This window comes from Conger conger, chromosome 13 (genome assembly GCF_963514075.1).
Source record: "Conger conger chromosome 13, fConCon1.1, whole genome shotgun sequence".
NCBI classification, from domain to species: Eukaryota; Metazoa; Chordata; class Actinopteri; order Anguilliformes; family Congridae; genus Conger; species Conger conger.
Window position 1 is genome coordinate 14,394,371 of NC_083772.1, and position 71,501 is coordinate 14,465,871.

The following is a 71,501-nucleotide window of genomic DNA, read 5'->3' on the forward strand; positions in this document are numbered from 1 at the left end:
AATCATTAAATGATATACAGCAACGTATGTGGATGGCACCAACTCTGTCACAAAAAATAAAGAAAATTTTAGGTGATATTGTAATAAAAAGTCAATTAAATTGTTTCTCTCCTCTGTATGAGGGAAAGATAGGGTGGGATGAAGACTGCATTCACTCTCTCTTCAACTCAAAACCAGACTCACACCAGCACACTCTATGAGAGAGAGAGAGAGAGAGAGAGAGAGAGAGAGAGAGAGAGAGAGAGAGAGAGCAGGAGAAAGAGAGAGACCAAGAGAGAGAAATAGAGACAGAGAGAGAGAGAGAGAGGGGGGGGGGGAGAGAGAGAAAAAGAAAGAGATTTTTTTGCACCATTTCTCGGGTTTCTCTGTTGTTTTGAGTTAAAATGGAGGGATGGGGGGGCAGTCTGCTGTTAGTCTGAAATTGCAGGCCACCGAGGGAGAAAAAGAGAATAAAGGAGTGAAAATAAATCCCTGCATTGTGCCGTGGGAATGCGATCAGTTAAAAACAGTGGGGTTTTCATGTGGCACCATCGTTGTTGAAGAGATCCAGGGCTTGCCTTTCCGCTCCAACAGAAGTCCCACCCGTCTCTTTCCTGCACTTCGATTCTAAAATTAAAACAATTATTTTATTTTTTTGCATTTCTTATCAAAGAGCAGAGGCCCATTGGGCTTTGCAGAGTGACACACACCCTGTGCCTTCTGGTGCTGTCCAATCAGCTTTCTGTTTGGTCGCCATTTTCTCTGTGGATGTTCGAGGCAGACCCCCCTCTGACAAAGGGCCCTGAAAAAGTGGCCTTTTTGCCTTTGCCTCTCCCTTTACCTGAAATCCCGAAAAACCAGCACCCATTCTCCATTTAAGGGTTTTACAGACTGACCCTTAAATGTGCATTGTAAAAAAAAGAAAAAAAGAAATTGGACCATTGTTTGGTTTCCACAAAGTTTCTCCGACACTTCCAGCGAAGTGCACCAAAAGCCTTGCCCCTAGTCCCGTCTGCCGCAGGACCCAAATCAAACCAGGCCCCCCCTCCGGCCCCTCCCCGAGAGCGAATCAGCGCTCAAACGTAGGCGGATTCGCTGGACTGGGTCCTGCCCAGGTTGGGCGCGTGCGACAGGTGCGAGATGTCCTTCTTGCGCACCTCGCAGACGGATTTCCTCCGCGCCTGCACCCCCCGGATGGCGGTCTTGATCTTGCGCCAGCCCAGGTGGTTGAGCTCGGCCAGGTTGAGCACCACGCAGATGCCGCTGACCGCGAACATGAACACCAGGAACACGGTCTTCTCGGTGGGCCGCGACACGTAGCACTCCACCTCCTTCACGCAGGGGTAGCGGTCGCACTCGAAGATGCTGGGCACGTTGAAGCCGTACAGGAAGTACTGGCCCGCCAGGAAGCCGATCTCCAGCGCGTTGCGGAAGACCACCTGGATGATGTAGAAGCGGGAGATGCCCTCCTGCCGGCGCACCTTGGAGCTCTTGGAGTAGGTCAGCCCGCGCGGGGCGTTGGGGATCTCCTTCACCTCCAGGCACTCGGCCTCCTCCTTGCCGCCGCCGTCGGGGTTCTGCACCAGGATGCCGTTGATGTTGCGCAGCTTGCGCGGGAACTCGGCGCGCCCGTAGTCCTTCTCCAGCAGGGGGCAGAGGAAGGAGTAGCGGCGGTCGCGCTGCTTGGCCGACTGGTGCACGGAGTAGGTGATGAAGCACAGGCTGGGCGTGCACACCAGGATGATCTGGAAGACCCAGTAGCGGATGTGGGAGATGGGGAAGGCCTTGTCGTAGCAGGCCTGGTTGCAGCCCGGCTGCATGGTGTTACAGATGAACATGGTCTGCTCGTCCTCGTACACGGTCTCGCCCACGATGGCCACGATCAGGATGCGGAAGATCACCACCACCGTCAGCAGGATCCTGGAGGAGGGGAGGGGGGGTCGTAGGTCGGGGTGGGGGGGGGGGGGGGGGGGGCAGGGGGATCAGATGATATGGGGAAAGGAGGGAGGAGGAGAGAGAAGAAGGGGAAAAATATCAGATCTTGGTTCTTCATCTGAGAAATACTGGGTTGGGCCAAAGGGCATGTGTAAATACAGTGGTACATAACCACTGAATTACACCTCATGTGCACAACTGAGGTGTTTTTGACACAACAACTGAAAGACACCCAGCTTGCGTACACAACCACAGAGGTGTTTAAAATATATGAATGTGCCAAGCCAATTAGATATTCAAGTGTGTTTTTCAGGCCTCTTCAAGTGTGGAGTAGAATTATAACTAAAAATAGAGATGCCATAACCTCAGTGCATGTGAAAAGCAGCTAATTTATTTCTATTTTTGTCATCTTTTAATTACATCCACCCACTTGACTCAGAAAACCTTCATCCTCTGAATCGATGCTAAGGTTATTTTTCCTGTAATCAAGTTTCTTACATCCTCCCCTTTCTTTCCCATAGCAACAGATGAGAGTATGTGTGTGTGTGTATGCCCTTTCAGTATGTGTGCGTGCGTGCGTGTGTGTATATGCGTGCCTGTATACATTTGTGTGTTCATGTGTGTGTGTGTCTATATACACTCACTGCGCACTTTATTAGGAACATCTTTACTTAATTATCCCTACTTATTCATGCGAATCAGCCAATTGTGTGGCAGCAGTGCAATGCATACAATCAAAATTAGATTTGGGGTTTAAAATTCAATTAAGCTGCTTTATTTCAGCGGTTTAGTGAAGGCGGGTAATTTTTTACCCTTAGGACAAGGGGAGTATACAGAATGTTAAGAATACACAAGGGTTAATGAGAAACGTCAGAGGAGAATGGCCAGACTGGTCAAAGCTGACAGGAAGTTGACAGTAACGCAAATAAGCACACATTACAACAGTGGTATGCAGAAGAGCATCTCTGAACTCATAACTCTACATGGATAGGCTACAGCAGTAGAAGTCTAAAAAACTAAATACCTAATAAAGTGCTCACTGGCTGTATATTTGTGAGCATGTGTGAGTGTGTGTGAGTGCTACAGTAGAAGTATATGGCGTGTATACACTGTATGTAGTGTACAGAGCTACACTGATAGATTATCCAGAGCAGAGAGCTGGTGAGTAAACCCAGCTGTGCTGCCTGTGACCGGGCCCTGCCCTGTGAACCACGCCTCTGAGGGTTCTGAGGGATTCTGGGATGCCTGTCTGGGGAGAGGGGGAGGGGAACGCAGAACGCTCCTGTCCCGTCCTGAGTTCAACCCTCCCTGCCAACCGCCCCCCCTCCCGTTCAACTTTAAACAACAGACTGAGGCACAGGTTGTCTCAGAATGGCACGCAGCGCATGCACACACACGCACACACACACACACACATACACACACACACACACACCTCATATGGGTGGAGTTTGATCCCCCTGCCAGGGCAAACTGTCCGCTCTTCGTTTGGAAAAACAAAGTCCTCAATCTTATGCAAACCACACCTAAATGAATGTTATCTAAAGGCTCCATGCAAGGCACCGATTCAATCATTTTTTTAGATTACATGGTGGATTAACGCTCTGAATGAGTTTTATATTAAATCAGCTATTTGCCGCAGAGCGTCCTTGTGCAAATTAAAAAGAGAATTTATGGTTTCACCTTGGATGGCAATATATGGGCACGATAATACTTGGATCTCACCGTTCCTGTTTGCTACAACACGGCAATCTGCTGTTTTTTTTGGATGATGCATACCGCAAAACGAATTCCTCCGCAAAAGGTGCAACACTAAATTAAATTAGATTTCATCTGATTCCAGCTGAGATGGAATCCACCAATTGGAATGGCTTTATCCGTGTGCAGCTGTTGGGTCAAAGGTCACATTTAATCTGAGTGAAGGTCAGTGCCAATTCCCATAAAGCTCAAATCCCCCGTGCTTATTGGGCCAAAAAATGCCTTGTGCCTAACATACAGCCAAATTCCGTCCCACCAACACCAGCACTGGTGGAAGAAGCCCACAACCGAAGCACCATAGATTCAGCTCGGTTAGCTGACGTGTGGGGATAAGTATTGTGAGGAATTGCATTAAAGATGTTGTTGGAATAAAGTGTTGGTGTGAAAAGCTTTTAGCAGACACAGCGGTGACTAGAAACCTATGAGTGAAAGGAAACCCATGGTCATGGGTGAGCAGAAACCCTTGGGTGAACAGAAACCCTTGGGTGAACAGAAACCCTTGGGTGAACCTGGAAAATGTAATATTACTCTTGAAGAGGAATTTGTTCCAGGGATATAAAAAAAAACACAAAACATGCAGCAGAGAGATTTCCCTTAAATTAAAAAATGCCAATGTACAAAACTATGAGAAAAGAAAATCTCATCAAAAAGAATGAATTATATAATGGCTTCCACACACAACCCACAACCTTAATCTGCACTAGAGCAATGGAGCCATTCTTGCATTAGTGTTTTTTTTTTTTAATCTAAAGCTATTTGATGGCATTATCTGTGCCCATACTCCAAACCATTTCTTTCTCTCTCTCTCTCTTTCAGTCTTTTAACAATTCTCTTTCATCCCCCAGCTCAAACCCTCTCCCTTCCTGACCCCTCTCTCTATCTCTCTTCCTCTCTCTCTCCCTCTATCTCCCTCTCTCTTCTCTCTCTCTCCCCTCTCCCCTCTCCCTCTCTCTTTCTCTCTCTCTCCCCCCTCTCCCTCTATCTCCCTCTCTCTTTCTCTCTCTCCCCCCCTCCCTCTCTCTTTCTCTCTCTCTCTCCCCCCTCTCCCTCTATCTCCCTCTCTCTCCCCCCTCTCTTTCTCTCTCTCTCCCCCCTCTCCCCTCTCCCTCTCTCTTTCTCTCTCTCTCTTTCTCTCTGCCTCTCTCCCGTCTCCCTCTCCCTTTCTCTCCCCTCTCCCTCTCTCTTTCTCTCTGCCTCTCTCCCGTCTCTCTCTCTCTTTCTCTCTCTCTTCCTCTCTCCCCCTCTCCCTCTATCTCCCCTCTCTCTTTCTCTCTCTCTCTCCCTCTCTCTCTCTCCATCTCTCTCCCCTCTCCCTCTTTCCTCCTCTTGCTCTCACTCCCTCTCCCCCCCTCTCTCTCTCTCTCTACCCTGTCTGGCAGTGCAACAGAATGAAGTCCAAATAAAGAGACTATTTTATTTTGTGCGGGTGTTGGCACAACCTGCACAGGAAGAACATGTTCAACATGAAATAAATCGTCTTTGAGAATGTAATGAAATGCCTTGGACACTAGCTCACGGAGAATCTACGGCTAACTGGTTGCTTGCAAACGCAAACAGGCTGCTTTTGCTTCTTGCAAATTGACAAAACTATGTGTGGAAAAGGTCCAACCCCCAGAAGACACAAATATTTATGATTCTCTGGTTTATTGACGAAGCTATTGTTGGCTTGAGAATGAATGGGCCAAATGTATTTTCTGTTTTATTCTCATTCTCAGATAACAGTCAGTGGGAGTGTGCAACAATCTTCTGAAATGCATGGCCTGTTTAAATTGCAGGGAGACATCCCCTCATTTCAGTGATGTGAATGTAACACAACAGTAATTTACTGCCTACAGTTAAATATCTATTAAAACCACATAAATGCTAGTCACAATAAAGCAGCACTATGTTTCCACCAGTCGCACTGCGATTAATGTCACTGTTTATGCTCAACACATAATGGCAGTATCAATAATTCATGAGTGAAATTCTGTTACCTCCCCCCTTTAAGGCTATGTGATGTCAATCAAAAGAGACTTTGTGTGTCTTTAAACAATCTGTCCCTGGACCACAACCCGGCCCCAACCCCCCCCCCCCCCCCCCCCCCCCCCCCAACAATGCCTCCTGCCTTACTCTGTTTCCTCACACCCATCTCCCTCTGCCAGTTACCATGGCAACCGCATCCTTAAGCATCCCACACAGAGGTTCAGAGAGAGGGGAAGGAGGGAGAGAGGAAGAGAGAGAGTGAGTGAGAGAGAGAAAGAGAGGGAGGGAGAATGAGGGGGGTATTTACGCATGGTATTTATGAGGTCCTGTTGTGTGCTTTTTGACGTGTGACCGTGTGAACATGAGGAACCCTCCACACCACATACAGATATCTACACACATAGATATAGGACAGGAGACAGTGAGGTCCCAGCAGCCTCTGTGTTTTTTAGTCATAATCAGTACAGTCACCAAACCTGGGCTGTGATTGGACGAGCATCCTCAAAGGACAGCCAGATCACTGCTCGGAGGGGTACTGTTTAAACCCACAGGGTCCCAGAGCCTTGTGATGTAAACCGAGCCATCTATCACACAATACATTAAAGCAACTGTTCCCTGCGGTGTTTAAAATCCATTGGCACTCATTAAAAAGTGTATACATGCTACTGCGGGGCACTGTTCCACAAATCCAGGCTTAACCTAATCGTCTCCATAGTTGGGACGCCTGCGCAGGTTTGGTCTCTGTGGGTTAAAACTGTGAAGTGGCTCCTGCTTCATTAACATGGGCACACGCACACGCACACGCACACACGCACACGCACACGCGCACACGCACACGCACACGCACACGTACACGCACACACACACGTACACGCACACACACACACACACACACACACACACACACACGCGCACACACACACACCGTAGACTTGTGAGGTTACCCATTGACTTTTCATTGGCTTGTAAATACCCGCCATGTTGTACAAACTGGAGCCAGAGACCAATCTGAGGGAAAAGGATGTGGAAGTCTAGATCTGGATCATTCACTATGCGCGTTCAATAGAGAGACACGGCAGTGATGCAAACTGTCACTGATTAATCTACAAAATATTCAAATATTGTCTAAATGACAAAATTAGTTGCCACACGGGGTTACATCTGGCAAGAAAAAAATACCTATTGCGACTCCATGTTCTTGTGGGGAAAAATTCTTAACATTTATATAAGACTTATTGCTGACCATTTTCACCGTATAGGTACCATTGTCTTACATTGAAACGTGTGGCTGAAACACCCATACTGAAACCAACTGCACTGCTGCTAATGTGCAATGCCTCTCAACAAGACCAAGGACTGAGCTTCAAAAACACACACACACACACACACACACACATGCACACACACACACACACACACACACACACATGCACACACAAACAAACACATACGCACATACTCACACACACACGCGCTTGCACACGCACACACACACACACACAGGGCTGTGTTTTCCTGCCCTCCCTGTGAGTGTTTCTTGGCTCTTGTGTGAGTGTATGTGTATGTGTATGTGTATGTGTGTGTGTGTGTGTGTGTGTGTGTGTCAGGCCCTCTCTCCCAGTGCTGTCAGTCTGGCGATGCGAGTGTGTTTATCTGTGACATCGCTCTCCGTGTCTTAGGGGAGGGAGGGAGACCCGACCTCCCTTCAGGGGCTGTTTGGCTAATGCGTGTTCTCCCCCCTGGCCCTCCCGTCTCTGCTCCCCTGTGCTGGGCCCAGTCTCACTGGGAGGCGATGGTCTTGACCCAAAAGCTGTGGGAAGGGAAGATTAGGCGCAGTGACAGCAGTAGGGGGTGGAGGCCATTCTGAGGCCATGCTTTTGTGTGCTCTCCTGTGGCAGGATGTAGCTCCCCTCTGACTGAAAAGTGTGCCTTGTCCTGTGTGTGTGCCTGTGTATGAGTCTTTGTGTGTATGTATGTGTGTGAGAGTGTGTGTGTGGTATATGACAACGGTCAACAACACTGCCCTCTTTTCTCTGCCTTATGTAAGACCAAAACTGAAAGTGTCTTTATCCCATTTGTATTCTCAGCTTGTTGACCTGACATCCGTGCTTGTTCTTACTGCAAACCCTTAAACCTGTTAACTCTCCCAGCTGACCAGCAGTCTGCCACCACAACACTGTACACTAATGCAGTTCAGGTGCTGAAGTGGAGGGATACATACAGTACATAGTTTAAGGCTAAAGCCCTAAGATTATGTTTCATACACATAGAGATGTCTCTTCTGCCATAAACCCAGCTGAACCTGTGCGCAGACGTGCTGCACGTGGCTTGGTGGCTTTTGGTGAGGACAGCAGAGCCGGACTGGGAAATGAGCAGGAACAGGACAGGGACAGATAGGAATAATCCAGATTAATTCAGATTTTCCGGACAATCCCAGGGCCTGTGGAGCCTGCCAAAACTGCACTGAAAAAGCACACTGGGCCACATGGGGGAGGGAGCCGTGATATTCCTCTCACACACCACACAAGTACACACGTACATACACACACACACACAGATACATACAGATACATGCACAAGCACACACACACAGATACACAGACACACGCACACGGACACACACAGATACATGCGCAAGCACACACACAGACACACAGACACACACACACACACACACACATACATACACACATACAGAGCACATGCTGATTCATTCACAGCCGTTCAAATAATTGGTCCCTTTTTTCATAATCCATCATCATTTCTATCACCATGGATATAAAATGCAAAAGAACTTCATGAATGATCAACAAAGACTTTATATTTCACTATAATTTGAGGGCAATTTCCATAAATAACTTTGTTCACAATTTTGAGCACTTTTTTTCTGTCTGCACGAGTGTGTAATATTGGAAACCTGCAATGCCAGGATTTTGGCTTGTAGCATTAATCTCTTGGATCCGCTTGGATCTGCAGACCAGTCCACTGGCCCTGCTTGTGTAATGAACAGTTTTCAGGCAGTCCTATACTGTGCTCTGAGCAGGTTTCCACAGATCTCTGTGGAAATCGTAGCCATGAAACAGACCCATTCATCTCTCCAGATCATCAGCCACATACTTACATACAGTATGTGTGATTGTGTGTCCCATAAGGGGGCATTGATTACACAAAAACGTGTTTGGCAGCAGGTGTGTATGTAAATTGGTAAATCATGCTGTGTGTGTGTATGGTGGGGGGGGGGGGTGTGTGTTGCCTCAGCGTGTGTGCAGTTCTGTCATCACAGCATTCAATGAGTCATAACATTCTCAACATACACTGAGAATATGACTGTTTCAATACCGAGTGGAACACTGAAAATGTAATATACTGTATAGATAACATACAGTATTTGTCACAATATAGGCTCTCATTTTCACAGTGCATTCACATTGAGCTGCAGAATTATTTGTACCCTTGATAAATATGCACAAATAAATACTGTCAACTAAAAAAAGAGTATCATTATTGAAATAAGCTTTTTTTCCAACATGTGTAAAGTAGCGTGCTTCATGGCTGATTCAATGGTATCAACCAGAGCCTTTTTCAAATGAAAAAAGGTCCCCAAAAAATAGGTTCCACAATTATTAAGCAGCTCAATAAGATGTTGAATGAGGTGTGCTTTGTTGGGTTTGGAGTGGAAACCTACAGGATGGTAGATATCCAGGAACATGGTTTGGGACCACTGTGATAGCTAACCTCCCTCTGCATCATGCTAGCTGTGTAGGTCTCAATGGGATTTCAGGCAGACAGAGCTCAGTCATTGGTGTCCTAATACTACTGCTGATAGTACTTCTTTATGACATGTTATGGATCTAATTTTGCTTGTTATGGATGATCTATACGTATTAATGATATGCAATGTGTTGCTAGGCTCCCATAGTTGAAACACAAGTGCTTTAGTGATGCATATAGCACACACACACACACACACACACACACACACACACACACACACACCTGCTGATCTGGTATCTGATATCCAGGTCTGATACTGTTGCTCATATTACTCACATGATGTGGATTAGTATTGCGAGTCCCTCTGGAAAAGACCATCTGCTAAACGAACCTTAATGTAATCTGCCGTTACCACAGATACCGTGCGTTAACAGTGAATACACAGAGGCTCGTTTTAGGTCCCAAATCAGCCTCTGAGCCCAAATTGAGCTGCAGAATGACCGAAATGTAAGAATCCTGGGGTCTTCTGGAACAGTTGGGCCCAGTGTCTCTCAGCGGAGGCTGTGCATTGTCCTGCTGTGACTGTCTCTAGTTACAAGAAGCACAGCCGATACATGCTACTGACACGGCTGCTACACGTTTGGCTCCCCACCCTGCTCCTGGGGACCTACCTTCCTATAGGTTTTCATTTCAAACCAAATTTGGGACAGCCGATTCTCCTAATTAGCAGCTCAATGAAATCTCTAGCTGGTGGTGAGGTGTGCATTGTTAGGGTTGGAGTGAAAACCTACAGGATGGTGGATCTCCAGGAACCGCGTTGGGAACCACTGTAACATAACATCGTCATGGCTGCATGGGGCAACCTGTAGCCTAGCGGCTATGGTTCATTACTGGGGCCTGAAAGTTTGGTGTTTTAAGCCCTGGTGTAGCCAAAATAAGATCCATACAGCGGTTGGGCCCTTGAACAAGGCCCTTTAACCCTGCATTGCTCCGGGGGGGGGGGCTTGTCCCCTACTTGGTCTGATCAACTGTAAGTCACTTTTTTTAAATGCGTCAGCTCAGTAGCTGTAATGTATTTTGTGCATGTATGTATATAATATGAGTGCATTGTACATATGATCTTTGCGCATCTCGCTATGATGAGGCTTGTTAGCTGCTGTGGCCCTTTTGGATGAGACTGCCAGGAGGGGCCCCCAAGGCCCCCCGATCCTTGAGACAGGCACAGCGTGAGGCTCTGAGATACTCTCTCTCTGTCTCCATCCCTTGCTCTCTCTCTCTCTCTCTCTGTCTCCCTCTCTCTTTCTCCCTCTCTCCCTCTCTCTCTCTGTCTCCCTCTCTCCCTCTCTATGTCTCCTTCTCTCTTTCTCCTTCTCTTCCTCTCTCTCTCTCTTTCTCCCTCTCTTCCTCTCTGCCTGCAGAAGGTTACTCTAATGAGGCTCTTTTACACTGGTATCTATGGCTACCACTCATTAGCATGCGTTTGCAGATATGGCCGCACCGCTTTACAGTAATGGGGTGAGCACGAGTGTGTGTGTGTGTCAGTATGTGCCTGCGTGCTCATTGTGTGTGTGTGCATCATTATATCTGCCCATAGTTTATTTTATCACCACCCCAGTGTTACTGTACATCCGTGCTCCGTGCTTAATATATCTGTACTGTACATATTTTTAGATGTGCAGTTTTTTCTGGCTTGGCGTTTGCCGAGTTGGGGAAAGTAGAGCAGCCAGCCTGTAGCGTAGTGGTTAAGGTACATGACTGGGACCCGCAAGGTTGGTGGTTTGATCCCCGGTGTAGCCACAGTAAGATCCACACAGCCATTGGCTCCTTGAGCAAGGCCCTTAACCCTGCATTGCTCCAAGGGTGGATTGTCTCCTGCATAGACTAATCAACTGTATGTCGCTCTGGATAAGAGCGTCTGCCAAATGCCATTAATGTAATGTAATGTAATATTATTCATATTAAAACATATTTATCAATATATGAATCATATATCAAAATATGAAAATATCTCCAACCTGATGTAATCTTTCAGAAGTTTGCACAAATACTGAGCAAATTAAGCATTTTCAAATGCTTTAATGTGAAGTTTATGTCCGTTTTTTCTTTTTTCTTGTGTTTTACACTCTTTGTGTATGTTTATTCAATATTATATTTTTCCAAAAACAACAGATTATAATGTCAAAACCGATCTGCCCTTATCTTCTAAGAAAACCTGTCTCGTCCTCTCCCCCTCCCCCACATGTGAGAGACCATGTTGAGGTTGTGCTCTTCATGCCAAATGCAAGGTTCCCGCCAAAACCTACAGGTTTTTCAAAAATGTCGTTTTTACATTTACAATTGCTCTTTTTTTTTCTCTCCTCCAAGTTTTTTCTCTCTCTACCATTCTACCTACTTCTCACCCCTTTCCTGCTCCCTCTCCTCCCTCTCCATCTCTCCCTCCCTCTCCGCCCCTCTCTCTCTTTCTTTCACTCACTCCCTCCTTCTCTGCCCCTCACACACTCTCTCTCTCTCTCCCTCTCCCGTGCCCCCAGGCTTACAGACGGATTGCAGCTCAGGCTGCTAGGTTGCAGCATCTCGGCTGGGAGAGAAGGAGGCATCAGCACGTTTCTGCCCCATCCACCCGCAGGGCCCCTAGCCACACAACACACCCATCCATTCACTGCTCTGTGTGAGAGGCACGGAGAGCTGGGAGTGAGAGAGTGAGACTCATCCATTCACTGCTCACTGTGAGAGGCACGGAGAGCTGGGAGTGAGAGAGTGAGACTCATCCATTCACTGCTCAGTGTGACAGGCACGGAGAGCTGGGAGTGAGAGAGTGAGACTCATCCATTCACTGTGACAGGCATGGAGAGCTGGGAGTGAGAGAGTGAGACTCATCCATTCACTGCTCAGTGTGACAGGCACAGAGAGCTGGGAGTGAGAGAGTGAGACTCATCCATTCACTGTGACAGGCATGGGGAGCTGGGAGTGAGAGAGTGAGACTCATCCATTCACTGCTCAGTGTGACAGGCATGGAGAGCTGGGAGTGAGAGAGTGAGACTCATCCATTCACTGTTACAGGCACACAGAGAGCTGGGAGTGAGAGAGTGAGACTCATCCATTCACTGTGACAGGCATGGGGAGCTGGGAGTGAGAGAGTGAGACTCATCCATTCACTGCTCAGTGTGACAGGCATGGAGAGCTGGGAGTGAGAGAGTGAGACTCATCCATTCACTGTTACAGGCACACAGAGAGCTGGGAGTGAGAGAGTGAGACTCAGCCATTCACTGCTCACTGTGACAGGCACGGAGAGCTGGGAGTGAGAGAGTGAGACTCAGCCATTCACTGTGACGGGCACAGAGAGAGACCCAGCCATTCCAGCAGGTGTTCATGCAAGTGTCTGAGCGCGTATGCACGTGCGAGTGTGTGTCTGTTCGTGCGTGCACATACACGCATTTGTGTTCGCATTTGTGTTTGTGTGTGTGTGTGTGTGTGTTCATGTGTGCATGTGTGTATGAGAGAGAGAGAGAGAGGTGCCAAAAGGAGAGAGGGTGTGGTCACAGAGGAAGGAGAGGGGGAGCAGAGAACGATGATGGAGAACAGGAGGTAGATGTGAGGAAGGGAGATAAACAGACAGAGAGCGGGAGAGAACCAGGGTACTGAAGAGACGGAAGGAGGGTATGGCAACCTGCCAGGAAAGCATTTATGTAGGATACTTCAGGTGAAACCAGTGAGAGAGAGAGAGAAAGAGAGGGAGAGAGAGAAAGTGAGAGAGAGAGTGTGAAGAGACAGAGAGAGAGTGAGTGAAAGACGGGAGCAAAAAGAAGACAGAGAGATGAATAGAAGCGTAAGAGAGCTGACTGAGGCAGTGACGTCACCGAGTCACACTCGGAGAGTGATAATTGCACCTGATTCACGGCTGATCTCACCGCCGCTCTGAGGCAGCAGACTTCACGCACGTGTGTGTGTGTGTGTGTGTGTGGGTGTTTGCGTGTGTGTGTGTGTGTGTGTGTGTGTGTGTGCGTATGCCACCTCGATACACGCCAAAATAAAAATAACTGGCTCCCCCTCCCCACTGACGCGATTCCTCCTATTAAAATCTCCATCCTTCGATTTCTATCGAACGTGGGAGTGATAAGCCGTAGCATAACAGGTTCCATGATGCTGTAAGGTCACAAATCCATTACTAAGGTACTTTCCCTAGGGTTAGCCAGCCTAGCGCGGTGCTAATGAGGCCCCTCTTTAACCCATTTGAGCCAAGCCGCCCCCTGGGTGTTCACTTCCAGGTCACACATTGTGAAATCTTGTTGTTCTGTAGGGAGCCATCTCGCCCCTGCCTCAGGTAGGGGTTTGCATCACCTCAGGTCCCTCTGGCAAATTATGTAAATGTAGGCTTGGAGGCGCTTTTAGGAGCCAGCCAAGCGTGAGGCGGCATCACACTCTTCTGTTTGTGTTTATGTTTGTGTTTGTGTTTGTGTTTTCCCCTCTGATGTAGAGAGGAAGAACAGTGGCACGCGAACAGTTCAAAGTTAATATTCTTTCAGCAAGCTGGACTTGCTGAATAGTTAGTTCATAGTTGTATTCAAATAGCCTCCTCGTTTTAAGGGAAAAGTTAACAGATTACATTGCATTACAGATCCACCTCATTCGAACAGCACCCTGCCAGAACAGCTGGTACCTGGTTGATCAGTTCAGACCAGCTCCGTAGTCAATATGGTTTGACCAGCCCACGCTATTTTCTGAAACAGATGGTAGCTGGTAATTTCAAGCTGGTCATAGCTGGATTTTACACCAGGGCGAGCACCTAATTTTGTCTTCAAACAGACACTACGTCGTTCCCCTCGGCAACAGACGGGCGTGAACACTCTCAGCCCAACATCAAGGCCTCTCCATTGTTCCTTCTCCCTCCCAAGCACAAATCTGCGCCCCCGCCCCCCCCCCCCCCCCCCTCTAGGGCAGTGACCCTGGCATTCTCGCTCATCTTCATCACAAAGTGGATTTGCTCTTAAAGTTTATCTTCGCTCGCCCTTAAGGGACCGTGGGGAAAATGGCCAACAACAGCCGAGGTGGTTTTTTTATGGAGTTTTTTTTTTCATCCTCCCAAGAGGAAATGGCTGATTTGAGAACTACATTTTACCATAAGGGCATCTCTCAGTCTTAGATCATATCGCCCAGTTGCCTCTCAGGCTGTCACTCTTGGTGAGTGCTGCTAAGGTAGCGATGTTGCTCCTCCTCTCCGCTGTGAAACGAACCCCTGTGACATCTCATTTGGTAGAGAGTCTGTTATATCAAATAAAATTTGATCGATGGGCTGATTGACGACTGCGTGCCGAACTGGTCGGATTCGTGCAAAGGAGCGTGTTTGGGACCTAGTGCATCATAACCTCTGTAGAAGGAGAGATAAATTCCACAATACATCCCAAATTTGGCTCGCACCACCATGGCTGCCCTGTGCTGTGAGAGGGAGGTCTCCATAGCACAGCAGAGGATTTGATTTTCACCCTGTTATTGGAGGGTGCAAGGAGGGGAGTGGAAAGTGGTCCTAAGGAGAGATGAGTGAACAAGAGACAGATTACACACAAGCATACACACACACATCTACATGCACGCAAATAGTTGTAGGCAAACATACACTTACACATTTGTACACACACACACACATGCACACCCTAGAACACATGCACACATACTGTACACAAACATACACACAACTACATACTGTACACCGACAAAACACAGACAGAAATATACATGTATGTACACCTACATACAACCATAAGCACAGAAACACGCAACATACAGTCTCCAGGTAAAGCACAAAGCTATGGCAGGAAAATGGATGCACTGTACCACAGCAACACCATCTGGGTGTGCAACGCCTGTCGCCACGGTGACGATTTCTGAGCATTTCACAGCGACATTGTTTTTTTTGCCAATATAAATAATGGATTCCGTCAGCCATCCAGCCAGACGCTGCTCAGTATGACTTGGGCTGTGCTTTTTTTTTTTCCTCCTGTTTTTCCAGTATTAATTCTGTAAACACTCCTCCCCCCTCCCCATACACATTTGAGTAAACAGAAATAAATCTGTCAATCAGGAACACGGGGAGCCGTTTACCACGTACGTCCACACACAACAAGCTGACAGTGAAAACACACCGGACCCACACACGAGCGCACGCTCACGCGCATGTACAGTATTCTTCGCCCGTGACAAGGGGTGTCTAAGAAAAGGCACATCACGCCCGTACACATGCACGGTAAACGGACACATATGCTCTCGTCAGCGGAACAGACCCGCTTTCCTGAAGCACGTACACACGTGCTCGTACACACGGCACGTCCCCCGCCCCCCGAGAAACAATCACCGCAGCTCACACTCGTGTTCACTCACACGTTTCTTATCAACAGCTGTTCCTCTCCTGGAGCACTCTGGGAATGCACCGTCCCTCCCATTCACCTAAACTCAGGCTGAGGGGCGGTTCAGAAGACACTGACTGAGCATTAATAGGACTACACTGAGGTTTGTTACAGAAGTTATGGAGAATCTCCATTTAAAATGTAATTTAGTCTAGGACTACAAACTGTGTTCACAAAATTTGCCCTGAGTGTTATCGTTCATACTGGCAGTTGGAAGTACTCCCCACCTCTCCGCACACCCTTGTGCTTTCAGGTTTATACTGGGGAATGAGTTGGGTCCTGAGGGCTCCTGGTTCAGCTGACCAGGTGGAGCTGGTTTCTTATTCTCTAGACCCGTGGTCGGCAACCCTGGTCCTGGAGAGCCGCAGTGTGTGCTGGTTTTTGTTTTCGCCTTAATACCAGCAACCGATTCAGACCCAAGAAACTAGGTGAGGTCAGTTAACTGTGCAATCGACTGCTTTAATTGATGAATTAGGCACTGAGTAACAATGAAGGCCAGCACACTCTGCGGCTCTCCAGGACCAGGGTCGCCGACCCCTGCTCCAGAGCAAAGGTAAATGTGTTCTTGCACCCTCCATTGATCTTGCTCGTAAGTCCGTTTGAAGTGAATATAACAAATGTGATTGAGTTGACATTAGGACAGGAGAGAGATGTAATGGTCTGACACACAATTCACGAATGAATTCATTTCTATACTATGCTTTTAAATACATAATGATCTAAGTAACATAAAATAATCATGGTAAGCGCTAATTGTTAACCCTTCCAATTATTACTTACAACTGCAATGATTGAGACCATTTTTTATTTTCTTTTCTCTCAGAAAGACTGATTAGTGCCAGCATTCAGGTAACTTCAATCACTATCACAAACAAAAACAGCCACAGCCAGCAGGTAAAAGCTGAAGGCTTCTTGTCTATCGGCGTGTGAGTAATGCTCTTGTATGTGGATGATTAATTTGTGTGCCTGAACGGTCCACGAATGGCCAGGGCACGGTCATTCATAACCCAGTGTCCTGTCGCCCAGCCTGGGAGAGCAGCTGGTCCCACACAGAGCGTGGGGCTGAGGCCACATCCCCAGGAGGGTATAGGTTCATAACCTTATACGTGGAAAACCTCAGTCTGGTCATGCAACGCTTCCCTTCTTTTTTCTTCTTCTATGAATCTGTGAGAGCTGCCACAGACCACCTCCTCCTCCCCAGTCAGCTCAGGCTCAATTGTATTTATTTATTTTTTTTGCAAAGACTGCGGTATGTGCAATCAAATTCATCATTCAAAACAGTTACAAAGAATATTTTTATTAAATTGAGATTTTAAAAAAATCCTTACAGTATAAAATAGTTCTTATGCTATACTACTTCTCATACTGCGAGAGCATTTGCGATTGCTCATTTGGGGATAAATCTTTATCTGAATATAAACGCAAAAAAAAAAAAAAGAAATGTTTACATTTTACATTCCCCGTCCTCTTCTCTTCATAAGCCTTGCGTGTGCAGGTATGGGGAGACGAGCGCTGGTAAAATGAGAGGCGGTGAATATCTGTATGAATGAACTCAGCATCCTGTGTCTTCAGTGTATATATAGCATCGTCTGGACCCTCGCTGGCTGGTCTATTCATAGCGAGAGAGGAGAATAGGCAGCGCTGCCCCTGTGTTCGCTAGCCTGTGCTAATCTTAGCCTTGTGTGGTACGTAGCCTTAGGTATGAGCATCTGCCGAACATTCAGACCTCCATTATAATAATGTATTCGGCGGGAGGAAATGAAAGAGAAAGCGCACACACAAGAATAAGCACGCACACACAAATATACTCATACTCACACACACATACAGTACATAAACACACACATGTAGGCAAAGACATGTATGCACTGAACACACAAAGGAAAGCCCAAAAAATAAAAGACTGACACAGATTGTTGCAGAAATATAAATGTGCATTTACAACATACAACAGAAAACATTTGTTTTGGAGAAACATGTTGTTCTTTGAACAAACACACACGCCCACATGCACACACAAAGGTAATATACATACCACCTCAGTGTATAGACACTGTTGCCCACAAACACACAAATATGTAACGCAGTCACAAACGCAGAATGACAGAAAGCACTGCCGCTCCTTAAGAAAACATTTTCAACATTTGAGTACGGTAAAATGAATTATTCATAGCAAACAGCCTTTGTGATCTGTGCTCCTTTGCGAGAGCACTGCTTGCTCTAAAAATCCACAGAGAAGCCGTGCAGTAGACTGAAGCCAGAGTAAAATCGCCGTGTTGTGCAGCGCGCTGAAAGAAAACACCCCCATCTGCACCCAAAGCAGTTCCTCCGTGCAGCCGTGCAAAACCAGCCCAATCTTTTTAACCCCCGGGGGAGGGAAATGGCCGAAACATGATTACCCACATAGCATTTTTAATGACATTATTGGTCATGTGACAGCCAACCTGACCTTGCATTCCCTAACGGACCTTAATTAATGCAATCAATGCCCCCTTCGCAGGACTCAATTAGTCTTTCAGCAACAGGAACTCGACACAAAAAAACATGTTTTGACTGACAGAGCCTTCCCTGGATAATCCTCCAAATTCTCCACAAGCCAAAGGCAAGACAGCCGCAGACTGATAACAGGAGAGTGCCGACATTTGTACAATTTAGACCGCTTGCATTATTGGTTTTTATTATTTTTTTATTTTTATTTATTATTATATTGTGGTGGCTCTTGGGCAAAACTTGCTTGCCCTTTGACCAATGAATGACCAATTAACTGGAATAAAAAATATAAATATTATGGTATGCTTAATAGATATAAAGATGATTAGAGATTATTTTTAACTGTGAACATTATAAATAATAGGCAAACATATTTTATTAAAGTGTATCAGGGTCACCAGAAGGGGCAAATGGACCAGCTCAGTTTTGTTTTTAATGTCCACAGGTCTTGCAGCCTAGCACTGACAAATTAAATGTTATAAATAATTAGTTATCATCAAGTTTATCATCAAATATAGGTCAGAAGTCCATTGCGGTCCTGATAATTCACAAAAACCTACGTATTGGTTTTCAACATGTGACAGCTCTGTATTGTGCCATTACATTGTGGCATGTTTAAAAACATGTTTGGACCACCCGTTCCTGGTTGCCAACACTTTTTTTAATCCAGCCCCAGATTCAATCCAGACCTGATTTACTGAGTAGAATTAATGATGACAGTAATAGTGTTTCTATGCGCACTCCATACTTGTGATGTTTAGTTACTTGTAAAGCAGCTAGGTGCAGAGGCTTCTGTGTTCATCCACTGAACCCAGTTCTGTTTCCGACATCCTTTCCACCAATTAATGATTTCAATGGCTTTTCAACCAATGACTGATCGTTTCAATGGCTCTTCAACCAATGCCTGATCGTTTCAATGGTTCTTCAACCAATGACTGATCATCTCCCATAGCCTTACACAGCACTAGTACAGCACTGAGGCGCTCATGGTGGCTGACTGAATAGCTCCTCCGGTGAGACATGAAGCATCTGCTCAAAGCCCTTCCCAGGAATTTAATTACAAACCTGAATACCGCAGTCACACCAAGAGCGGTCATCAACCCAACAAAAACCAACAAACCTCCAACATGAACAGGGCCTGTAGGTGTCACCTGTAGATGATGCTTTTAAAATACCTCCTTAATCATTTGCCTTTGGTCTCTCCCAAGACTGACAGCATTTACATTAGCATGCAGTCATTTAGCAGATGCTTCAACCCCGAGAGATTTACACCAGAAGGGTGAGGCAAATGGCAGTAACGCTATAGTAGATGTGTCTCACGGCTGTGACAGAGAGAAAAACAGATACAGAGAGAAAGAGCGAGAGAAAAGGGGTGGAAGAGAGACAGGGAGTGATGGAAGGGGTGGCATCACACAAGGTCCTGCTGGCCCAACACAGAAGCAGACAGCTGGAACTCCTCCTGACCAATCACAACAACCCCCCCTCCCTCCCCCGCAATGGCAGCCTGGACAGCTCACACATGCCCGGCCGGAGATCTGGAAGGGAACCAGACCACGATCCTCAGCCCCCGGCCAAGAGACCTCAGCCCTCACCCTGATCCGGTCTCATCGTGCCCCGCTCCCAGCCTCCATCCCACAGGCCCAAACCGTTCAGTAAGTCAGTACAGCAGTGATAGTGAAATGGTAGCGTGGTCATAGAGAGGTGGTACAGTAAGTATAGGTAAATGGTAGAGTGGTAGAGAGGGGGTAGAGTGGTCATAGCATGTGGTGCAGCAGGTGGTACAGTGATTATGGGGGAGTGGTAGAGGTGGTAGGGTGGATATAGGCAGTTGGGTGGAGGGTGGAGGTGGTAGGATTGATATAGGCAGTTGGGTGGAGGGTGGAGGTGGTAGGGTGGATATAGGCAGTTGGGTGGAGGGTGGAGGTGGTAGAGTGGATATAGGCGGTTGGGTGGAGGGTGGAGGTGGTAGGGTGGATATAGGCGGTTGGGTGGAGGGTGGAGGTGGTAGGGTGGATATAGGCGGTTGGGTGGAGGGTGGAGGTGGTAGGGTGGATATAGGCGGTTGGGTGGAGGGTGGAGGTGGTAGGGTGGATATAGGCGGTTGGGTAGAGGGTAGAGTGGATTTAGGGACGGAGAGAGTGGCAGTAGAGAGGCAGTCGGGCCGGCCTTACCGTCCAATCATGGTGGAGTGCTGCTGCACTGCTGCCTCCAGCAGGCGCTCCAGGATGGTCCACTCCCCCATGGCTCGGAGCAGGAGGCATCCACGGGCTCAGGAAGCTCTGCGGCGCTGGACCGCAACCACGACCGTCCCCGGTCCACCAGGGGGAGAGAGGGAGGGAGGGAGAGAGAGCCGGGCTCCCCCCTGCACCAGCGGCACCGTCCGGATCTCCACGCTCCTCACCGACCGTCCATGGTCCTGTTCAGCCCAACCGCCCCGCCACCGCGTTTCAGCGTTCCCCTCAGACACCCAAGCTGCCCTTTCCCTCACCTCTGTTAATGCTCTACCTCTGTCACTGTGTGCTCACCCTCTCCCCTCCATGCACGGGCGCACACACACACACACGCACACACACACGCACACACACTCCCCCTCTCCCTGGTCCAGCCGTCCCCCTACCCTGCCACAAACGCGCTCGATCAGCCCCAAACGCCTCCGCGCCTGTCAGCGGGAGACACGTTCCCACCACTCACGGCTGCGTCCTGCGCTCCGTCCGTGCGTCTACAAGCCTACTGACCACTCTCCTGTCCCCTGCGCTCACACACACACACACACACACGCACACGCACACGCACACGCACACGCACACGCACGCCTCCTCTCCCCTGCGCTCACACTCTCACTGCCTGACCGGAGTGTCCACTACGGGTGTACAGCACTCACAACATAGCGTTCCACCTGCTCTCTTCCTGTTTTCCGTGTGTCAACTCCGGCTCCAGCCAGCCTCGTGCGCCCTCGCCGCTACACGCTACACGCACACGCACACGCACACGCAGACGTATGCGGCCGCGCGCGGCACACATGAGCAGTGATTCTCCACGCAAACGCGCACTTACGCACCGAGGCGCCCGCTTCCCGCGTTTCCCCACTCTGCTTAATTCCAGCACGCCGTCCCCGTGCACGGACTCACACGCACCGGCAGCCTCTCCACTCCTCCATCCTTTTCTCCCTGCCTCCCTCTCTCTCTCTGTCTCTCTCTCCCTCCGTCACCCTGTGCTCTGTTGCCCTGCCTTCTCCTCCCTCCCCACGGATGCCTCTGTTTTTCCCTCTCTCTGTCGTGCTCTTTGATTTCCTCCGACTCTCTGCTCTGCTCACGCGCTCTCTGTCACCCTCTGTGAGCACGCCACTCTCTCCCCCTCCCTCCTCTCTCCCTGTCCCTCTCTCTCTCTCTCTCTCTCTCTCTCTAAATGTGGTGGGATCGCTCCACTGTTTGGTTTTTCTCTAGTAAGAAGCCTTTTCACTCTGCTGCTCTAACACTTCACCCTCTCTCTCCCTCTCTTTCTGTGGTATTGGAAGAAGGGAATCTACTGCTCTCCCTCTATCTTTCTATTTGCAGTTCTCTCATTTGTTTCGGTGGTCTCCATTGACACCTTTCCATCCACCTGGTCTGTCGCCTTCCCTCTCTCAGGCACCAGGCGCTTGCGTGTGTCAAGAGGATTAAAGCTCTGCTCCTCCCTCTATCTCCCTCTCTCTCCTCTTTATCCCCTCCCTCTCATCCCCCCTCTCTCTCTCTCTCTCAATCTCTCCCTCTCACTCTCTCCATTTCTTTCTCTCACATTCAATCCCACTCTCTCTTTATCTCTCTCTCTCTGCTCTCCACTGGCCCAGTCCAGTTACCTTGCATCCACTACTCTCTGTTCTTCTCCTTCTTGCCTCTTTCCTTTCCCTCTCTCTCTCTGCTCTCCACTGGCCCAGTCCACTACTCACTGTTGTTCTCCTTCTTGCCTCTTTCCTTTCCCTCTCTCTCTCTCTCTCTCTCTTGACTTGGTTAGCCCCCAGTCAAACCCGCGCGTGCGTTCCGCGCGGTCACTCTCACTCTCGCTCGCCATTATTCTCTCAGTCCTCATCAATTACGGGCCGCGTGCGACCTGCCTCGCCCGGCGGGAGTCTCACCTCCGCGCGCGGGGAGGGGCGGAGAGCAGGAACCGGAGGGACTGCGGGGCCAAACATAGGGACCGGGAAAAAGAAAGAAGGGAGAGGGAGACATCGAGAGGAAGGTGACTCGGTCACTCAGTAAATCTCTGTACCCCTCCCCCCCTTCTCCTCTCTAATGCATGGGAGTGAAAAGACACAAAAACCGAAAGAGAAAAAGACCAAAGAGTTGGAGAGTCTGTTTATTTTGTGGGCGTCTGTGTATCCTCTTCTCCGACACCTTGCGTTTGCCAAGGGCTGGAAGCCAAGCCGTCTCACGAACAAATTCACAGTTAACCCCCTCCCACGCCTAATGAGACCTGGCAGCGTCTGAAGCACGACGGACGCGCCGCAGGAAGAGGTCAGAGGGCGTAGTGGCACATTAGTGATTGAGTGACCCCCCCCCCCCAACACCCGCCCACACCCAAATCCTATTTGGGATGCAGGAATCAGCCAAGTTGGAAGAGTGAGAAGACCGGAGAAAGGCCTTGATGTGCTCTATGGATACCATCATTGGAAAGAGGTGTTTTGGACAACACCCTTGGAGGTCCATGGTGGGGGGGGGCTTACTTTCAGGTCATGCCCAAATCGGGGGAACAGGAGTTGGTACCAGGGGCACTGGAGGGATTTCTGCAGCATGACCCAACAGAGAGAGGTCACATGGAGGCACAGCTGTACTGTGAGCATCCCCAAAACGTGTCTCAAACAATCCTCTGTCCTCATCTCTCATTCTGTAAAAGCATCCCTTTCGTTTTACCTTTAATTCAATAGTTTTGTTTTTTGTTTATGTGTGCATGTTTTTTGTGATTTTTTCTATTCTATTGGTTTTTGATGAGTTTTTATTTTTTAAATGCCCAAGTAATACAAATGTGCCTCCTTTAAGTGTTAAAAGAAGGAAAATCAAAGGCCTCTCTAACTCTCTCTCACACACACACACACACACACACACACACTCATGGGGCTGAGATGGTAGAGGAGGGGTTCTTAACAGTTTCATTTGATTACAGACTCATTTCCTTGTTACTGCAGCCATTACGTGCCGTTCACTAGCCTCCTCTTCATCCGGAGTCTGCAATGAGAAAATGGCGGCTAGCCAGGGTTTTAATTACTCAATGGAACAGCCTCCTTTGGGATTTATGTAAATTTCAAACGTAGGTATAATACTTCTTAATTACAATTGATACTTTTGGTAAACGAGTACTGCAAGGCATAAATTCCCCTGAAATTTGTCTGATCATTATATAGAACTGTAATCTTCATCCGTCGTGTGACATCTTCCACTGCGGTTTCATTTTGTCTGTGGTAAAGAAATTTGAGCTCACTCTGAGAAAACTAAAAGAAATATATTATTACTATTATTATTCACCAGTTGTTGAGTGCCAATGGATAGGGGCATTTCAAAATTAGTACTGCTTCTGGAAATGTGCAGTTAACATTTATAATCTAATGTGAAAACCTACTACCGGAACACACTCGCCTGCTACACTCACTGAAAAAAGGTACGAAGTTATGAAGGCGTGTCACTGGGGTGGGTATCCTGCAGGTATAGAAAATGTACCACTAACCAGCAATACATACTTAATTTGTATCTTTTTGGTTTGTAAAATGTACTTATTAGCCACCCATAGGTCTTTTTGCTTGGATGTTATCATTCAGACAAGGATTTTAACAGAACCATTTCCAGGGTTTCAACCAATAACCACCAGACTCAAAACCAGCATTCTTTACGATTACCTGGGGAAAATATTGGACATAAACCAGCTGGAGTAGCTGTTCTCAGGAGCTGGAGGCCGTGAACCCAGGAGAGGGGGTTGTGGTCCACACGAGCTTTGTCCAAGGTGCGGCCAAACGCGGTCCACACAGCCAGCGCTGCGTTTGGGGAGCCGGAGGCTCAAGGCCCTGGGATTAGCGAGAGCGGACGGATTTACCCAGCAGTGGGCCTGCAGGGGGTCAGAGGCGGTCAGCACACTGTTCCTTAGCAAAGATTACATTTCTCTCCCCCCATTACGTGATAATGAGATTAGTCCTGGGGAGCCATGTCACCTTCAAACAGACATACGTAATTAAAGACGCTAATTGGCCGGAATCAGACGGTTACTCCTCAGCCCCTCCCAACCACCGCCGCCCCACCAATTATCGACATCTTGCCCCTGCAGGTTCTTCCTCTGTGGTGCACTGCTGTGGAGGGGAACGGATCTATGGTTCTTCCGAAGTACTTCCGTAAGAGGTTACGCTACTCTAGCCAGGTGGAGGCAACAGCGCAGAAAGGCACTGCTCACATTGGGCCCCCCACCCTTACACCTGCCCCTGCTCCCACTGAGAGCAGATCGGCTGGCTGCCTCTGGGCAGGTGGTGGGCGTCAGAGACAGTGGTTTCCTACGAGTGAGAGGTGCACTTGAGACAATGGAATCGGTCTCTGAACAAGCCCTCACGAAGGCACAGTTTATCCACTGAATTTGGAGTGCTTCACAAACACCCGTGTAATGGTATGCGCTGGCCACTCTCACACACGAGGAGCGCATTTTCCATTACCTCACCAATGAGCAATTTAACAAGAACCCAATGGAAGCAAGCATGAAAAATAATTTCACTTCACATCATATTTATAATTCATACTTCTAATAGGAGTGGGAATACGTCCGTTTCGGTAATCAGAACAATGTTTTGCCAACGGTCGTGCCGACATGTAAATGTTTGGCTTTTGTGACAGCAAGTGGAATAATTCTACACAGGCTGCACATTATCTTCAATTACACGCTGCGGTTTAGAGCTTCGTCACACCCATTTGCATGCAAATGAAGGGAGTCATGTGACAATTCAATTACCACAGGTGAATAGGGAAAAACTAATTTCCTTCATTTTTTTTTTTTTTTTTTTTTCAATATGGACACAAACAACTTGCTTGATTATATTTCATTAATATATTCATTTTAGCTTTGAATAACAAAAAGCACAAATTAGTTCAGGGAGTGTTTTAAGTCAGAGTTCATTTTTCTGTTTCAACGTGATGAATGACTGGTAATGTAGAGGGGATTTAAAAAATGTTTTAGTGATGAACTATTGAAAAACCCCCAAAAAAAAACCTATGTTTACGTCAATTCAATTTGTTATTCCTCCACATAAAATACCCCATAAAATAGATGACGAAATATATTTTTAAAAAGCTTCTGTAAATTCCGGGCCAGGACTGCTTATGCAGTCTAAACAGTCCACTGCATCCGTCTTTCTAAGGATCACAGTTTAACCACCTGACTGACTGCTGCATGACCCAGCAATAAGAGCCTTTAGTCAATGACGGAGACGCGCATTTGGACTCATGTCACGGCACGGAGGCGCTTTCCTTCATCTCCCAACACGCTAGTCAAACTCTTTCAGTTTCACATGCTGGAAACACTAAACCGTTTTCAGCAGACAGGCAAGAGGATTGTGGTTCAGATAGACATTTATTTTCCAGAGAGCGGTAGCAGTGAGATTGGACAGCATGTGGTGGGGGGAGGGGGGTTGGTCTTGTCTTCAGGTGATGGCCTTGAAGGCTCTTTTCTCCACATACTTCAGCTTGTGTCTCCTCTTGAACCTGCAGGAGAGAGAGAGAGACCATCCGACCCCGTTAAACACGTACACACAGCTGCATACCCAACTAATAAATGGAAAATGGTTGCCATGGTTCATCCAAAGAGCTACACACACGCACACGCACACACGATAACCAGCTCATCAGGAGCATTTGGGGTTAGGTGTCTTGCTCAGGGACACTGACACACCCAGGGCGGAATCGAACCGGCAACCCTCCGCCTGCGCTTACCGCCAGGGCCAATGACGCAGGTACAGGTTTTACACAAACCGCTGCATTCACCGAAGAGGCAGAGTGTCGCAGGGTCTCTTGGTCAGAGCCCAATCTGTCCTCAATAGCCAGTGCGACAGCCCAGCGATCCGACACACAGCGAAGGGTTAATGTAACCATGACAGCCACCAGGGGAGCACCATTAACGAAGCGCAGCGACGGCGGGGAGGAACCGTCACGCCGATTCCAGCGCGTATCTGCAGCCCCACATTTACGCCGGATAAAACGCAATTACTGCCGCAGCCGTTCCCGTTCCCGCAATCCACGCGCCCCTTCCCACCACTCGCGATGCCGCGAGCCAATTAACGGAGCCGTTTATCACACGCCCGCGAAATCTGAGCGAAGCAGGAGGGCCGCTCGCCGACGTATCTAAAAATTAATCTTCCCGGTTTCAGCGCGCACACGCAGCCAATAATAGCGGCAGTGACATCCTGCTAATTATACGCACAGAACCGCAGTTCTGCCAAAAAGACAAAAGCGCTACATTTAGAAACTGCTGGTAGTTGTAGTTAATGGACTACTGCTAAGTGAGGGACGCAGATGCTGAACTGACTGACTGCTCACAAACAGTTAAAACCCAGATGGAGATGTTCGGTTACGGTTACTGTGAGGTGTCTATACCCACAAGCGCCCCCGCCAAGCGCTGCCTGAATCGGGCGCATGCACCCATATCAGTTGGGTTAGGAGCCGAGGTTCTGAGGGGAGTTTGGGTTAGGGAGGAGGGGCTTACTTGGCTCTCTCTCTGGGCTCAATCATGTTCCTCTTCTGCAGGCTCTTGAAGCGGTCCTTGAGGATGCTGCCCTCTGGCTGTAGGACACAGAATTGCAGGCAGTCAGAATCAAGAACATTCTGGTCCAATCACAATTTATTGTAATGATTATAGGTTTATTATTAGGGGCAATTTAGATTAATAACATTTCTATAAATGTGCCAGAGTGGCTAATTTCCATTTGTAGGTTCTATGCTATATGCTATGTGCTACATGTCTTTGGACTTGGAATAACCTATCGTGGAAGGTATCACAGGTTACCAGAAGTGAGAAGTGAATGCAGATTAATGGATACAATAGACACTTAGTCAACAATGTGATAAAGTGCACCTGGGGTATCGTAACAGAACACTAATTGGGGGCAGTAGAGTGCCCGGGAGAGGAGAAAGGTCTGCAGTGGTGTGTGAAACTGAAAGGTTGCACTGTGCAGTGCTGCACTGGCATGAGGTGTGTAATTTGTTATTGGCAGTAACGCAGAGATTTGGGCAGACACTGTGGGGGGGGAGGGTGAGTGAAGGCGGGGTGGGGAGAGACCGACCCGGAGGAGACGCAGGGAGCCTGGGATCTCATCACTTAGCTGCACCTCCAGATCAGGAGCCTGGAACCTGCACACACAGACACAGAGACACGAGAGAGAGCACAGGTGTCATACTTAATGCAGACATGAGCACAAGCATAGATAGGTATGTATCTGGACAAACACACATAGAAACATAGAAACAGACAAAAGACATAGAAATAGACTTCATGAGGCAGGCATGGACGTGTCAGTCACTACTCTCCTGAGAAGACTTCATAAACAGATCGACAGAGGCTACGCTGCAAGATGCAAGGCACTAATTGGCTGCAAAAATAGCAGTGCCAGGTTAAAGTTTGCTAAGGAGTACCTAAAAGTGCTTGCAGAGTTCTGGAAGAAAAGTGAGAGACCAAGATTGATTTGTGTTACAGTGATGCCAAGAGAAAAGCGTGGAGGTTAAAAGGAACTGTCAAAGAACAAAAGCACCCCCCACCCTTATCTGTGAAACATAGGGCTGGGGGTGTAATAGTTTGGGCATGTATAGCTGCCACGGGTGCCAATTCACTTGCCTTCATTATTGTAACTTCTGAAGTATACAGAAGCATCTCTTCTGCTCAAGTCCAATCAAATGCCTCATCCCACAATAGTAGGCAATCATCCCAAACATACACCAGTGCTAACGTTTTGTTAATCATGTTCCACTTTGTTTCAGTAATCCTCTTGTTAGGTGCCATCCCTCTTGCCAAATGCCATTAATGTAGGTCTAACGTTTTTTTTTTTTTTTTTCTTTCTTATTCTCAGCCTGATAATGGCTTCCTTGACTTCCAATGGCACAACTCCGGTGCTCATGTTGACAAATACCAGTAACAGACTCCAAAGGCAATCAAAATCCAAAAATCAAGAACGGACACAAAGCTTTTATAACTGCACCAAGGAAATGACTGAATAAGACTGTTTCCGATTAGTCCAATTACTTTTGGTCCCTGAAAATGTGGGGGGGGGGGGCTATGTATAAAAAAAGGATGCAATTCCTCCATGGATCACCGGATATGGATGGAAAAACCATCAAATTACTTAGTCTGCACTTTCACCACATATTCACTGATTAATTTCCAAATCCAATATCCTGGAGTACAGAGCCAAAAGAACAGAAGTTGCATCAATGTGTAAATACTCGGACTGCACAGTGGGTATAAACACTGAGAGGCGGGACTGACTTCAGCCTGCCGAGGCGGCGGGGGAGGCTCTTCTGGGCCTCTTTCCGGGCGTGGCGCTGGGTCTGCCGCTCCCTGGTGCGCTGCTCCCTCCTCTTCAGCTCCGCCCGGATGGAGCGCAGCTGAAAGAGCTGCTGCTTCCTGCCCGTCACCACCTGCTCTGCCCTCCTCTGCTGCTCCTGCAGGGAGACACGCCCAGAGCAGGGTTATACAGAGCGCAGACACGCCCACAGCAGGGTTATACAGAGCACACACACGCCCACAGAAGGGTTATACAGAGCACACACACGCCCACAGAAGGGTTATACAGAGCACACACACGCCCAGAGCAGGGTTATACAGAGCACACACACGCCCACAGAAGGGTTATACAGAGCACACACACGCCCAGAGCAGGGTTATACAGAGCACACACACGCCCACAGAAGGGTTATACAGAGCACACACACACGCCCAGAGCAGGGTTATACACACTCACGGTTACACACACACAAAGCAGGGTTATAGAACACACACACACACACCACACACACACACCACACACACAGATTTCTCTAAGACTGCAAGGGAAGCTCAGCTTCCCCTAAAATGTCAAAAAATAAATGGTCAAATATGTACAGTTATGTTAACATTTCATTGACTAGAAATGCGTTAGACCACGTTCATCTCGAAGACGAGTTCGTTCAGAATCAGATACTTAAGTCGACTGACTCGATTTTGTTAACCGGTCATAGATTCGCGTAGCGTCAATACATTTCCCCGTAGAAGCCGAGCGTCCATTCACTTCCATGGGACTGCATGAAACAGTTTTTTTCATTGCCTCGAAACTCGACGGTCATTGGATAAAAATGTCAAAATGATGAAAAAATTAGCCCCGCCCGGACGCTCAGCTTCCCTGGGGGTGAATGGAGCTGTGGGCTGGCCTCGGCTGGACTGGACGCTGAACTTCTGCATGATGATTTTAGGATCAGTCGAAAGGCTGAACCCCGTTTTAATTGACAGCTATTTTGAGATATAAAACCATCACTTCAGCTTGGAAGTTCTCAGTCCCGTCGCGGATTTTGCAAGTTAAATCGGAAGACAAACTGCTACTCATTTCTTGGTATTTTCATAGCGAAATTGCTTGGCCCTTTCCATTGCTCATTTCTTACACTGTAAATAAAACACTCATATTTCCTTGTTTCAGTTTAAAATAATTTCAACATTTCCTTGTTCGAGTTTAATATCGTTTCGTTAGTTCGTTTAATCAATCATACCGTTGGCTAGGTTGGAGTGAACTAGCTATCCAGCTAGCAAGGTGCACACGATGGCAGACGATGCTAATATTGTCGACCTGATTTTGGCAAAGCCATTTGATAGTCTTCCATACGAGGAGAAACTTAGAATTAAACAGCAGGGCAGATCAACACCTAAGATTGACTTGGTGCAAAAAGTAACCGGTCTTTTCAGCTCTCCTGGTATAACAAAGTTAGCTGGCTAACTGGAAGTGCTGTGACAAAGAAAGTGTACTGTTGGCCATGCCTCTTGATGAAACCATCTCAGGGATGTCTTGTTGTCTGGTCAAAAGTGGGTTTTGGGGATCTGTCTAACTTTGACCGGGCATACAAAAGGCATGAAAAGAGCAATGAACATGTGAGTGCATGTGCAAGGTTAAGTTGCCTGGGCAGAGTCAGGGTTGAACATGCAATTAATGAAGGTGCTCGCATTCAAGTGGCAAAACTTAATGAGACAGTCAAACAGAACAGGGCCTTCCTAAACAGCCTTATTGATGCGACATCCTTGCTTGGTTGGCAGGAACTATCATTTAGGGGGCATGATGAGAGTAGTGAATCATCCAACAAGGGGAATTACAGGGAGTTCACAGAAACATTATCCAAGTATGACTCTTAGATAATGTTTCTATAACTAAGACAACATAAGATAACTAAGATAACTCTTAGACAACGCTCATACTCGATGGAATTTCACATCACGGATAGTGCGCACTGTGGCAAACAACTATGATGGCCTCCTGCAGACTTTTGACAACATCATTGCAGATAAGACAATGGATGATGACACGTTGGATTGTGCCAAAGGTTTTGTAATGAAACTGGAGGATTTTGAGTTTGTGTTAATGTTGTACACATACGAACAAATCTTCTCTGAGACTGATGTGGTCTTTGATATCGTCCAGCAGAGGGCCATGGACGTTCTGTATTGCAAGAAAAGAATTGAGTCTTCTTGCTTTTGTCAAAGAGAAGAGGTCAGAGGGGGCTTTCCAGGCTGTTTATGCCAAAGCAGCAGGTCTCACATCCAACCCACGAGATGAGCCCATGAGAAAGCGCCATCTCTCCCAATTCTAGGATCCCCAGGAGCGCTACAGAAATCTGTACATGGCCATCCTTGATAATCTCATGGAGCAGATTCCTCTGCGTTTTTCAAATTTGGAAAGTTTGTGCTTCTTAGAGTTAGTCAATCCAGGGAAGTTTGATGAGATGAGAGAAGTGTTTCCAGAGGAGGCATTCCAGAGTGTCCTGGAAAGTTATGGCCAGTACTTTGATTCAGGGAGACGGAGGTCTGAACTTCAAGTCCTGTATTCAAATCAGGACTTGCAGGGTAACGGAGGAAAGCGGTGTGATTTCTTGGTTTTTCTAAAAGACATGGAGTTGGACAGTGCAATACCCCAGTTGTACAAACTGTTATCATTAGTGGCAACAATTGGAGCTACGTCTGCGGGTGTAGAAAGGAGCTTCTCCTGTTTAAAAAGGCTTAAGTCTTACACCCGCAACACAATGGGCCAAGGCCGTTTAAGCAGCCTAGCTCTGCTGGCCATTGAGAGGATACTGGTCAAGACACCTAGTTGGTACAACAGGGTCACAGACCATTTTCTTGAAAAGGAACGGAGGGCAGACTTTACGTATAAATAAATTTACTTTTATGATGTAGGCCAACAATGAGCTTCCCCTCTTTGAAAGACCAGCAGCTGCCACTGACACACACACACACACAGCAGGGTTATGCACACACACACACACACACACACACACACACACACACACACACACACACACACACAGCAGGGTTTTACACAGAACACACACACAGGCTTAGAGCAAGGTTATACACAAAGAACACACACACAGGACAAACAACCCCAAGAGATAACCCACTCAAAGTACCCCCATTTCCCCTTTGTACCTTCTCCTTCTCCGTCTTTGCCCTCTTCCTCTGTTTCTCAGTCTTCTTCTCTCGAGAGGCTCTCTTCTGACGGACTGGTTTGCCTTGCGCAGACTCCTCCCCTTCCTTCATAGGCTCCTCCTCTTCCTCTTCTTCCAGCAGGCCTTCCACCTGCTCCTGGAACACTGTTTCCTAGAATACAGACGGAGAGTGAGACCACTGAGGAGGGCCCCAGGTGAGAACTCAGAGAACTCAGAGAACTCAGAGAACTCAGAGAACTCAGAGAACTCAGAGAACTCAGAGAACTCAGAGAACTCAGAGAACTCAGAGAACCCAGAGAACCCAGAGAACCCAGAGAACCCAGAGAACCCAGAGACCCGCTGTTGGGTTTGGGCAGAGGAGAGAGGGCCGTGTCCTACCTCTGTAGCCTTGTCCTCCCGCCGGACGGCCAACTGCCGCTCCACCCTCTGCTCTTCCTTCTGCTTCTTCACCTCCACCTCATGGGCCTGAAGCAGCAGCGCCTGCACACACACACGCACACGCACACACCTCTGTTACGCATTATGCATCACATGCAGCAAGCTACTTCACATTAAATGTTATTACTAATATCATTTTTTTCCTTTGGTTTTTATTTCAAGACTAACTTTACATTTTATTTCCAACCGAGTAGATGTCCATTTGCTGTTTTACATTATCTTGACTAAGTTTTATTTTATTCCAGGGGGAGAATGCATGCTGCATTTTAAGTGCTGTAAGAATCAAGCACTTTTGCCTTGAAGCAAATTAAAAACTGAAATTCAATTTTAAAGTACATCTACAGTATTTTAATTTGCTGAAATTAATATCTTTTTTATTATTAGTTACACATCACAAAATAGCATGAGCAATGACCTCAATTTAAAATGGGTATAAAGTAAGATGTGTAGGCTGATGGGGCAGTAGTCATAAAGCAGAAGGCAGAGGAATAGGGGGGTAGGGGTTTTGGGGGAGTGATGCAATGCCCTCAGTGCCCAGGCTCCGCCCACTTGACGGCACCCAGGATTTCTTGGGTGTCTTCACATTCCCGTTGGGAATACTGTGAGCGCAAGGATGCAATCCTCATTGGGCATGTGAAGGGAGGACTAGAACACCGAAAGGGAAACATGCCGACACGGTGCGCCTGAAACAGGGAATTCCTCTCGGCCTAAACCAGGGGGCACCAGCCCTGGTCCTGGAGAGCCATTTTTCAAAAACTTGAAAGTCCAACGGTCAATGATAATGCACACAGTAGCATATCGCCATCTAGTGGATGTGACAACCAAGAAGCCTGACAAGCGACTCCTTTTGTACAGAGAAATAATTACTGATTGTAGAGCCAACGATTGTAGTTTTGGTTTTGTTTCAGTTGGTTGGATGGGTAAGTTTCGTATTTTTGTTTCAGTTTAACGAATGACCATGTTTTCCCACAGAGCCCTAGTTTTTGTTTCTGTTTTGGCTAACGGTAAGAACCTAGATTAACACCACCCAAAGACCACAACCCCCCCCTCCCCAAACTGCACATAAACATTACGTCTGTCTCAATATGCAGATTCGCTGGCTGTATCCAAATAAACTGTTTGCATGCACTAAGAACTTGACATAAATGTTGGTGGAGGACTGAGTGGTGAGTTTCACCTGGTGGGAGAAGAACTCGGGGTTGTAGGAGCCTCCTGGTGCGATAACTTCCACGGCCGGCAATTCGGACGGCTTCTGGTTCAGCTTGTCTGGTCTCTGAGGGTTAGGGTTTCACACATACACACACACAAAATTAGAACATACAAGTGTTCCCCAACTGAAATTAAACCACACGTTGTATTGTGAATAAAATCCCTGCACACATCTGCCTCCCACACACCTTCACCAGCTTCTTCTTCGTCTGTTCCAGGTAATAGGGGTCCGCAGTCACTTCACCTAGCAGGGAGAGGGGTTCAGTCACTGAGCACTTAATCATGACATCTTATCCCGCTAAAGGCTGCTTTATTCTTCTGCATAGTACAAATAAAAATGGCACAGCATAGGGGTTGTGCAGAATGTGTGGCATGTGATAAGGTTGCAGAACATGTTAATGTGTACCTCCTCAAAAAATTAAGTGCGTAGTTAGCAACCACTGCCCACATAAGCTACACAGGTGATGATTGGTTGACTGGTGATGCAACTTGGTATATCCATTCATATGATACCAGTTAACTTTCTGCTGTACAATTTAAACCTACACAGAGCAGTTTGATTAGACGCAATGGGGATGTGACGACACTGCCATACTTTATAAATAAAAAATACAATGCATTTTATACCAGATATGATACGCGGCATGTTGTCCCCAGTAGGGACACGATTTAACCTCAAAAACAAATATAGTTGCACTGTAGCATGTTTTTGACATCTAAGACATATGTATTATGTAAAAAATAAAATAATTCATTAATTTAAAAGACCCCAGCAGGGTCTATAAATCCACTCACTCTGTTCCCCCCACAGGTCGTAGAAGGGCCTTTCTGGATGGTTATTGGCTGGGGGCCGCTCTTTGGCCTTTGACCCTGCTGCCACTTTCCGTCTCAGAAGCAGCTTCTGTCTGCGTGGCAGCACGCCCTTGGCGGCCAGCTGCTCGGCCCTCTGGGCGATGCGTCGAAGTTTCTTCGCGTTTGGCAGCTGGTGAGCCAAAACACTGGAGAACACAAGCACAAGGGTACATTACCGTTCACGTTCCATCTTCTACCTAAACTGAGACCTGTTCACCATACAGATACATGCAACAGGCATTTACTCAAAGTCAATAAACTAAGTAGAATGGGAACATTTCACCTATAAAAATAAATCACAAAAGGCAAAAAGACTTTTGGATGAAAGACCCTCAGATGCAGTCGGAACTATTCTGCCATTTAATAGACAAAAAAAGTGTAACTTCTGCCTGCAGAAACATGCAGGATATGCATATAATTTCTTATAAAGATTTATTATAATGATATTTAATGATTATATCAACTACAGTTACATTCCAATTTTATTGGAATGATAACTGCTTATATTATGTTATTAGGTGATGCAACATTCAGACAGGGTAACTGTGGTAAAGCAGGGGGTAGAGGAATAGGGGAGGGGTAGTGGTTTTGGGGGAGTGATGCAATGCCCTCAGTGCCCAGGCTCCGCCCACTTGACGGCACCCAGGATTCCTTGTGTGTCTTCACATTCCCGTTGGGAATACTGTGAGCGCAAGGATGCAATCCTCATTGGGCATGTGAAGGGAGGACTAGAACACCGAAAGGGAAACATGCCGACACGGTGCGCCTGATAAACAGGGAATTCCTCTCGGCCTAAACCAGGGGTCACCAGCCCTGGTCCTGGAGAGCCATAGACTGGAGTCTTATACTGGCATTCAGCACTTCACTGACCGATTACAGCATCTGATTACAGTTACCTCACCTATTTTATAGGCCTAAAGTGGTCATTAGCCTCAAAGTGAAAACTAAAATCAGCAATCCCCAGTGACTCTCCAGGACCAGACTTGGGGACCCCTGGGTAAACCGTTGTGTTCTCCGCTGGGGACACTGATCTCAGATGAGTCTGTAAGGATGAACCACAGAATGGCCCTGATGTCCCCACACTGCGGAAGGGCAGTCGGGTGCTGGCGGGGGTCACAGATGCACTCACTCTTTGGGCGGGGGGACGAGGGAGTCGTGCTGCAGGATGAGGTCTATCCTCAGGGGCCTGGACCCTCTGCCCGTCTTCTCTGCTCCTTCTACTAAAAACAGCACAACCATGTCAAACAGAGATGAGGTTCCAGACTGTGATTGTAGGAGCCAAAGGTTAGGTTTAAGATACCTCAGCTTGTGCTTCCCCCTAGTGGCCAGCTACAACAAATTTAGACTATTTAAGGGCACCCCTGGATGACGCAAGCAGCATTTGGCAATTGAAAACAGGTCCTTATCTGAAGGACGCCGAGCTGAAATAGTTTAATGAGCTTTGCTTTAAAGTTTCAATTGTTTTCCTTTGTTTAGGAAAGGAAGTTTAAGTTTTCTAGAAGTGCTTTCTTTTGTTTTGGGTTGTCGTGACATATCCTTTTTTGTTTGGGCTATTTTTCCGTTTGCTATATAGTCTATCCTGCATAGCATACGCCTAGCTTTCCAGCTACAAATATAGCCTATACATGCACACTCATTCATTCATCCTTTAAACACCGTCAATCTGGAAGACTGGATACTTTGAACAAATCAAGAAGAAGCAATCAACTACTGTGAGTAACCCAATGCAATGATAAATGAAGTAAAATTTAATTAAAGTGAACTTAGTTATAACTCGTATCGGTGATAGAAAGCCTTTTAGAAATAGTAGACAAGGCTGTTACAGAGGTCTACTGTCCCCTTAACTAAAGCGGGGAAGGGAGGAACTGTGTAGTAGAGGTCATGGCGGTGGATATGGAACCATCACATTTTTTAAGCTCCCGAGTCATTCTGTTTTCATAGTAACTTCTGAGAAAGAAACACACTTCATCTTACATTCAAAGCCACTTATGCACAAAATGACATTTACATCAGAAGGAATTTAGCAGACAATTTCCTCTGCAGGGTCTTGTGCAGCTTACAGTCTTTAGATAAAATCCATTTATACGTCTAGATATTTTAGTTAAGATCCCTGAACAGGAGTACAACAGCAAGGTGTGGGAGAGGGATGAATAATAAAAATGGCAATGTACCTTTCTGGATATTTTTGGCATGTTCACCAGTGTCCACAAAAAACAAGTTGTCATCTGACTTTTCTGATATCAGTCCACTGCAACACAGACACACGGCATGAAGAAAGAGACATCGAATTGTACTGTTAATACACAGAACAGTTTCCAAGCAGTGCAAATCGGTTGGAAAAGGGCACAGCACAAATACAAAATCCAAAGGTACACTGGAGGGTAGGTAGAAAAGGTGAAAATAACTATAAAATTGTCAAATAATGAGCACCTCATTAGAATCGTCTCAAGGCTATACCCACCTGGCTTCCATTAAACCGCATGTTGTTCACATGCATTTTTTTCCTCCAAATTCTACACACAATACCCCATAATGACAACGTGAAAAGTTTTGAGATTTTTGCAAATTTATTAAAAATTAAAAAAAACTAAAATCATATGTACATAAGTATTCACAGCCTTTGCCATGAAGCTCAAAATTGAGCTCAGGTGCATCCCGTTTCCACTGATCAAATTGGAGTCCACCTGTGGTAAGTTCAGTTGATTGGACATGATTTGGAAAGGCACACACCTGTCTATATAAGGTCCCACAGTTGACAGTGCATGTCAGAGCACAAACCAAGCATGAAGTCAAAGGAATTGTCTGTAGACCTCTGAGACAGGATTGTCTCAAGGCACAAATCTGGGGAAGGGTACAGAAATTTCTGCTGCTTTGAAGGTCCCAATGAGCACAGTGACCACCAGGACTCTTCCTAGAGCTGGCCGCCCGTCTAAACTGAGCAATCGGGGGAGAAGGGCCTTAGTCAGGGAGGTGACCAAGAACCCGATGGTCACTCTGTCAGAGCTCCAGCGTTCCTCTGTGGAGAGAGGAGAACCTTCCAGAAGGACAACCATCTCTGCAGCAATCCACCAATCAGGCCTGTATGGTAGAGTGGCCAGACGGAAGCCACTCCTTAGTAAAAGGCACATGGCAGCCCACCTGGAGTTTGCCAAAAGGCACCTGAAGGACACAGACCATGAGAAACAAAATTCTCTGGTCTGATGAGACAAAGATTGAACTTTTTGGCGTGAATGCCAGGCGTCATGTTTGGAGGAAACCAGGCACCGCTCATCACCCGGCCAATATCATCCCTACAGTGAAGCATGGTGGTGGCAGCATCATGCTGTGGGGATGTTTTTCAGCGGCAGGAACTGGGAGACTAGTCAGGATTGAGGGAAAGATGAATGCAGCAATGTACAGAGACATCCTGGATGCAAACCTGCTCCAGAGTGCTCTTGACCTCAGACTGGGGCGATGGTTCATCTTTCAGCTGGACAATGACCCTAAGCACAGACAACTCTGTGAATGTCCTTGAGTGGCCCAGCCAGAGCCCAGACTTGAATCCAATTGAACATCTCTGGAGAGATCTGAAAATGGCTGTGCACCGACGCTCCCCATCCAACCTGATGGAGCTTGAGAGGTGCAGCAAAGAGGAACGGGCGAAACTGCCCAAAGATACGTGTGCCAAGCTTGTGGCATCATATTCAAAAAGACTTGAGGCTGTAATTGCTGCCAAAGGTGCATCAACAAAGTATTGAGCAAAGGCTGTGAATACTTATGTACATGTGATTTCTTCGTTCATTATTTTTAATAAATTTGCAAAAATTCGAAAAACTTTCATGTTGTCATTAGGGGGTGTTGTGTGTAGAATTGAGGGAAAAAATGAATTCATTCCATTTTAGAATAAGGCTGTAACATAACAAAATTTGGGAAAAGTGAAGCGCTGTGAATACTTTCCGGATGCGCTGTACAATCGGAGCCGTCGCCATACAAAAAATACTATCAAGCAGACCTTTGAGGCCAGGTAAGAATCACTCAAGGCATCTGCACAGAACATTTCAGCACGCCGAAAAGTATGAAAAGCGCTTGTTAAGAGGCATGTACCAAATTTACGGGTGGTGGTTAGCTAGCTACATGTCCAACTATAAAATGAGCAAAATTGCGACAGCGAATAATCTGCCTGACATTAAGCACAATGTAATGGGCGAGTGTTATATGCGTTATATCTGAATCTAGCAGTGATCTAACATGTGTGAACGACAACGCACTGATTCAAAATAAGATTACGGTCATTGACAACAACGAAGGAGAGGCAATCTAATGAGCCAATTTGTGATCAAGTGAGGACATACTCTCTGTTGATGGTTAACTTATCTACAAACATTCCTCGTGAGGAAAAAAAAACACGAGTATACTTGTAAAACAAGCTGCTAGCTACCCAAGTTAGCAAAGTTTACCCAAGCAACGTTACACTCACCCTGTGGATCTTTCTTGTAGTCTAACATCGTCTAGGAACTCTTCAACATCTTGTATGTCGCTGTGTTTGTTCCAGTTTTTTTTCTTATTTTTGTTGACACGCTTTCTCCGGATATTCGACTCACTGTGGTCCAGACTAGAATTAAGTTTTAAAAAGCCAGGCTGGGTGGCCGCCACGCGTTTGTTCCTCCTGGCCGCCGCCATGTTGACTATTGAAAGGAATGGTACAACAAAATGACGTCAGTACCGCCAGCTGAGCATTTGGTGCACTAGGTTTTAAGGTTTATCTTCTTCTTCTTCTTCTTCAGTGTTGTTTAACGGCGGTCTCACACTAAGATTTGTGCTTTAGCGCCACCTACTGAATATTTTACGTTATCACAATTTATATGTTTACTCACCAAGCACTTTTTTAGGTATTTATTAGACTTATTTTTTAGACTTCTACTGCTGTAGCTTATCCACTTGGAGTTGCGTTGTGCGTTCAGAGATGCTCTTCTGCATACCACTTGTGGTTATTTGTGTTATTGTCACCTTCCTGTCAGCTTTGACCAGTCTGGCCATTCTCCTCTGACGTCTCTCAATAACAAGGCGTTTCTGTGGGCATAACTGCTGCTCACTGGATTTTTATTTATTTATTTGCACCATTCTTTGCAAACTCTAGAGACTAGTGTGTGTGAAAATCCAGGAGATTAGCAGTTTGTGAGATACTCAAACCACCCTGGTCTGCCACCAACAATCATTCCACAGTCAAAGTCACTTAGATCACATTTTTTCTCCATTCTGATGGCTGAACATTAACTGAAGCTCCTGACCCGTATCTACATGATTGTATGCATTGCCCTGCTGCCACACAATTGGCTGATTAGATAATAGCATGAATAAGTAGGTAGGTGTAATAAAGGAAAAATGTTCCAGTGTGTGTGTGTGTGTGTGTGTGTGTGTGTGTGTATATATATATATATATATATATATATATATAATATAATATAATATATATATATATATATATATATATATATATTACCATAGCGATGAATGGCAAAAACATTCTCATATCCATGTTTACAATCTTTCTGTCATATTCCCTTTGTTGTTTTTCCAATGACCCAGGTCTGTCTTTCTCTTCCCTCCCAGTTCCCTTTTCTCCCCTCACTCTCCTTGTTGCCTCTGCATATGACATTTTAGTCTTTGCTCTATTCCTTTCAACTTGTTGAACTACTACTACTAATATAAAAACACCCTCTCCAGTCGCTCCCCGCCAAATTCAAGTAACACTGGGGCGACATGGCTCAGGCAGTAAGAGCAGTCGTCTGGCAGTCGGAGGGTTGCCAGTTCGAACCCCCTCCCGGGCTGTGTCGAACTGTCCCTGAGCAAGACACCTAACCCCTAAATGCTCCTGACGAAACTCAATCGCCGTTGGTGTGTGAGTGTGTGTATGAATGGGTGAATGAGAAGCATTAATTGTACAGCGCTTTGGATAAAGGCGCTATATAAATTTACCATTTAACACTGAGCCACTATCCTGCTCCTGTCCCTCTCTCAGTCGCCTCACCCAACAAACTCCCTTCACCTCCAGAAAAGATGCTGTCTCCACATAAAGATTACCCCTTTTACCGTTGTTCTCTCATTGCGAAACAGACTACATCTGCCCTACAAAATGCTCTACTTTTTAATGCCTTATCACATTGCCTCCACTAGATACCATTACTGCTTTTACTTCTCTGATTTCCTACTTTATAACTCTCCCCACTTCATGGCTGTTACTAAACACATGATTTGCTTCCCAACCATCTCCTTTCACTTTAATTCCTATAAGTAATATCCCTTCCTCATTTTCTTTTTCAACTCCCTTCCTTTTTAATGCCATCCATCAACTCATACTTCCTACTTCAAGTCAATTCATCATGTCATCAAAACTCTTTTGCAAAAAACCATACAATTAGATTTGAAAACCAAACAATCCGTCAAACAAATAAAAAAAATCTTGGCACCTTCCGTTTCAACTACTCTGCACTTTCTCTGCTCAAGAAAGATAATGGAGCCTACGATAAGATAAATATGTTGCTGAAGGTGTCTGCAAATTATTGATTGTAGTCCATTGGAGTACTTGTTGGACGTACAGTATAAGCCAAAAGTATTAGGCCATCTCTGTTTCAAGCAATTTCAGGTCGAGAAGAGTTATGTTAATGTATGCTCATTTATTGAATAACAATCTAAAGTACACTTTGACTTTTTTTTTTTTTGATTTCTACCTTCAATAACAGAAAATGATTCATTTTATTTAAAAAAATATATAAGAATCTTAGAAACAACTTTACTCAAAATAACCTCCTTTGGCTTTTATTACAATTAAACATATTTTTGGAAGTCTATCCAGTCATTTAGCAAACTGGGAAGTGGAGGCGAACTTGACTGAAATCTTATCTACCGTACGTTTTGTTTTGTTTTTTACCACAGCCTAATACCTTTAGCTTGTGTAGTGTGAGTAAAATAGGGACTAAAGTTGCAGGAAATATAGCAATGAAGGAATTAGCCTTAGATATGCAGAGCCAAGTAAACATATTGTGGCATGAGCCAAGAAGGTTATTGCCAATGAGAAAAATAATATTTAATTATTTAAAAATAATGTAAAAAAAGAGTAATCTGGTCATATGCAAAACTTTGAAGGCATGACATCACTGTAAAATGAGTTGCTTGAACCAAAGTGTGTTTTTTTGGTTCACCCCAAAATTCCCTGAATACCTCGATACCAGGTAAGTAAATGTAAATACCTAAAATATTGTAGCGATCCGCTAGTGGGGTTGCCTAACCGCCCCGCTAAAGGTATATTAATTTCTAGTTCAGTGATTAGCACCGCTGCTTTCCAGCCTGGAGACCTGAGTTTGAGCCTTGCCAGATCCTCGATGCTTGGTGTCTGCAGTGGGATTGTGAAGGCAATGGGAGGGCACTCTGGGGAACAGAGGGAGCAGTGATCTGATAGCGGGACTGCCTAACCCTCTTGCTAAAGGTGCATTTATCGTTAGGGCAGTGGTTAGCACGGCTGCCCCTCGACCTGCAGACCCAAATTCAAGCCTTGCCAGATACTTTGCATTATCTTTCATTGCACACACCCATGTGCTGAAGCGGCCTACTCTAATGTATGAGGCTGTCCGGTCCAAACTTAAAATTAACTTCCTGAAGAATAAAGAGCTGTTGGTTGTTTTAACTGTACACTGTCTACTTAGGGTCATTCTACACTCACTTTCCCATTGTCACATTGTTGGAAATATATTAATGGTTTTTTTAAATCAGTCAGATAAGTTCTCAGACAACAAATGCTTTAATTTCCATATGAGCTGTGGTAAATTATTTATTTATAGAGAGATTACTCCTAAGTGTATTTTATTTACTAATTCATACCCCTAGCTGAAGTCAGTAAAGTCATAAATGCGGGAAGAAAGTACACCATGGTCATTAAATCTACAGCATTTCAGGAAATGTCCATGACAAGGAAAAATGTAAAATCCATGTTCAGCACAAAATAATTGTAAAATAATTGTCAATAGCCTTAATCAATAGATTGGCTGGAAATAAAAACTGGCTTGTGAACCACTGGAATAAGCTGCACAAATACATGTAGTGTAGAACAACATGCATGAATAAAAAACAACAAGTTAACATTTTATTTAAAACATTTTGTCAGCATTTAATGGTTATTATAAATAATGTATCATGCCGTATGCATTTGATATAGCAGATTTCCAAGTGTATTTTGGGCTAGGCTATACATTTATCAACCGTTTATATCTAATAGCCTACAGAATATCGCTGAAAATTAGGCTGATCTAACAAAGTTTAAGAGCATGTTCATCTATTCTTGGCCACTTCACATGTTTTTCAAATAATAAACAACTCAAAACACAATATAGGCATCATAGACACAATGTCTATGACGACTATAAGCAAGCCTACTTGAATCTCTTGAGTGAGGCCATGCAATTGTATGCAAAAATGTATCTCCAGTGAGCCATTCTGATTGCCAACATCCACGGAATTGTTATTTAACCAAATTGGTATCAAGTTCTTGGTCGATGGCTTTTTTATTCCTGCAAGTGAAATTAACACCACTTTTAAACACTGGATATTATAAATCATTGTTCATGTCTAACAAATATAACGCCTATTAGTCTACAATAAGACAATATTTCAATTTTCTAATCTAGACTAAAATGGACAGATTTGGGTGGGGGTGAATGTGTTCTACCATGAAACCAGAAATATCAACCAAAGCGAATGTTGGTGAGACATAACGTTACTGCATCATTCTGCCACCAAACTTTTAAGAAATTGGCAAATGAACGTATCAACAACTCAAGTTTATAAAAACCATTCAAACGTGCTGAAAAATTGATCGACTGTACGGTTGTTTTCTCCCAGCTTGTCTAATAAAAGTATAGCCAGAATGTATGCGGCTTTATATATGTAGTCTATTCCTAAATGTATTTTTAAAAACAAACTTCTAAAATAAAATCCACCGGTCCGAATAATCCGAGTGAAAATGGAGGCTATTATGCACTCTGGTGCATTGTGGGAGAACAGTGACTGACACAGCCGCCATTTTCCCGCTGGACGCTCGGCTCCCATTGTGTGAACGACAGTAAAAATACTGACACGGCCAGAATAGCCAAACATTTATTTCACCATCTGTAACCGCCCTTTTAACAGGTAAGTGTCCACAAATAACATATTTTTTCGTCATATAAATTTTGTTGAATATATATAAAACTTTGAGGTGTCGTTAATGTTAAAGTATCGTTCGAAATTACACCGTTTTAATTGGTAGAAGAAAAAACAAACGCGACTACCGAAAACGGCAGAGAAAACAGTCTTGGGACTTCTGAGGAGACCTGAAAATCGGCTCCGTTCTGATGGGTTACTTTTGCGTCTCATAAACAGAGTTGTTGAGCGCGGATTCCCGTTCTGGATATTTTGTTTATGTTCCATAGGGTGTTAACTTTTGACTCCGCTGGTCGTTTCGGGTGTTAATATAGCATTTGTTTTACTATTTATGTAAAATTTAACTCTCACCCTCTATCACTTGCGTTACACAGGTCTCACCCTAGCTTCGTTTCATATAGCAGCCATCGTTTTCTCTCTAGTGTAGGCGGGATTTGTTGAGGCGGGGGCAGTGATGCCGTTGTATGCTGATTGGTTCTGATGGAGAAACGCTATCATTCCATTGGTTTGTGTAGCTGTTGCGATGGTACGTAGTGCTCATTTTTTCTTTTGATTGATGATCTGCCCGCGAGTCGGATTGTTCAGAAAGCATCTGGGCTCGCCTATGCTTTGTACTTTGAATGTGGATTGGCTGCTGGCTTTGTCGTTTAGATTGCTTTGGTCAGGGTTTTGTTCCTTTTCACTGATTGGCCCACACGTTTCCCATGATCAGCTGCATACCATTTGGAATGGCCAAGCTTGGATCTGTTATCATCACAGAACAGTTCTATGGTTGTCACACAGTTTATAACGTTAGTATTCTTGGGTTAGTTATGCTGAAATACCATAACCTAGATCAGTAGTCAGTCAATCAGTGTTTATACACAATTGGTGTATCAGGATTTACAAGGCTTTAATTTTTAATGACACATACCAGTTAGAAGTACTTTATTTTCTACACAAAACGACCATGAAATTCCAAGCAAGCACATATAATTGTGTTGTTGTTAATGGCTGATGTTGGTATTAAAAAAACATTAAAAACCTTGTCTCTTGTCTGCTCAGGTGATCTTAAGGTGCCATGGCTCGTACCAAGCAGACCGCTCGTAAGTCAACTGGAGGCAAGGCCCCACGTAAGCAACTGGCCACCAAGGCTGCCCGCAAGAGTGCACCCTCTACTGGTGGAGTCAAGAAGCCCCATCGTTACAGGTGAGGGTCATGTTTGTCAGCAGTAGTACTGTCCGATGTAGATTCAAAATGCAAATATTCCTTAAAATTAACAAAAAGTTTTACCTATTTAACTTTTTTTTTTTTTTTGGTAATGTAATGCATTGTTCAAATGTTCAAATTTCAAAGTGAATTATTTTGTTCAGCAATGCCTGACTGTATGTGGTGTGTGTCCTGCAGGCCCGGTACCGTGGCCCTGCGTGAGATCCGTCGGTACCAGAAGTCCACCGAGTTGCTGATCCGTAAGTTGCCCTTCCAGCGACTGGTGAGGGAGATCGCCCAGGACTTCAAGACCGACCTGCGTTTCCAGAGCGCTGCCATTGGGGCCCTGCAGGTCAGTACCCATAAGTCTTTGCTGTTTTGCTTCCCCTCTCAGATGAAGTGACTGTGACTCTCCCACCTATGCTGTTGTTCTTTGTCTGTTTGGCTGTGCAGGAGGCCAGTGAGGCATACCTGGTGGGGTTGTTCGAGGACACCAACCTGTGTGCCATCCATGCCAAGCGTGTCACCATCATGCCCAAAGACATCCAGCTGGCCCGTCGCATCCGTGGCGAGCGTGCTTAAACGCCACCCTCTTCTCCCTCTCCCTGTCCTCACTGAGCTAGTCTGTCTTCCCCTCCCTTTATTAAACTCCCTGTCCCCACACCCATTCTTTCGTTGGTAGTGTGTAGAGCAACAATAATTATGGCGAGAATAAAGTGTATAGTTGTGTCTTTCTTAGTGCTGTTGGCAGCAGACTTTTAGGGTACCTTTTTGTGCATGTACCTGCTTGGCGCTGATCAGATGCACAGATACACAGAAGCATAACAGCGACCAATCCTGTGCTTAGACTGCCTTTCTTGTCCATCTGTCTGTCTGTGTGCGTAGAGGGAGTTGGTGAGGTCAGCTCTTTCAGTTATGAGGTAGAGAGGTATTCAGAGAGAATGGGGCAAAGTGACAGACGGGGGTGGAATACAGACAGGTGGACAGAACAGGAGAGTGCTGGTCAGGGTGTGTCTGCTGAGGCGTGTCAGCTGCCTCAGCAGGGTGCTAGAAGAACTGCCCTGGCCTGTCCCAGAATACCTGAGAGAGATCAATCAGGGGTATCAGCATGTTGGAGGATGGTCTTAATTTCTGTGTGTGGGTGTATGTGCTGATCAGCACAGCAAATTGTATTCATCTGCAAGTATCTCTTGGTTGAGAAATGTTTATTATATTGATGATTATTATTGTTGTTATGGTGTTTTCTTTTTTTAATGCATACATATCTGTTTTCACAGCTGCAAAGAAGAATTTTACGATGCAAATTTTTTACAAGTAACAGTGACAATGCAGAAAAAAAAATGTTTTTAATGAAAATGAGGAAATATTAAAACTTAAAGTCCCTGCTCTACTCTGTCGACCAGTTGGGGACACTGTCAGCCCCTTATTTTATTGCCTATAACACATCGGCACCCTTTTCTTTCCTGTTTTATTATGAAATTGGCTTTAAATGGCATAATGTAAATTTCTTGCCAAAGCATTTCGAGACATAGGATAAGATTATGTAGCAAAAGTATATCTTGGCATCATTTTCACTCAAACATAATCTCTCCCTCTTTTTTTTTTACCTCTGTACTCTTCCATCCTTTTCTGTTCTTCAATTTCTGTAAGTTTAGGTTTTCTCCCTTTTCTCAGGTTGGTGTGATGCCCTTCTAACTTATCGTTAGTTCTTATTTTGATCGAAAAATGTTCAAATGTTTAAAGCAGATCTTTGTAATTTTCAGATTTCTCATATAAGATGGTAATAAATAGATGTTACACAAATATATTGGTTTTGACATTTTGTTCTCAGCATTTACTTGCCCGGTTTCATTTTTGAAACATATTATTGGCAATTCTATACCCAGTGGTATAAAAGTGCAGTATATCACTAACTTCTTCTGGGAGCTCCTGGCCACCAGAGGACAAGGCACAGAGGCAAAAATAATAATAATAATAATAAAAATATGCGTTGGTAGTGGTGCAATAACTGTCTTCGAAACTATTGTTTTCTGACACTTTGTGTAAATGTTTACTGCAAACACATGACTCCTTAGTAACTCAATTGCTTTTTTAATGAATAATGTTATGAACATTTATAGCATGACACATACTCAAGACACAAGAGTTATTAAAGCCTTCCTGCTTTTTGTGGTCATTTGTTTCATATTGGATTTTGTTTGTGTCTGACAATGGTTACTCTAGATTGCCAACAGAATTTGTCTGGGTTTTTCTAGTTTGTTTTTTTACATAAATGAACCTGTTGACTGAAAAAACAAACGAGACCCCAATAGGCAATTTACTGCAAATGCCCTGTCTTGTCTGGAGTAGTAACTGCAGCTATTAGTTTAGTGATTTGTATAGACAAATCTCCGCTGTGCGTCCGGCCGAACAACGCCCCTTAGCTGTGATAAAATGTTTACATACCACAGTCTGTCGTGAGTTATTGCTTAACTATTGAATGTGAACAATAATAATGATAATTCCCCACAGGTGAAATCCAATCCACAAACTGAAGAAAATATGAATAACGGATATATAAATTGTATTGTCTGGCTGAAAATACGGGATTGATTGGTTGGAGACATTGATTAAGTAACTGGAATGCATATCCGACCTTATTTCCCTTACTAGCTAAATCCTCCACACATCATGGCGATGCGTATACGCTTTTATCATATAGGCTAGCAAGATGTAACTTGATTTTCTTCATTGTCCTCTTGTTGCGATTATGACATGCACTTCAAACATCTTCCGCCACGGACTTGAGAAACGGAATAAAAGTATAAAAGTGCCAGTCAAATAACGCTACACAACACTAAAATACACGATTTAGCTAAGCGTCCATCTCACATACTTAGTAACATGTATTGTCACAGGTAATGTAATTATGTGTAAGTGTGTTTTTGTCTGCGCAGCGCCATCATAGTCCAGATGCCAAACGCTTTGCGCAGTTTTATTTCGCAGCTCGCCAACAACTGTGTGACTATTTGCGTGTTCACTTTTTATAATCTGGTGTTTATAATGTTTATTACCTTTCTGATGTCCTTAGATTGCCTAAATATAGAATTATGTCGAGCTACCTATATACAGCCAGTGTAAATCGTGGGCAGGAGTCAGACAATAGCCTAATAGATTTATAAAAATAAGTCATCCATATTCGCTAAATTATTTTGTTACTCTTGCTATCCTGCAACCAATAAACCATAAGCATTAACTTGCACAGGTCAAACTCAAGCGACCGCTGCATAATTAATGCTATGCATTCTTGCATAATTATAGCGCAGTCATATTTCTTTAACGTTTGACAGTCATATTACCTTGATATTGTATATTTTGCTATAAACGTAAAGCTTGAAAGCGATCGTAAAAAAATGGTGACTACGGTGAACTCCAGTGCATTGTGGGAGGAATGATTGACACGGCGGCCATTTTCCTGCTGGACGCTTTGCTTCCATTGTGTGAACGAGACTGTAAATACTGACACGGCCAGACAAGCTAAACATTTATTCCACTCTGATACGACACTTTTTCGCAGGTAAGCGTCCAGAAATAATGTGTTTTTCTAACCAAATCAATTGTTAACGTCTTTATTAAAGTTTGATATTTGTTTGTTTTCAATATATCTGCAAAATGTTATTTATTTTCATCGGCAAAGAAAAAGAAAAATCGACTGACGAAACGCAGCAGAAAACCAGTCTTTCTACTTCTTGCAGTGGCTGAGGAAAAAAATCGTTTCAATATGATTCGGTAGTTTCGCATCGGTTAAACATAGTTATTGAGCATCACTCTCCGTCTTGAAACAACTTTTTAGATTCCGTAGGGTGTCTACTTTGATTTCCGATGAGTGGTTTCGGGTGTAATAGTGTATTTTTTTAATGTTTATTAAAGTTTTGATAGGAGTCTGTTCGCATAATACAGGTCTTTAGCCCGGCTGTGTTTCAAACGGCAGCCATCGTCTCCAGGGTGGAGGTGGGGCTTGTAGCTAATGGGAGAAATGGAAGGCTTGGACCCGCCCCTCTGGAAGCTCGTTCTATGGCCTTATTGGGCAATGTGGGCAGTCACTACAATATGATTGGTGTAAAGTCGGTTGTAAAGTAATGTTTACATGCTTTCATTTTGATTGACGACCTCTCGACGAATCGGAGTCAGCCAGTAACGATTTTTTTCATATCGTCCCTCCGCTGCCTGAAATGTGGATTGGCTACCTGTGTTTTTTTTTAATGCCGCGAGCGAACAGGTTCGCACTGAAAAGGTTGCAGGAAAGTACAGAGCACAATTTAAAATCAGCAGCGTCGGTAATGACATTACCAGCGTTGCTGTCTCACCATGTTCACTTCCCAGATTACATCACCTAATCCACATAGCTATGGTTTGTTGGTTAATCTACACATATTCTCGGTCGCATTGATCCGTAGTACATATTTGTGCTCCGTGGTGTAGATGAGGGTTTATCGTTTAATTTTACCACTTGTTGTTTCGCTTGTTGCAACACTCAATCCATTATGGGTCAATTTTACAGACATAGATTAAGCCGAGACCTTATCTGAATAAAGATTCTCCATATAAACTCAATTTTCGTCCAGGACTAAATTTAATCTGTGTCTGCGAAACCAAGCCCCTGTATGTCCCAAATTGTTTGTTAAATGCTATAATAGTAACAAGGCAATATTATCACCTGTTATTACGAATATGTGTGCAACTATTAACGATACTTCTGCTACTATCAATAATGACATTTATGCCATTGACTGAAGTTTCTGATTAAAGATTCCATGGATGTTATAACATTGTGTATACATTTGTGTAAGCATTGTGTATACAATCAAATACACTTCTATTTTGATGCGGATGTTGGTTTAGGACAGTATTATTAAACAAGTTTGAAATTAAAATCTCTCCATTTTATTTATCTTGTCCACTCAGGTGATCTTAAGGTGCCATGGCTCGTACCAAGCAGACCGCTCGTAAGTCAACTGGAGGCAAGGCCCCACGTAAGCAACTGGCCACCAAGGCTGCCCGCAAGAGTGCGCCCTCTACTGGTGGAGTCAAGAAGCCCCATCGTTACAGGTGTGTGGTTGGGCAAAGCCCCTCATTCATTTTTCATATATACTCTGATGCAGTCATTTCAAATGGATTCCAGTGTAGATTAATGACATTATTATGAATCAAATGTTCAGTGTATATTGTGTCTATAATTTAGAAAAATATTAGTCATTTTTTGTATTAAATTATGATGCAGCCTATCCTGAATAATCACTTAAAAGTCCTGTATGTGCCGTCGTTGCAACTCAACACTGTTAATATTTGTGGGAAATTCAGGTGTATAATGGTGGCATGAGCTGTGGCATTTTCTTGACTGTATGTGGTGTGTGTCCTGCAGGCCCGGTACCGTGGCCCTGCGTGAGATCCGTCGGTATCAGAAGTCCACCGAGCTGCTGATCCGTAAGCTGCCCTTCCAGCGACTGGTGAGGGAGATCGCCCAGGACTTCAAGACCGACCTGCGTTTCCAGAGCGCTGCCATTGGGGCCCTGCAGGTCAGTACCCATAAGTCTTTGCTGTTTTGCTTCCCCTCTCAGATGAAGTGACTGTGACTCTCCCACCTATGCTGTTGTTCTTTGTCTGTTTGGCTGTGCAGGAGGCCAGTGAGGCATACCTGGTGGGGTTGTTCGAGGACACCAACCTGTGTGCCATCCATGCCAAGCGTGTCACCATCATGCCCAAAGACATCCAGCTGGCCCGTCGCATCCGTGGCGAGCGTGCTTAAACGCCACCCTCTTCTCCCTCTCCCTGTCCTCACTGAGCTAGTCTGTCTTCCCCTCCCTTTATTAAACTCCCTGTCCCCACACCCATTCTTTCGTTGGTAGTGTGTAGAGCAACAATAATTATGGCGAGAATAAAGTGTATAGTTGTGTCTTTCTTAGTGCTGTTGGCAGCAGACTTTTAGGGTACCTTTTTGTGCATGTACCTGCTTGGCGCTGATCAGATGCACAGACACACAGAAGCATAACAGCGACCAATCCTGTGCTTAGACTGCCTTTCTTGTCCATCTGTCTGTCTGTGTGCGTAGAGGGAGTTGGTGAGGTCAGCTCTTTCAGTTATGAGGTAGAGAGGTATTCAGAGAGAATGGGGCAGAGTGACAGACGGGGGTGGAATACAGACAGGTGGACAGAACAGGAGAGTGCCGGTCAGGGTGTGTCTGCTGAGGCGTGTCAGCTGCCTCAGCAGGGTGCTAGAAGAACTGCCCTGGCCTGTCCCAGAATACCTGAGAGAGATCAATCAGGGGTATCAGCATGTTGGAGGATGGTCTTAATTTCTGTGTGTGGGTGTATGTTCTGATCAGCACAGCAAATTGTATTCAACTGCAAAGCATCCCTTGGTTGAGCAATGATTACTCTTATCATTATGTGGTGTCTTTTTTTTTTTAACTGCAGAAACATGTTTTGTTCTTTTATAGCAAGAAAATAAATTTCATAAAAAAGGAAACAAAAAAATCACAACAATATGAAAAAAAATGTTACTGACAGCAGAAATTGGTGTGAAATTTTTTTAATGACAATTGAAGCGAGTTCTCATTTTCAAATGAAAGCTGATTAACACTGGCAACCGGAGAGGGGTGTAATATAACCCTTTCCTTATGTTATCGCCTGAAACCTATCGATGCTCTTCACACGCGTTTTACTTCCTCTCTCTCTTCCTGATTTGAAATTGGCTTGAAGGGCATAACAAAAATGTTGCCAAAGCATTTTCAAGTTTTAAAAGACAAGTGTGTAGCTGAATTATACCTTCCGATTCCGATCTCCTGGGTGCTTGTTACTGGGGATTTACGGACAGCCAGCGTTACGGATATCGTTGAAACGACTCGCGGTCCAAGAAAAACTAAAATTCTAATTAAACCAGCAGCTGTATTACAAGCTATAAAATCTCACAGTGATGCTGAGCGTTGAAAAGCTGCTGCAGCCATTTTGGGTAGTGGGAACCGTCCGTAATGCTTTGCATCACGTCGTAAGAAGGGCCGCTGTCGCTCTTTTCCTTCTCTTGTTTTTACACCTACCTCCATCTCACTTTTCCCCAAAAAAATGTTTTTTTTTCCACCCCCAGTTTCTCAGGTTGGTGTGATGTCCATTATAACGATCATTACTTCTTATTTGATTAAAAATAAAAAATGTTCAGGTGTTTAAATGATCTGATCTTTGTAATTTCCAAATTTCTCATATTAAGGTGGTAATAAATCTATGTTACACACATCTTTATCGCTTGTTTATTTTTCTTTCATTTCATTCTGCTCTCCTCTCTTTGTCTACACTAATTAAAGAAGACTAGATGTTGGAGGGGAAAAAGGAAATTAGATTTTATATATTTTTTAAACTCTGCCAAAACGGGCTCTAATGATAGATGATATTGTCATTAATGTATTAATGGATATAATGAATCAGGTACTCTTCCGAGTGGCGTAACTGTTCCAAGAGAAGTGCTTATTTTGATAAGGTACTCGCAGACTCCCAATAAAGGACTTTAATGGCAGAATTACCTTTAGTTTTCACATTTAATCAGTGATCCAGTGTTGGCCGAGCTACTTCGCAAGCTAAGCTTCCAGTTACAGGAAAAAGCAATCGGTACATCAAAGTTATCGGTCAGAAACATAGCTTACTAAATTGAATCCAATCATACAATTAGCTTGCGATCTATGATGTTACACTGCATTAAAGTTATTGAGCTGACGCTTTTTTTTATCGAAAGCGACTTAACATTGATTAGACCTAGCAAGGGTCAGTGATTTGAAGTTTTGAAGTTGTCAGGCATGCATGCATACATATATGGCTTGGCCAAAATAAAACACCTAATCCTAATCCTAGCACCTAATATTTTCCACTGACAAAAATCTGAAAATAATAATAATACAACAACATCAACAACGGCAACAACAATAATAATAATAATAATAATAATAATAATAATAATAATAATAATATAATCTTATGAGTAGGCCTAATACATTGTGGCCTACTGGAAGTAGAACAAACTGGTTTCACTTTGCTAACTAAGAAGCAGAAATGAATCGTGCAAGCCAACATTCTCGGTTAAAAATCGTCGATTTATATATTAATATCCCGAAAGAAAACGCAAACTTGATTGAACAAATCTGTTTCCTGGTTGTAAAGCGAACGCAAGGTGGAGTCATTGTACAACTTGTCTCGAGATGTCAAACCGAAATCTACCTGAAATCCCCGAGCGCGCACTGTTCATAGTGTTTTCGTTTTTTTTTTTAGTTCGTTCATTTTAGGAAGGTGTAAGGTAAGGTAAAGTACGAAAGGACATCGATTTCCCTTTTGATTTTCAGGGAGAATCTCATGTACAAAATATTGCTATCCTGAATTCACAGTTGATAATGAAGTCAAGTCATTGTAATCAACATACTTTTATCTCAAATGTCCAATATAACATAGACTAGGATATACATATTTTTTTATATATTATTTTTTGTATTTTGTTTTAACACATTTATTACTATAGCACTATTTATTGTGACCCTGATTGGTCATTATCTGTGTGCTGCGCTTGCTTTCCACTTTATAATAGATAGCCTACCACAACTGACAGTGTGCCCTAATGACGTAGTGAGTAGCTAAATAAACAAATACACACTCAAAACAAAGTATTGCAACAATGACAAAAACAATAAACACCCTAACATATTTATCCTTTGCGCTGTCTCCACTGAACAGTAATCCTTGCCTCTTCCTACCCATCCCCACCACTGTCAGCATCCCTCATCTTATTTATCCGCTCCAGTCAACATTAGAAACAACAATCAATGAAACCGTAGCCATGGTAATTGTTCCGTGTTCTTTACAGGGTCTATGTATGTAATAACCAAGCGAACAAATGAATTAATTTGTAATTATATATGGTCCGCAAGACAAAAATCTAATCTTGCCCTTAATCATTTGCATATTAATTTGAATTGTATTCTAATAATTCACAGACATTGTATTACTCTATTGGGATCTTCCAAATGCACTTATAGTTGTTAAAACATTTATTCTGGCCCCCAAATTTTTCCTGTCCACAATATTAGATGGAGCTGAACATAGTCCTCATCTTTGAATAAAAATAGTGAAATTAATGCGTTTAAAACTTGGACTGAATATCATACCATACCAACCACTTAAATAAGTTGAGCACCACTTTTCAATTTTTGGGTTCTCGTGCTAGATTGTCCGTAGCAGAGTGGAAAATGTGGTTCTGTTGTGAGTTGCTTACTCCCAACATGTCTACCTGCGGGCCTGGTGCTAGTGATTCGGTAGATGAGTACTATTCCTGTGAGTTAACTAATCTGGAGAATTGTCTCTGACTGATGTATCTGTGTTGACTGATATTAAATATGTTAATTTTGCAATACACATTGGACTTTGTCTCTGATGAGTTTAGATATAAATAGTCAATGAACTACTGAAGTGTAATTAATCGACACTGATCATTATAATTGGTTCTGGGTGTGCTGGGTGTGATATCTGTGTGTTATCTCAGGCTAGGGACAAGAGTATTTCTTGATAAGTGTGCATGGTGGGTTTGCATTTGTATTCGTTTGTCTGAACATTTTAGTATGGGTATCTCTCAGTGAGCAAGAATGTTCATGGTATGCCTGTTTGGGACTGTCCTGGTGAACATGCCTGTTCTGTATGTCTTAACTGGACAGGCGTGTGTGTGTGTGTGTGTGTGTATGTATTTCTCAAGGCAGTGTGTGTGGTTGTTGCATGTTTTGTGGAGCGGGAGGCTAGCGTTGTGTGTTTGTGTTCACCTTCCCCAAGGTCTGTGCAGTGCTGGTCCATCTGTGCCACTCGGGCGGATTACAGCCAATCCGTCTGTCTGTGGCTCAAAGTGCTGACTGACAGATCATGGATTAGCACTAGCGAGAGAGAGAGAGAGAGAGAGAGAGAGAGAGAGAGAGAGAGAGGAAGAGAGAGAGAGAGGAAGAGAGAGAGATTAACAGCAGTACACTCAGAGGAAGGGAGGGAGGGGGGAGATTAGCACCGCACACTGAGGGGCAGAGAGATTAGGACATAACGCTGGGGGGAGGGGCAAGGCAGCGCGGGGGGGGGGGGGGGATTAACCTTGTACAGCCACAAGCACAACCTGCCGCACAACAACCAAGCTGAACCGCACTCCCGCACATCGGCACCGCACAAATAATCCCCCGAGTGTGTGACCAATGATGGGTGTGCATTTCCATAAACACTTTGAGGAGTGGGTATGAAGTCACCCGCAAACGCGCTGCCCACAGTCCAAGTTTTAAATGACTGAACCCTGCTCGTACGGGCACACCTAGATCATAAGCGTCCATTGTGAGCCCAGATGTGAAAAGACTTTTTGAAATATATTTTAAAAAAAGCTTGTGCCAGACAGCAGCGTGCTGGACAGTGGGTGCAGACGGTGAGGACTGCAGTGTTCTGGCAGTACGTGTCTGATCACCCTGCCCCAGTGAGGAGGGTGGAGGTGAAGGGTCAAGAACAACAACGTGTTGGAGCTTTCAGAGGCTATCCACAGCAGACACTGCACCCACCCCCCCTCTATCTCTCTCTCTCTCTCTCTCTCTCTCGTGCTTTCGCTCACTCGCTCTCTGTACATCCTGCTCTAGGACTCCCTCTAATGATAGCGCTCTTAGCACTCAAATGGAAGCTCATTTATATTTTTGTTTGGCAGTTGAGTTTTTTTGGCTCAGGTGCTAAGAGCGGTCGTCTGGCAGTCAGAGGGTTGCCGGTTTGATTCCGCCCTGGGTGTGTCAAAGTGTCCCTGAGCAAGACACCTAACCCCTAAAATGCTCCTTATGAGCTGGGGGGTGCCTTGTTTGGCAGCCAATCGCCGTTGGTGTCTGAGTGTGTGTATGAATGGGTGAATGAGCAGCATCAATTGTACAGCGCTTTGGATAAAGGCGATATATAAATGCCAACCATTTACCATTTTGTCACAAAGTAAAGCAGCAGTTTAGTAAATGTTAGTGTATTTGCCTGCTCAGTGGGCGAGTGGCAGTACCTTTGTATTATTAGTATAAAATGAGGGGATCCATCAAAGAGGTCAACTCTCCTGCATACTTCCTGTTCATGCTCTTGTTTTCTGTTGGATTAACAAAAACAAACGAAGCTGTGGTCAGTTCTTAGAGGCTAAATTTACTTATCAGCCTTTTTTTAGAACCATATTTTTAACCTCTTCCATAAGTCAATTTCAAAATATACTGAATGTTAGTATGAACATCAAATATAGCATAATAACAAAGTAGTTGTTATGCATGTACTAATAATTGTATTAATGTTACATACAGTACATTAAAATACAGAAGATCCTCCTGTGAAATTATGGATAATGTACTAATAATCATATGTAAGCCTCAGTGGATTAGTCATTTTTTAATATTGCAGAACAGAGTATTAACAAAACATATTGGATGACAAAAACAGCCAAAGATGTGAGGATTGAAAGCTCCATAGGAGTCAAAGATGTACCGACATTCATTTTTTAAATATCTTTCAATGTTGGGAGAAACTTTGTCTGGGAACTCTTTCTTTAAATGCTGTACTCAGCTTCTGTTAACTTGATCAATGCGATGAGCACAGGAATGTTGTTTCATATTGCCTGGGCAGTGCATAGCCAAGCTGTTGCCAACCATTTTTCTGGTCTGTTCTGGGATATGGGCCTTCCTCTCTTACCTTATAGCCACACATTCCCATCCCAGGACAACCACAAAGTGATAGGAGGTTTACATTTTCTTCTGTTATAACTATGATAGGGAGCTTAAAATTGAATTTCTTATCTATGTTTTGTAATCTACTGGCCATGTGCTCTTGAAATTATTTGTAGAAGACCCCCACAGCCTACGGCACCCCTGAACACCCGCAGGTGTGAAAAACAAGTTGATATTCTGTGACAAAAACAAAAACAGCCATGAAAATGTCGTGATAAAAGGGGGAAATTTTCCAATCTTATATTTTGAAGCCAAATAGAAATACCCCCCCGCCCCCCTTCACCTCCCCCCTCCCCACACATCTTGCTCATACATGATTGGTTCTCTGCATTCCCGCAGCTGAGATTAAGTCCTGTTTCCCCACATTACCTCCCCATTCCCCTCACTGGGTCACATGACCCATTACATCACTGGATTGAGGTCAACGGTGGATTAGGATGCTACTAGTGCAGTGGAATTACTGAGGGGGGGCGGGGGGTGGGGGGGGGGGGCAGAAAGAGAGGAAGGAGGGGAGAATATAGGAGACCGGGGGAAGGAGGGCAAAGGGGAAAGAGAGGGAAGAGAGTGTAAAAGTAGATGGAGATTTCCCTGTCTGAGCAGCATGTGCTGGCATTATCACAGAGTAAGGCAAACTGGAGAGGTGCTGGGCTTTAGGGCTTTAAAGTGTCCATTAAAGTGTTATAGTTAATATAGCGTAGTGGGTGTATGGGTGGGGCGGGGGGTACTTTCCACTGACCAATTTGTGTGTAGCAACCGCCCCCTACTTACATGTGTCTGTTTGGTTGTATATGCTTATGTGGAGCTAGTGACGCAATCCTCTCACTCACCTCTCCGTTCGGCGATGTTGTTTGTCTTTTTTAATTCATCCTTTTGGTTTTTTGTTGTTGTTTTTCACCATCGTCATATGGTCATTTATATTTTCTTCGGTCCCCTAGTCTCTCCCCTCCGGAGTAGATTAGGTCCAGAGATTGTTTTCAACGTTGAGGGAAAACGGGTCCATCACAACAGGCCTGGCTCTCTGGCCACATACAGTTAGGCTACGATTGTTCTGGGTAAGGTCCCAGGGGTCCCCATGTCACACCTGCCATACCTGCAGGAGCCTGACGTGGTACCACGGGTTTGGCTTACTTGTGCCTGTCAGAACTGGTGGCCTTGTTTCTTTGTGGGCAGAACATTTATACTGTGTTTGCCTATTCCATGATTCATTGATTGACCAAATATTCTGTTTTGACTTGATACAGATTTACATTACAGGGATTCGATGCACGGCCTACACAGCATTGTGCGGCTGTAGGCTAGAAATATGGATTCGGTCTTTGTTTCATGGTAGGGTATTTTTTAACCTGTGCTAACCAGTTTCGTTGTCGTGGGACACCGGTAAACCAGTAAGCAGGCTGATTTGTGATTCAGTCAACCATGGCAGTAATCCTGGAAAATTTGTTTGGGAAGTAATTATTGTTGAGCAATCACAGTTTCACAAGGCAAACATATTGCCATTGTTGCTGTGTTGGTGTTACGACTTCATGGCCATTACAATGATGTAGAAAGATGAGGTCTTGGACACTCTACTGTAGACACATAATTGTGTTACATTACCCGGACTGTTGCATTGGAAAAGTGAATCTAGAACACTTGCTACTTAAACTTTTTGTACCTTGATAAAAAATGATTTAAAAAAAGGCTGCATATAATAAAAACACAAAGAATCACCTATATGTTATGTTTAAAGCTATAGGAAAACTATATACTTTTATTTTAATACACTTTTATTTTAATTACTTTCATGTTTCAGTGGGGGTTTTTTATTTAGTTTTCTCATTATTTCTGAAAATCATAGGTAAAGCCATTGGCACAATTATTGTGAATAAAATTAAAGAAAGTGAAATTGGTAAAATAATTGTACTTAATTTATTTAATCTCAGTCTCAGTTTTTATCTACAGTATGTGATCACTCTAGCACTTGGAACCATACTTCCCTCTATGGTTTTCAGCACAATTGTCCCTGGTTATGATTTGCACCTATCACTCTGGATCAAAGTGTCTGCCAAATGACTATTAATGTAATGTAATATAAACAAAACCAAGCATCTTGAGTTTGCCAAACCTCATTGGAATAGCACTGGAAGAGAGTGCTATCGTCAGATGAGGTTTGCCAAAATTTCTGACACCTGTGGCTTTCAGAAAAAAAATTACTACATTATTAATTCATTCAAGGAGGTCCTGGGTTCCAATCCCCATTGGCCGGGGCCTAAAAAAAATGGATTACTTAATAAAAAACATTGAAACGTGAGAATAAATTAAATAATAGTATTGAAATAGAAGTATATAGTTTTACTAAATACAGCCTTTTTTCTTCATTTTTATCAAGGGTGCCAATAATATCAATCCATGTAGTTTCCTCTTACAAAGGATAGGTTTCAGAAGAAAACACTTTCTACAGCCCTCTTTTTTAATTTAATTCTTGATGATGTGTATGTTTGATAAGTAGGTTTTTCATTTTCCAGGAGAGTGATTGCTCATTTGTCGTTTTGCTATTTTTTTGCTATCATACAAAGATGGTTGGCACCCCCCATACAGAGTTAGGTAGCCTCCTATATGTCCAGCCCTGAGCACAAACATGCTTAATGCACTGAGAGACAAACAGGAAGCTGCATTACCAACAGCTGAAGACTGATGAAGCTGTGAAATAAAATAAAGAAAATACATTCTGAATGTTTTCAAAGTTCTGTGAAACACGGAAGTAGTTTGTAATTTAAGTAATGTGAGAAATGGCAGCAGATTAACATGTTTGATAGATCCCCTGGCCAACCCTTCTTTATTCTGTCTATGTTGTTCCTGTTGATGACGACGATGATGTTTGTATCCTCATTCGCCTCATAGTGTAATTAAAGTTTTTTTTCCCCCCAGCATGCTTTGTGGGGGGCAGCTGTCATGGGTAACGTTGGAACCAATTTGTCATCTGGGGGGAGAAAAGGCTGTAATCCTCGATGCAGAACGAGGGAGCAGGAGCGAGGGAGGCAGTGGAGAGAAAGAGCGACAGCAGAGAGGATGGTAGAGAGGAAGAGCTGGAGAGAGACTGTAATCCTGACTAATTCACTTAGGGAAGTGCTGAGGGGGCACTGCCGTAAGAGGATTGGGACATTCTCTAAATTAGATCAGTAAAAATAACAAACTGTAAGGAGGGTGGGAAGGAGGCGCTAGATGGGGACAGGGGGACAGGTAACAGAGACAGAGGGACGGAGGGGCACAGGGTTATGGCAGAGACACCCTCCGAACACATTTCCGGACTCCCCCACTGTCTCAGTGAGCCTCAGATGTTAGGCCTCCTTAACCAACCATTCTTAACCTCCGCCCTGGGTCTGACTGTCACCCTAATTCTAGCCCCTACTGAGATTGTAACCCTAAACTTAATGCTGACTCTACCTCTAGTGCTGGCTTCTTCTGTAATGTCTAACCCTAACCCTCATCTTCGCTCAGGGCCACAGCATTAATCCTCAACTCTGACATTAACTTTTACTCTCAAACTTACTTTCTAATTTGAGCTGTTTGCATGAATTAATGCACTGTAGTAGGCCGCCAAATACCTTGAGTTAGTGGTGTCCAAGATGGATGGATGGATGGATGGATGGATGGATGGTGTGGCATTTTGCCATGCCTTGTTTATTTTTTCCCCAAAAAACACCTTTATTTTTTATGTTTGCCCAGTGCCCAGTACAATTTTTTGTTACATGGAACCTTCTTTGCTTTTGTATTTCAATGGAGTAAAAATAAGGTTTCACAAAACTAGTGAACAGCACATTGACAGAAAAGGAAGCCATTATGACGCTTAGAAATAAGAAAAAGTAACTTCCTTGACTGTCATTGGAACTTCCGACAAATGCCAATAACCGACTCCAAAGGCAATCAAAAGCCGAGAATCAAGACTAGATACTGAAAGCTTTCTTATGCTGAATCTGCACTAAGAAGAGCATACAGCTGACTATTCAGAAGCAACTGTTCAATTATTTTTGGTCTCTTAGAATTGGGGATAACTATGCACAAAAAGGGGTTTGATTCCTACGCGTATCACCCAATTTGGATGTAAATACCCTAAAATTAGAGGAGTAACACGGTGATTGAATGTGACACTTGCCAGTTGCCTTTTCTGTCAACTAACAGTATGTGCATCATAAAAACCTAGAAAGGGCGGCCTGTAGCGTAGTGGTTAAGGTTCATAACTGGGACCCGCAAGGTTGGTGGTTCGATCCCCGGTGTAGCCACGATAAGATCCACACAGCCGTTGGACCCTTGTGCAAGGCCCTTAACCCTGCATTGCTCCAGGGGAGGATTGTCTCCTGCTTAGTCGAATCAACTGTACGTCGCTCTGGATAAGAGCGTCTGCCAAATGCCATTAATGTAATGTAATGTACAAAGTGTGTTTACTCCTTGTTACTCCTTTAAAGGACAGTCTGCACTTAAACCTAATATTCATTGTCTCATTTCAAATCCAATGTGCTAGATAGAACAGAGCCAAAAGAAAATAAATGGTACCAACTGTCCCAATACATATGGACTGCACTGTAGATGAACATTCACAATTGGGAGTGGTGGGTGGACTAGGATACTATTTAGTTGGCTCTGGCCCATCTCTACACAGTTGCCCTAGCCATGTAGCACTTCAGTACACCAGGAATCAATGATTTAACTAATAGCCCAAAAAATGCTAGTTAACAAAACCAAAAAATAGCAACATGTATTTAAAATGAATTCTGATGATAAATTTGCTTCCACACAGGCACCAGGCTCCTCCAGTGCACTGCTGTGGCCATTTTTCAGAAAATAAATTCCATTCCATTCTCAACCGTAGATTTGTTTTTGTATGCAGGCTACTTCCCCTTGCTTCAAGTAGGAAAAGGTGGTGGGAAATTTGGATTAGGAATCGATTAAAAAGAAATTGGAGTGGAGGACCCAACTCCCCAGTCGTCTGTCCCAATGATGACAGTATTTACCAAACAGCCTGGTGGCCAGCTTGTTTGCCAGGGATTAGGAAAAAGAAATGAATCATATTTTAAGTCCTGAGTGTATCTGTGTCTCCCTCCCTGTCTCCCTGCTTTAGTGTCCATATGTTGCACTCAGGGATTATTCAGATGTGCTGGGGCAAGCTCTGTCCCTCACCAACTCTTCCTCTCACACTCTCCCTCCTTTCTATACCTCTCCCTCCATTCTGTCCCTGTCCATCCATTCTATACCTTTCCGTCCGTTCTATAATGCTCCTTCCATTCTGTCACTCTCCCTCCATTCTGTCCCTCTCCCTCCATTCTGTCCATCTGTCTATATTCTATAATGCTCCCTCCATTCTATACCTCGCCCTCCATTTTGTCTGTCTCCCTCCATTCTATACTGCTCCCTCCATTCTATACCTCGCCCTCCATTTTGTCTGTCTCCCTCCATTCTATACTGCTCCCTCCATTCTATTTCTCTCCCTCCATTATTTGCCTTTCCCTCCATTCTATAACACTCCCTGCATTCTCTAGCTCTCCCCCTATCCTATACCTCACTTTGTACACCATTGTTACTATGGATGTTTTCCAGATAGTTTTTTTTTTACATTTCTGGATAGTTTCAAGAATTAGATTTCATGGTAAAAACATTACATTGTGATTTTTCCCGGTTTCTTTTTAAATAAAGAATAGCTCTGAAACATCTACAGATAAAGTATGCTTTCACATGAGATGAATAACAATTTCATTGCTTGAAATATCTGTCAAACCTCAATAGACTATGATAGTGTCGAAGTGTAAAAGTGGATAAAATGGTTTTCAGAACAGTAATAACGCTTGAAGGTCAATGAGAATATATAAAATCCATAAAATCAAGCTCCTTCCTGTTTTTTGTATGGTTTGTACCACTCTTTCAGATCCGTGCCGTAGCACACTGATTTGGAAAAGTACATTAGAGAACATGCTTGGGAGCCGTGACATTAGTGATAATAACAGCGGAAAATAGCAGTTGATAGCATTATAATCTTCATTCTCCTCATCTCTCTCTCTCCATCTTTTCTATCTCTCTTATATCACTCTGTTTCTATCTCCTCTTCTTGAGGCATTATCAGTAGGCCTACACAGGCTTATTTATAATCTCAATACACTCCTTTCTGCCCTGCTCCGTGCATCTCCATGCTCACACTGTTGATATATATATATTATATATATTATAGTGGTGGCATGAAACAGGTCCTCTCGATGCCCTGGTCTCTCTTTGCCCTGCCCTCCGTGTGCCATCACCTATACATCATTTAGTGTGTTATTCCTGTATTTTAACTTTCAATATTAATAAGTGAGATATTAGTTTTTTGTTTTTTTACCTCATTTACAAAAAACGTTGATGTGGCATTAAAAAATATTTTAAAACATTATTTACCATTTTCAATTAACTTTAGTGAACTGAAGAAACAGAGAATTGCCCCCAACCTGGTTATAACATGGTGAAAGAAATTCCAATACTTTTTCAAATACTTTTTTTACCATAAACATTTACTGTTAACTGCTCAGTTTTTGGGGTTCAAATATTTAAAAAATATTTCGTATATGCTTGTATAGTTTTTAAAGACTGATTTTCCACATTGGTTTTCATGTACACACATTTCTCTGCAAGTTGTCGTAACTAAAAATACACATATTCAGATTTTTGTATACAGTAGCTTTGTATTTTCTCAAACACATGCTGTAGTTATGAAATAGATTATTAAAAAGGGTATCAGTATCTGCTAATATGTTATATTACCTACTATTCTAAGTGACGTACCTATTATAAGTAAAGTACCTATTCATATCCTGAATAATCCAACATGATCCCTGTTTTGTGGTGAGCCATACAATTCTAAACGTATTTCTAAAGCATGACTGATTAGGCAGGGTTGACAGGCTTAGGTCATCAGAGATAGGTATATGACTTCTGGTTACAGATGTGTTTGGCGTCAGTACTAAAAAGTAGAATGCAGGAAGTAGAGGGGTCCTTCATGCCAGAGTTATACCACATGAGAATGGGCTTTTTGTGTTGCCCATGTTGAAAAATAATATACAGTTAATTTGTATTTCCAAAATAATAAAAACATTAATGTCAAGTTGTGGTCAGCTGCGTCTCCCAACAGAAAGTTTTCATCAGGCATGCCCCATGAAATTGCATTCAAAAATAAAAATATAATCCATGCCAATGGAAATGTATGTTGTGTTGTGTGGGGATTTGGCTTTGTGTATTTGGTTTCTCATACATGGTGCTAAAGAATGAAGTAAATGAACAGGAAATCTGAATAAATCACACATTGCTGCATGTCAAATGCACTGCATCTTTATAGCGTTCAGATATTTCAGTTCCGGCAATTAACTTTCCTTCAGCTCTGTGTGACATAGACGCTACTCTCTGATCATGAAACACACTAACTCCAAAGTCTTTTCATCATTTCTTTAATTCCTCAAAAATATGTTAACTTTCAAAATCTACCATCAGGGAAAACTAACAAACACACTGTTGTGGATGAAAAGACAATAAGCAACTAGAAAACGGGAATAGTTTAAATTGAATGATTAACAGCTATACACAGCATTGTTTACCTAATGTTAACTATCTTTATTATTTAAACCCCTGAGTTTGAAAAAGACTGCCCAGAAAAGAAAGATTAGAAACCAGAAATAATAAAATTAAAATAAAACAATGGCGATTTTTTAGACATTATGAAATATATATTTGTTCAATTGTGTGTTGTGACTTGTCTGTATAACATTGTTGAGATGATTGCATTTTCTTTCAAGTCAAGTTTAATATTTGCAAAATTAAACAAAAGTGAAATAACAGGAATATTAATGAGAGGTGTAGAATATTACTAGTAATAATAATTGTAATAATAACAATAATTATAAGAATATTAACTTCAAACAAATGATCACAATTTTACTCAAAAGGACTCACAAATTTAAAGTAACATGAAAATGTTAAAGGACTAAAAAAACTTAAATAATACATGAATACATAGTGGAGCCCCTCACTCATTCGCTGGTAGTGACTTAGAGAAACTACACACCTTCTGTGCAAAGGTCAAGCAGCTGTGGCTTTTCCCTTCTCTTTCCATCAAGACTTTTCTCGAGCAAAAATGTCATAAATACACTGTTTCGGCAGCAGGGTTATTTAAGTCATCGAGGGTAAATTAAGTACTTAAGTAGCAGACGCACCAGAGTTCTGAAACATGGGATGTGACAGGACGAGGAAAAGGTGCTTCTTCCGTCCTCCTTGGGTATCCCAGGATGCCTTTGCAAATACAGGAGTCTATCCACCGTGTAATGCATCAAAGCTTCTGGAACAAGAGGCTTACCCCCTTCCCACCCCAAACACCCCCTCCCCTCACACACACACACACACACCCCCCCTCTGGAGTTCATGTGGGTTCAGGGCAGGGCAGCAGAAACAGTCACACTGTTCTCTGTGCCACTGTGTCCCACAGTATGTTCCATCAGTTTTTCACCCTCTCTCCAGTCCTCTCCTGCTTGTAGAAGAGGACCACATCGACTGCCTCCCCACCCCACCCCACCCCGGCCCCCGGCCCGTCCATGCACGGCTGTGTGCCAGTGCATTTGGCTCATAGCTGTATCACTACACGATCAAGAAAAGCAGCTTTGTACATAAACAAACCAACACAACATCATCATTTGACAAATGGAACATTTGACAAAAAACATTAAGAAGTTCCTAGGAGAGAGCAGGAAGTGGAAGCACTGATCGCATACGTGCTGATCTTGTACTGCCGCATGCTGATTTCCTACAAAAATTATGCGTTAGTCTCCGTCATGTCCAGTCTACCCTGCACTCAGCTTTTTGCATGTCTATTGCATTTACACTGCCATTGACCAATTTATTCAACTATAAATACAAACTTCATAGTTTTAATCACGCACATAAAGATCACATATAAGGATTAAAAACAACAATTTCATTTTGTGATGAAAATTAACTTGTTTTGCAATCACCTTCATGATGTATATGAGTCTCAGTCAATTTTTCTTTATTTCCACGTTTCTTTCCGAAAGTCCTTTATTTACCTTTTCTGTGTTTTTGCAAATATGCGAATACCGTATGTAACTGATCCTGCTGATTTATACTTTTAGAAATGTTTGTAAGGTTGTTTGAAAGTGATCAGTGAATCAAAATTAGATGTGATATTTCTATCAATCTTAATTGTTGTAAATTTGTTTTAGTTTTTTTAATAGTTTTTATGTTGTAAAACAATTACAGTACCTATCACTACAAACCAAAACTAATATTCAATGGTATGTTTGCCTGCAGATGAAAGTACAGTTTCACACGGGCCTTGCAGAGTCAAGCTGCAGGAGTGTCCTTGTCTTCTATGGAAAATAACACACCCAGGCATTTTAACACTTATGCATAGCAATTATACAAAACAAAAACTTTTCAAGAAGTGTACTCAGTCTGTAGCAGTCATGGACTGAAATAAGTCGTCAGCCCTGTGCTAGTCTTCTAAGTATTTTAATTTTTTTCCAGTTGTTCTCTTCTTTGCTCTTCACCTCTCCCCCTACTCTTCTCCTCTTCCTCACTTCCTGTTTCTCTACAAGACCTGGAACTTCCAGGAGTTCTGGTCTTTGTAGTCCAGGCAGTCCGCCGCATTGAAGTTGAGCTTCCACGAGGCAGCTTGGTCCTTGTAGTCCAGGCAGTCGACGGCGCCGAAGCCCAGCGAGGCAGCGGTGTAGCCCTGGGAGGACAGGGAGGCCGGAGACTGGCTCAGCGGCCCTCCCATGGAGGAGGCGGAGATGGGGCTGAGGGCGCCCCCGGTGGCGGACAGCTGCGGGTGCATGGGCGAGAGGTAGGAGCTGCAGTCCAGGCCGGTGAAGTAGGACGAGGAGGCCCCGTAGCCCTGGCCGTAGGCGGGCGCCTGGCTGTAGGTCATGGGGTAGGCGGAGGAGCGCTGCATGCAGGGCGTGGTGGAGGCCGACAGCGGGTCGGGCAGCGGGGAGATGGAGGCCGGGCTCCAGATGGACACGGTGGCGCTGGCGCTGCTGGAGCTGGGCGTGATGGCGGTGCCCGGGGGCGGCGGGGCCGGGCTGTAGGGCCCGTTGGCGGAGGCGCCGGTCTCCGAGTTGGCGTCCCGGGCCGGGGACGCCTTCTTCTTGGGCGGGCGGGGCTTGGACTGCCCGCTGCTCTGCTGCTGCTGCTGCCGGCACTTGGCGCGACGGTTCTTGAACCACACCTGAGTCAGAAAGAGAACGCTACGGTCACTCCGGGTAATGCTTTGGTTACTGTGGGCAATGCTATGGTCACTACAGACAATGCTACGGTCACTCTGGGCAAGGCTATGGTCACTGTGGGTAGCGCTAAGGTGACTGTGGACAACGCTACGGTTGCTGTAGACAATGCTACATCGCCGTGGACAATGCTATGGTCAATGTGGGTAGTGCTAAGATGACTGTGGACAATGCTGCGGTCACTGTGGGTAGTGATACGGTCGCTGTGGAAAATGGTGCGGTCACTGTGGGTAGTGATATGGTCACTGTATACACCTGGACCAAGGTGCCAGCAAAGCACAGTTCTGGAGAGGTCCACCGGCCCCATTATATGAATGCCCATTTTATCACGCATTAACATTGATTCACTGCGGATCAATTCCACTCCAATCGAAACTACGCCAATGTTCAAGATGAACAACCTGAGGTGCCCCCCCCCCCCATCCTCGCACCCCCAGCTCACCTGCACGCGGGACTCGGGCAGGTTGATTTTGAGGGCCACCTCCTCCCGCATGAAGATGTCAGGGTAGCGCGTCTTGGCGAACAGCGCCTCCAGGATGTCCAGCTGAGCGCGGGTGAAGGTGGTCCTCTCCCGTCGCTGTTTCCGAGGGGTGTCTGAAATACACATGCAGCCTCCATTTTAGCCACCAGCCTCTGGGTCTGTATTTCTCATTAAAAACACAGAAGGAGTTGAAGCTGTAGCGTTCGCAATGTGTCAGTTGAAGTGACTTGGATTTTTGATGCATTCAAAATGTGATATGATCATTGTAAACAGATATATCATTATGGGCCAGTTTTTCAGATACAGATTGAGCCTAGACCTAGACTAAATTAAATTTTGAATGGACGTTCTTCATACAAAACTCAATGTTGCCCAGGACTAGGTTTAATCTGTGCTCACGAAACCTGCCTTATATTTTGTGGTCAGAAATGTGACCTGATATGAAACTCAATGAATAAGATGGGCAGGAAACGATTGATGACTGTTGTCTAAACGTCGGTGTTACAGAAGACCTATCATACGTGGGCTATTACTGGAATAGACTTAGCACAGACAAGAGAGAACGTTGTTATGTTGATAGACAAACAGATATATGTGTGAAATATGAATAAATCTAAACACCCCCTGCACTGTTTTCCAGGTGAAATCGCGAAGTGATTAGGACTGGAGAGTTGATAATGAATTTTTGCACAGTTGCGTTTTAACAATGCGTATAAATGTTGACATAGGACGAAGAGAAGGCACACCTAAAGCGCAACCTAATGGGGCATAAAATATTAAATAAAAACTGGATTCCATTTGATTGAGATGTACGTAGCTAGTTCAATATGCAAGCACGAAGTATTCCATATCTTAAAATTTACATAAAATATAGGCAAAGTAACGTTATCTTTATCGATTTATTTTTTCATAACCTCTGGAATTAGAGTAGCCCACTGCATCAATACTTTATTGTTAAAATCACTGTTGCTTAAGTGTCCTCATCTTGCTTTATTGAGATGACAGTTTAACTGAGGTTTAATGTCCAAATCAACGTGTTAAGAGAGTGAATTGGAGCAGATACAAACTAATCGCCATGTGCTTAGATACATGTTTTAAATTAAACATTGAAGTGTTAGATTTGTGGTTCATATGCAACAGTAATAATGCTGGTTTAAATTAATCGGATATTTTTCTGACAAAAAAGTGAGGTGGGCCTGAATTCACTCTAAATTGACGTTTAGTCCCAGCATTAGACGGAATCTAAGTAGCCAATATTAGAAGTCCGTAGTGCGCTATAGTGAACATGATAGTATATTTTTAACTTTACAGTTATATTTTATAGTTATATTTTACTTTCATTATATTTTATTTAGGCCGAAGCAAACAGCCTACACTTAACAGCTACGTTAACAAGTTCAAGGCATTTCGAAAAAATAATCTGAGCCTGCGTACTTGGTTATTCTTTCACCAAGATTCGGTAAATCTATCCTTTATCCTTCATAATTTCAACGACAGTATGTAGGCTATAACAAAGACGGACACACATACGCTGTCACAGCCTCCCACCGAATCTAAAACGTAAACCTAATTCCACAAATACCTCATTTTTGGAAGAAATAAACAATTAAAGGTGTGTCGTTAAGACAAATTTACATATTCTATAAATACGTTTCAATTGTTTTGATTTTTTAGAATTATTGAAATATTTTCCTCCATAGTTCTTTCCTTCTATAATAGGCTGTATAGTACAATCAGGGACAAAATAGTCTTTAAATATTCGTTTTGAAAGTCCCGTGGTTTAGTGTGATGTTTCATCCAATTAATAGTACACAACTAAACAGTGCACAGTTTCAGGAATTTTAACTGTGAAAAAACATAGCCAGAATGCCGTGCAAAATATTAATAATAAATCATTTCTTTGTTGTAAAATATTTGTTCATTAAAACCCCCTAATGGAAAGTAATGTTAGCATAATGTATTGCCGTATGAATTCTTGCCCAGTTTTAGGATTTTTGTGTTATTCATCGTAATGTCCCAACGAGAAGGAAAGCTGAGGCGACTATCTGTGACTGTAAATTACACGTTTCCGGACTGCGGGTTACATTTATATCATCTTGGTATTTCCTTTTTATATGTAGTGTGTCATAGCCTAAAATGAACAGGTGTACAGACGTCGTCTTGGGTAATAAGGAAGTACTATATATATTGGACTATATTGATGGATCTGCAATTGTGCAAAAAGTGAACTCTAGAAACAACTTATAAAGTTCGCATTATTTATCTTTACGTTTACATATACTGTCAATTCTAAAATAAATATTTCTTTAAAGTTATTTTTAATCCATCACATGACATTGCTTTGTTTCAAATCCCTTTCTCAGACAGTTGAAACAGACGTCGTGTTTTGCTCTTTGAAACATGCAGTGCATACAGACGCACACACAAGTAGCACAAACACATAATCAGTATCGTTTGGAATTCAGGTGCATCGGAGGCGAAAGTGCAAAAAGTAGTTTCGTCCACTGTTGAGGTCTCTTTGTCGATATATAGAATCACTGTATCTGTGGTCAACTGACAGGACTATTATTCGTATTATTATAGCGTTTTCCTGTACTTTATTGTAGTTAAATTTTGAAAGCATTTTACGCGTCTATCTCACTCACGGTGCGTAAAAGTCCATTCTACATCAGTTTCTGGAGGCCACTACCACAAACTCAAAAAGAATAACACTCGACTAACAGTCTGAAATAACGATTCCTATTTTCTAACAGTTAGGCTTCAATGATGGCTATTAATAAAGGCTTACACTTAAAGCAATAGACACAATTACGCACGTATAGTATGTCATACAAAGGAGAGTATTTGCATTATGACAACAGGTATCGTTCATTAACACGGTTATAAATGGTAGTAAATACATTATAATAACAACAAATGCTACTTACTCGGATATCCAACAGCGGAGTGTAGCAGGTCCATGCCCGTGCCGGACAGAGTTAACCCGTTCACGGCGTAATGAGGCTGCTTAATGTAAGACATCATGCCTGTGCCGGCTCTATTAAACGCTCTCTCTCTCTCCCTCTCTCTCTCTCATACACAATCACGCCAGGGGCCGGGTTTTCCTTCTCCGAAAGGAGTCTCACTGGTTGTCTGTCTCTTTCTGTCTACTTTTCGTGTGGTCCGCAACTCTCCGTTCTGTCACGAACGGCCTGATTTGGGCGCGCAGGACGCAGAGGCCGAAGTTGCACTTGATGTCTTCGCCTGAGAGCACAGGTGTAATGCCGGTGTAGACACCTGTAGAACCTTCCAATAACAAGTGTGTACTCTTTTTTTCGTTTATGTTCTATCCCTCTACCCTCATACAGAACTAGGCTATTACTGTAACGTTTGGTATATTTCTGTTTGATATTTATCTCGCAGTTACAGACGTTTTTATATTAATGTCCTTAAGAGCGCTGAAGAGGGAAATTACACCTCCTCTCTACTCCTTCCGCGATTCTGTTGGTCCCTTACACTCTACTATCCCTGTCTCTCTGCGCGGGTTAAGATGCGTCTCCTTCTGCGAGTGTTGCTGAGTTGGGGTGAGACCACTTAACTGCGAGCATCAAGAAAGGGGTTGGCTAATTAGAGACAAGTTCTTACTGAGTGGATACGCTGACCCCTCCCTCTCTCGCTCTCTCCGTTTTTTTTCCTCGCGAAGGGTTGGCCCTTGCGCGTTTCTCTCCTCCTCCTCCTCCCCCTCTTTTTATACTTCTCCAATACTGCACTGTACTGCGCCATTGAATGTCCGCGTGTCTTTCTTGCACGGGTACTTGTTTAAAATGAATCTCTTGAGTCTGAGACTCAAAAGTAAAGGTAAATCACTTTACAATCAAATGTTCAATTAATTAGGCTACTTGTGTTTAGCAGAGACATTTCGCCTGTGAAATGCGCGCGCACCCTCACACTGTATACTTAATTTGATATTTCAACTTAGCCTATACTCTTTCGGGATGATTGCTATTATTGTGGCTTTCCTCATTCTTTAGTTTTCAGTTTATATATTTGTTAAATACACATCATCTTTTGAGACCGTTACTTTCCGAACTGTGTCGTGGCCTTTTCGTATTTGCGATTTTATGTTATTTTATTTATATGGATATGTGATTGAGATTCTCCCTCCGCATACTTCAATATTTGTTTCGCCCCAATATTTGAATGTTTTAAGATATACATCGACACTAATTT

The 71,501-nt window shown here is 44.1% G+C and overlaps 4 protein-coding genes across 5 annotated transcripts; 1 reads left to right on the forward strand and 3 right to left on the reverse strand.

The window, feature by feature from the left end:
- Positions 1-406: 406 nt before the first annotated feature.
- On the reverse strand, positions 407-20,481 carry LOC133108363 (gap junction delta-2 protein-like). Its single transcript, XM_061217859.1, has 2 exons — positions 20,411-20,481; positions 407-1,899 (listed from the first exon to the last, which is right to left on the reverse strand). The coding sequence occupies exons 1-2, from the start codon at positions 20,479-20,481 to the stop codon at positions 1,056-1,058; spliced, it is 915 nt and encodes a 304-aa protein (XP_061073843.1). The 3' UTR covers positions 407-1,055.
- A 5,311-nt stretch (positions 20,482-25,792) lies between these two features.
- Positions 25,793-39,143, reverse strand: nop53 (NOP53 ribosome biogenesis factor). 2 transcript variants are annotated; one of them, XM_061217504.1, is made up of 12 exons: positions 38,865-39,143; positions 36,580-36,656; positions 35,538-35,625; positions 34,352-34,554; positions 33,745-33,800; positions 33,525-33,620; positions 32,288-32,389; positions 31,890-32,060; positions 28,713-28,888; positions 27,517-27,583; positions 26,940-27,016; positions 25,793-25,942 (listed from the first exon to the last, which is right to left on the reverse strand). In XM_061217504.1, exons 1-12 carry the CDS (start codon positions 39,065-39,067, stop codon positions 25,882-25,884), a joined length of 1,377 nt encoding a protein of 458 aa, XP_061073488.1. In that variant the 5' UTR covers positions 39,068-39,143; the 3' UTR covers positions 25,793-25,881. The 2 variants fall into 2 exon arrangements, with proteins under 2 accessions (XP_061073488.1, XP_061073487.1); XM_061217503.1 differs by having other exon boundaries at positions 35,538-35,628; positions 38,865-39,141.
- A 4,267-nt stretch (positions 39,144-43,410) lies between these two features.
- Positions 43,411-52,032, forward strand: LOC133107355 (histone H3.3A-like). Its single transcript, XM_061216346.1, has 7 exons — positions 43,411-43,567; positions 44,624-44,767; positions 44,966-45,119; positions 45,221-45,341; positions 49,723-49,855; positions 50,169-50,322; positions 50,424-52,032. The coding sequence occupies exons 2-7, from the start codon at positions 44,640-44,642 to the stop codon at positions 50,550-50,552; spliced, it is 819 nt and encodes a 272-aa protein (XP_061072330.1). The 5' UTR covers positions 43,411-43,567; positions 44,624-44,639; the 3' UTR covers positions 50,553-52,032.
- A 14,085-nt stretch (positions 52,033-66,117) lies between these two features.
- LOC133108415 (homeobox protein otx5) lies at positions 66,118-70,316 on the reverse strand. Its single transcript, XM_061217927.1, has 3 exons — positions 70,220-70,316; positions 67,254-67,405; positions 66,118-66,756 (listed from the first exon to the last, which is right to left on the reverse strand). Exons 1-3 carry the CDS (start codon positions 70,314-70,316, stop codon positions 66,118-66,120), a joined length of 888 nt encoding a protein of 295 aa, XP_061073911.1.
- Between the last annotated feature and the right edge of the window lie 1,185 nt (positions 70,317-71,501).

Coding starts and splice junctions, on each gene's coding strand:
- LOC133108363 (XM_061217859.1), bottom strand. CDS start 20,481: ATGGGGGAGTGGACCATCCTGGAGCGCCTGCTGGAGGCAGCAGTGCAG. Junction 1,900..20,410: donor CACTCCACCATGATTGGACG/GTAAGGCCGGCC, acceptor CCCCTCCTCCAG/GATCCTGCTGACGGTGGTGG.
- nop53 (XM_061217503.1), bottom strand. CDS start 39,067: ATGGCGGCGGCCAGGAGGAACAAACGCGTGGCGGCCACCCAGCCTGGC. Junction 36,657..38,864: donor CTACAAGAAAGATCCACAGG/GTGAGTGTAACG, acceptor TCTGTGTTGCAG/TGGACTGATATCAGAAAAGT. Junction 28,889..31,889: donor CAAAGACGGAGAAGGAGAAG/GTACAAAGGGGA, acceptor GTCTCCCTGCAG/GAGCAGCAGAGGAGGGCAGA.
- LOC133107355 (XM_061216346.1), top strand. CDS start 44,640: ATGGCTCGTACCAAGCAGACCGCTCGTAAGTCAACTGGAGGCAAGGCC. Junction 44,768..44,965: donor AAGAAGCCCCATCGTTACAG/GTGAGGGTCATG, acceptor TGTGTCCTGCAG/GCCCGGTACCGTGGCCCTGC. Junction 45,342..49,722: donor CCGTCGCATCCGTGGCGAGC/GTGCTTAAACGC, acceptor GGTGATCTTAAG/GTGCCATGGCTCGTACCAAG.
- LOC133108415 (XM_061217927.1), bottom strand. CDS start 70,316: ATGATGTCTTACATTAAGCAGCCTCATTACGCCGTGAACGGGTTAACT. Junction 67,406..70,219: donor CTCCGCTGTTGGATATCCGA/GTAAGTAGCATT, acceptor TGTGTATTTCAG/ACACCCCTCGGAAACAGCGA. Junction 66,757..67,253: donor TGCCCGAGTCCCGCGTGCAG/GTGAGCTGGGGG, acceptor TTTCTGACTCAG/GTGTGGTTCAAGAACCGTCG.